Source organism: Meles meles, chromosome 16, assembly GCF_922984935.1.
Source record: "Meles meles chromosome 16, mMelMel3.1 paternal haplotype, whole genome shotgun sequence".
Lineage (NCBI taxonomy): Eukaryota > Metazoa > Chordata > Mammalia > Carnivora > Mustelidae > Meles > Meles meles.
Genome location: NC_060081.1, coordinates 34780482 through 34841429, shown reverse-complemented (window position 1 = coordinate 34841429; position 60948 = coordinate 34780482). Strand labels below are relative to the sequence as shown.

Genomic DNA, 60948 nt, shown 5'->3' with positions numbered 1-60948 from the left:
CTTTATGGATATAGCCACACTGCTTATTACTTTAAGTAGATCATTTTTTTAATGTATTTGGCCCCACCTTCATAGATTTTCTAATATGATCCATTGAATATTACTTTGCCTTCTTCAGGTCCACAGGGTATATCTCAGGTTTCCAGGCCAGTCTGTATGCACATTAGTCAGAATCCTCGTGCATCTATGTGACAGTAGTGTTCCTGCAGCTCTGGCTCAGGTTGTTCCAAAGCAGCCACTTCCATCAGCTGGACAAGTCCTACAAGGCAGGCTTTGAGGGTCAGGGAGGATGCTGTAACAAGTCCTAGTAGGATTTTCACACTAGAAGGTGATCTTGTCCCTGGGCAGTTGGAGTCTGACAGACCATGGGCTTCTGCGTGTACATTCAGTGTCATGGAAGTATCACCTAGAGGATGTTTCTGAGCGCCGGATGATGCCTGACCTGGGAACGGGTTGTTTGGTACCTGGATTTAGTCTCCACCACAAACCAAGTTTAGTAGTTGTTCCTATTCTTACATTACAGATGAAGAAACTGAGGCTCAGAGATAACTGTCTCTCCGAATCACACAGCAAGAGATCTGAACCCAGGAGATGCAGATTGCAAGATGGTGCTGCATGTGTGCCACTTCCTGAAGACCAAGGTCCTATTTATTTTTGAACATTTTAACCTTTATTTTGTGGAATTTAAGAAACAAAACAGATGAACGTAGGGGAAGGGAAAGAAAAATAAAATAAGATGAAAACCCAGAAATTGCACTACTAAATTACCCCAAAGATACAGGTGTAGCAAGATGAAGGGGCACCTGAACCCCAATGTGCATAGCAGCAATGTCTACAATAGTCAAATTGTGGAAGGAGCCGAGATGTCCTTCAACAGATGAATTGGTAAAGATGATGTGGTTTATATATGCAATGGAATATTATTCACCCATCAGAAAGGATGAATACTTACCATTCGCATCAACATAGATGGAACTGGAGGGTATTATGTTATGTGAAATAAGTCAATCAGAGAAAGATAAATATATAGTTTCACTCATATGTGGAATATAAGAAATAGCACACAGGATCATAGGAGAAGGGAGGGAAAACTGAAGGGGAAGTCATCAGAGAGGGAGAAAAACCATGATAGACTATTAACTATAGGAAACAAACTGAGGTTGCTGGAGGGAATGTGGATGGGGGATGGAGTAACTGGGCGGTAGGCATTGGGGAGGCATATGATGTGGTGAGCAGTGGGTGTCATATGCAACTGGTGAATTGTTGAACACTACATCTGAAACTAAGGATGTATTATGTGTTGGCTAATTGAGTTTAAACAAAAAAAAAATAAGATGAAAACATAGAGGGAGGCAAATCATAAGAGACTCAACTCTAGGAAACAAACTGAGGGCTGCTGAAGGGAATTCTATCCCTGAAACTAATAATACAGGGTATGTTAACTAAATTGAATTTAAGCAAAAAAATTTAACAAATTTTTAAACCTTTATTTTGCAATAATTTCAGACTTACAAAAAGGGTACAAAAATCGGAAAAAAAATGTTCACCCCACTTGCCCAAATGTTAGCATCTCATGTAAGTACAGTGCAATGGTAAAAACTAGGAAGTTAATATTGGTGCAGTGCTATGAACTAATCTACAGACTTGATTCACATTTCATTGATTGTCCCGCTAATTCTTTTTTTCTGCTGCAGGACCCCACTTAAGATCCCACCTTAACAAAAGTTTTTTTTTTTTCCTTTTTTTTTTCCCCTTTTTATTAACAAAAGTTTTTAAAATGAGGTGCTATTACAGGCTTCTGGATGCAGGTGATGGGTTCAGGACATGTTACCCCCAAATAAGGCACTTTGGTGCATTGAAGATCTTAAGCCTAAAGAGTTTGAGAAAATAGTGAAGCAGGAAGGACACTCTGATCATCCCCCTCCCCCCACCCTCCACCCAGAGCCGTTCTTCCCTGAAAACAGAAGACAAATCGCCCATGTGAAAGGAAACTTCCATGTACCAGGAAGAGGGAGGACATCCTTATCCCCAGAGATGGGGGATCAGGCTGTATAAGCAAACCTTGTTTTTTCTCCACCGTTTATTACCCCTAGTCCGAACCCCTTGTCTTGTCTATTCTTCACACATTTACTGTTTCTTTGTCTACAGGGTATATAAGCTTTTTGTTCTGGCCACTTCTTCATGTCCTCATTTTCTTGTGAAGCCTCCCATGCATATATAAACTGTCAATAAAACCTGAATGCTTTTCTTTTATTAGTTTAATTCTTAGGCCCAACCGGAGACCCCAAGAGGGCTGAAGAGAATTTTTTCCTGCCCCAAATAAGCAACACCTAACCCTCAGGGGTCTTCAGGGTTAATTTCTGAATAAGGATCAAAGTTTATTCCCCTCTCACAGGAAGGCTAATATTACCTCACAAAGGTCTACTAGGGTCACACCAAGATAGCAAGAGGTATGCCAGGGCCTGCAGGTACAGTGGGATCCAGCCAGCAGGAATCTGTGGTGATAAAGGAGGCAGGAGAGTAAAGAGAACCCATCTCTGAAGGAGGCACAGGGAATGGTTGATGGCTGGGTTAGACAGGTAGAACCCACAATAGGTAAGTAGAATGTATCAAACCCTGTTCCATATCCTAGTTCCTCATATGCCAGTTCAAATATAACTTGCTTTGTAAGTCTTCAGTTCACACCAATGGCATTTCTCTGTCCAATATACTTCTTATCACATAGCACTGTAAAGCTCTGTTCTGGGGGCTTTCTTCCTGATAGTTATGAAGGCAGGGAGAGGGTCTTGTCCATCTTGCAGGTGTTAGAAATTACACTTGCCTGCATGATGGAAGAACGAAGTGGGTGTCATAAATATGTGGAAAATGTACAGACCTGAGAGAGAGTTGAGCACCCATGCAGGGAGATTTCCTGGGTGGGTCCTTTGGTCGGATTGGGGGCAGAGCCTTGAAAGGATGAGGCCAGGGTCTCAATCTCTGCTTAACCTGGGCAAGCCTACAGGGCAAGGGGCACTGCGGGAGGGTGAGTGGGTTGCAGTCTGACTCCAACCCCACCCTGGCAGGTGCAGTGGATAGGAGGAGGTTTCCGAGGCTGCAAGATGGGAGTTGGATGCTGGAGGAACCCTCTATGGCTGTTGGCTGCCCTGGTCCTGGCAGCCAGACTAGGTCATTTTCAAAGATGGGAAGGCTTCCAGGAGAAGTCCATGAGCAAGGCAAATATGAATTCAACGCTCCAGTTCTTCATGGAAACCTACAACAATGCTAGCAATGACACCTACTTATTTCAAGTTGACAAGCTACTTCGAAGTCAGATGCAGGTTTGTGCCTCAGTTTCTCTGGATGTGGGCAATGTCCACGTGGACATTCAGGGACGCGGTATGGTTCCCAGAGAGAACCAAGTGATGGTTTCACCAAGGTTGGGGGGAGGCTTCCTTTGGGATGAGCATGCTTTGGAGTGATTTGGAGCCCAGATTTGCCTTTACCACACTTTCAAAAAGTTTGCTGAATGACTGGAATGAAACCTTAACTCTGTTACTCTTGGTCTGAAGTAAAAACAGTTTCTGAGGTTCTCATCTATTCTTTCTTGAGAAGAATTGCCTTTTGCTCTGAAATTAGTCCTACCAGAGTGACAGCCAATGAGGATGACTTTGTTTCCTTTAATAGTCTGCTTTGGGGAAATATAAACATTTTCTGTAAGTTTCCCCTCAACATAGTCTTTCCGTGTCCAGGGCTGTGAAGTCTCAGCTTTCTAGTTGTATTCTGAAGGAATCCGGAATTGCACAGGGCATATTTTTGGGCGAAAGGGAGAAGGGGGAGTGAGGAACAGACTTCAACCAGATCATCTCTCTTTTTATGTGTTTTGCACACAAAGTTTCTTTGAAATACACCAATTGAAGATGACAAGGAGAGAAAAGTTGTTTGAAAACCACTTTCGTGGGTCCAACTTCCCTTCAAGTTTACATAGTAAACTATATGTAAATTGGAGCGGAGACAATAGCACATTTTAGTTCAATTAACCCGATTTGGGGGGAAAACAATGACAGGAGTAAAGGTCCCTGGCCAGGAGAGAGAGAGGCAGGAGGCAGTGGAAACAGGAGAAACCAGCAAGGCTGGGGCACAGAAAGGGGCAGGCAGTGTGAGTGTGACACAAAGCAGGCCTGACATCATAGTGTGGACATCAGCCTGTCCCTATTTCAGTCACAAACTCTTGCCCCAAGATGGTGGCTCATGCGGCCCACGAACACTGAGGTGACTCGGCCACAAGGTGGCGTCTATTGACCAAAGTTCTTGCCAAGTTGGCTTGTCCTCCCAGGTCCATGTTCCCAAGGATAAATCTGAGACTCCCAGGAAGGCTGTCTTTGCAGTCAGTCCATTATCATTAACAGTTAACTCTAGAAGAATAGTTTATGAGCTATTAATTCATTCAGATGGATAAAGGAACAGAGTGTGTGTGCCCCTTGGTAGCCAGGGGACCTGGGTCCTTTCACGTCATGGTGGTATGTGTCCTAATACCTCACAGAGGGGTGTAGGAGGAGGGCCTGATGGGCTGCATGCACCCATGTACCCAGGTTCCAGGTCCCTCTAATTATGAGATTTATGTCAAGAGCCATTCATACTCTCCAGGCCTGTTTCCTCACCTGCAAGTGGACAGGATAAGAGTAAAGCAGCACTCATGAAAGTATTTGTATGACTATGATGATTCCTCTTATTACCTAGCAATCCAGGCTAATAATGAATACAAAAACACTTTGCACACTGGAATGTCAGTAAAATTTATGGCCAGTGTTTTAGATTTTTCATATCTATGGAGTATGCTGTGCGAAAGCCCTGCAAGATGCCAACACCTGGATGGAACTGTCCTTTGATGAAGATAAAGGAGCCCTGTATCCTGAGGTTCTTCAGGTGGCAGATGCTGGGACCAGGATGGCCATAATGCCCTCAAGCCTCCCTTTCCTGTAACCACCCTGAGTTTTTCTGGGGGCAGTTTCCTCGAGAGGGCAGTGTGGGCGCTCTCTCCCTCTACCACCACCAGGGAGAGTATGAAGCCTTCTCCTTTGGTTTGACCCTGATAAAGGGACACGGAAACAGGGAACTTCCAGGAGCTTCTCCCCTCCCCAGGGTAGAGCTCTCTTTCCCACGAGTTGACTTGAGGGACCCAGGCATTTCCAGTAGAGGACAGGAATCCCCAAAGCATTTGTTGGAGTTCCACTGCAGGGTGTGGGTCCTGCCACAGAGGGCTTTCCCAGCCTCCCTGCTCTCAGAGTCCTTACAGCCTGGCACTCGATCATGAACGAAACAAGACAGAGCCCGACAGCCAGAAATAGCCTTGGTGTGTGTTCTCCATGGTTTACACATTCACTGTTTGTGTATACCCTAGGAGAAAATTGACACTGTTCTCCCCATTCTCTAGATGAGGAAACTGAGTCAGGGAGGTGGCAGGGCTTGGCCAAGGAGATAGAGTTGGCGGGGGATAAAGCCAGAACTCGAGCACAATTCTTCTGTCTTCTGTTCCGTTGCTTTCCTAACTCCATAGCTGCTTCAGAGTAATGGTCCCCACACTTTGTTAAAACACTTAATAATTCCTAATAGTTTATTTTAAAATTTGCTTTGTGCATTCAGTAAGATGCATGCTTCTCTGTAGCACGTGCAACAACTCCTTGAGCAGGCCCAATTATTATCCGGACTCTGCAGCTGAAGAAAGGGAGGCTGCTGGGCATTTGCTCAAGGGTGCAGTGTTGGTAGGAGGGAAACAAATGCCTCAAATCAATTCAGTTTCTACGCCTTTATTTTTTAGCTGTGTTGCTAAATTGCTTTCCTTTGGGTTGGCTGGGAAGGAGAGTAGGGAGGGAGGACATGGGTGAAACCAAGGGACAAGATGCACCCCTATGCATTCTGGGGATCATGAGTATAGATATGGGGGTATTCTGGGGCTTCCGGGCAGTCAAAATCAATGTCTTGCCAGTCCTTCATCCTGAGGATGCAAGGGAGACAGGTGAGAAGCCCTCTATGGCTGCAAAAGTGAAGGCAGTCCAGAGCAAGGGGAAGGACTCTGCACATGCTGGGGCTAACCAAGGGCTTCAGCTGATACTGTGCATCGTCCCTCTGGGAGAGGAGGGAGACATGCTTTTACTGTATGAGGTCTGGAAACAGGGATTGTGGGTCCTGGGGCTTCATGGCCTAGCTTTTCCTAGAGAAGTTCAGCAACTGGATGCTTGGAGTCAACACTAACCGTGCCACTCTTTCTCGGCAGCTCACAACTGGAGTGGAATATATGATATCTGTGAAGATTAGCCGGACCAAATGCAAAAGAAACAGCACAAGAAAATCATGCCCCATTCAAAGCAAAAAGAAGCTGAAAAAGGTGTGTGGTGACAGTAATTTGAGCAGAGACTTGTGATCAAAGAGGGAAAAGTAAAATTTTAAAAAGTATTTGGACATTGACAGCTTTTCTAACTGTATGGATATGGGCCTTCAGGCTGCCCAATGCTATTGGAGGTGTCCAGAGGTGGGAGGAAGGTTCTCTTTGGGTAGTCTTTTCACCCTGAGCTATCATAGCCCTGACTGCAGGCTTCCATTCTCTTCCCCTGGCAATCCTGCCCCTGCCCCTCAGGTGGAAATGGTTTACTTTCCCTGGGGCTTTGCTCTGGGCTCAGTTCATACTCTCTATGTCCCTGGGAATTGTCTAGTTTCCTTCATGTCTTCCAACCTCTGCTCATCTTTTCTGGCTTTTCCCAGTCCCTCCTGGTGCAACCACCTGCAAGCTGGTGTAGACACAAGGGACTCTCTGTTCCTGAGTGCAGAAGCAGGAGGACAGTGGGCAATGCTGCTACCGCAGACTGTCCTGCCCGGATTTCATCCCAGAATCCTGCTGGGCTGTAGGCTCCAGGTGCACCTGTTCCAGGTCCCAAGTGACTGGGCAGGGGGTGCCCAGGGTGACATCCCTGTTCAGGCTGACCCCACTCTCCCCAACCATGTGACTGCAGACATGGGCACTGGTCCAGATTCCCCCAGATAAAGGCTTATTGGGGGGCAGGAGCTTTTTGTTCACCTTCAAAAAATATTTTCCTGAAAGCTGTTTTCTTTCTCCTTCCACAGAGTTTCATTTGTGACATTTTGGTGTACACTGTGCCCTGGATGAACTATTACCAACTCTGGAACAACTCTTGTCTGGAGGCTTGAATGCACTGGTGCAAAAATATTTGATGAAAACTTTGATGGTTATACTGTGCACTTTCTATTAGACTTCTAAGGGCCTCTTCCCCCTCAACAGGGTCTCCACACACCTGCTCACACTTGTGCACACGCACACTCACACATGTGTACATGCACAATCAACACACTCACACACAGGCATAACCACACATATGCAGTCACACACTCACATTCATGTACCTGCTTACATGTTCACACACTCACACTTACTCATGCACGTAGTCAGTGGCCATTAGAGGGGCGGGTGCAATTTGAACAGAAGGATATTAAGTCTTTGGGGGAAACTCAGAGTTTTTCTACTTCAGTGCATGTCTCTGAGGTTTGTTGTGATTCAGGCACATTCTGACCCCTGGCCTGTGCTTGCAGGAGCTATCTTTCTTCCCCGTACTCTCTGTGACTCACACATCTTTGTGAGTGTGGCTGAAGTCCCTAAGTTCACTAGTCCAGCAACTCAGTAGAAAGACCCTCAGGACTCAACACATATTGTACTCACAGCTATGACTTATTACAGTGAAAAGGGATAAGACAAAACCAGCAAAGGGAAAAGGCTAATGTGGAGAAGTTCCAGGGAATGAGGTGCAGGTTTCCAGAGCCCTTTCCTGGTGCAGTCAGATGGTATGCACTTAATTCCCCAGCAGTGAGTTGTGATAACATGTGTGAAATGTTTTTTCCAGGGAAGCTCATTACAGACTCAATGTCATGGGTTTTCCCTGGAGCTGCACACATAGGCAGCCTCTGCCTAAGATGTGTCCAATCTTCAGACTCCCAGAAAGAAAACAATGTATTCAGTATAAATCACATTGTATAAATAGTATAGACACAGTGAGGTCCTCTTATCACTTAGAGATAGTTTTATATCAGAGTAGGGAACCGTTTGCCATCCATGTTCCCACACTTCAACCAAGGCCAACTTTACAAGTAGGGCTTTCTAAAGACAGCATTCTGGGCTGGCTGTGTGATCTCTTTTCTTCACAGAGAGTTCCTGAGCCTCCTAAGTGCTCACTGCTAGAGGAATGAGACCTATGGCATTTTCCCTTATGTAACTCATAGTTGAGCAGATTAGGTGTATACTAGACCAGAAATGGGGAGCAGATGAACAGTGAGAACATTCTCAGTGACCAGACCCACCAGCACACTTATAATGGCAGCCCGAGAGAGGATTTGCAAAGGGAAAGAGTAAACACACAAATAAGAACCTCAGATTCACCTGAGTGACTTGAGAGAGAAGGGAGAGCAGAGGTGCAGTGTTAGAGGTGGTGAAATTTTCATGCAAGAGAGAAGGCAGAAGAAGCCAGCTTAGCAACTCTAATGTCACTGAGGGCTGAGTGGGTGACTTGCATGGGCCTGCTGTCCTCACTTTCTCATTTGGTTATCGTAACAACCTATGAAATAGCAACTCTCACCTTCATGTTACAGGTAAAGAATCTCTCTCCAGATCCTACCATCCTAGCTGAGTTCAACCTATTGGTTGAGCTTTTACAAATGGAATCATACAGCATATATTCTTTTGTTTCTGGCTTCTTTCATTCAACATATTTCTGAATTTTTTCCTGTTGTGTATAATTGTAGCTCAATTTAAGATTGTGTAAAATTCCATTTTGTGATTATACCACACCATATTTATACATTCTACTGATAATGAACTTTATGGTAGTTTTTAGTTTCTAAGAATAATAGATATTAAGAATAAATACGCATGTGTGTGTCTAATGGGAGACATATGCCTGAGTTTCTGTGGAGCATACAGCTAAGAGTGGAATAATGGATAATAGAATATGTGTACATTCAGTTTAGCTAATTTACTCAAGATTTTTAAAATATTTTCAAATTTTTTACTTAATTTACCTCTCTAATGCTATTTAATTATTGATTTAAACCTTGTTCAGCTTCTAAGTTCTTACTTTTTAAAATATCTTTTGGTTATATGACCCAATCGTTTTATTTGTAGATTTATTTTATGTAATTTCAAATAATACTTTATTCTTTTTATAATATTTTACTAAACTTTATAACTTTGCTTTGAATTTTTAAAGTGAACTCTTCCTGCCCTACCCATCTGCCTGACTTTTATGAATGGCAGCTAGGAAGGATAGGCACAAGGTAGGCCTCTGTGATAGGAGAGGGGAGTCTAGTCCCAGATGTCTAAGAGACCCAAGACAGATCTCCTTATAAGAGAGAGGCAGAGAAGGATTTAGCAGAAAATCATGGAAGAGAAGGTGTGTGGTAATAGAGGCAGAGAGGGTAGTGATATGGCCACAGCCCAGCAAAGTCAGCAGCCACCAGAGACTGGAAAAAGAAAAGAACAGATTCTCCCCTAGAGCCTCTGTGGGGATCACAGTCCTGCCAACACCTTTGATTTCAGACTTTGTCTCTCCAGAACTGTGTGAGAACAAGTCTCTACAGTTTGAGGTCAGCAAGTTTGTAGACATTTGACTGCAGCTATAGGAAGCTTATACCCTGTGTTTCCTTTTTGCTTTGTATATCAGACTTGGAGATGAAGAAGGGGGAAACCTAGAAATGACAATAGGGGCAGATAAAAAAAGTCTCAAGAAAAACTTGCTCTCTCCAGCCAAAGGGCCAGGATGGGGTACCCCATTGGAACAGAGAACATTTAGATAAGTGCTTTACTTCCCCAAAATACTGCAGGAAAAAATGAGGCTCTACAATTCCTTGACCCCCGGCAAAGGCTGAGTAGGGAAAGTAGATTTTCAACCTCTTGAGACTGTAATGAGGAGACCAATACTCATGTTGAAATGTTACCAGAGAAAGCCAAGTAGGGTGCAGAGCTTTCACCTCATTGAGTGTCAACAACCAGGGATACAGAGGGACATTACATAATGATACATCCTTTGGAAAATAGTTAGGCAGTTTCTTTTTCAAAAAGAGAAAGTCCAAAAATATACTTTACTATATGGTGCAGCAAGTGCACTCCTCAGAATTTAACCCGGAGAAATGAAAACTTAGGTCCACACAAAACCTCATACATGATTGTTCACAGAAACTTTATTTATAAAAGCTGAAAACAACAAACACATCCTAAAATAGGTAAATAGTTAAACAGACTGTGATGGTATCGTATGCCGTGGAATACTACTTAGAAATTAAAAGAAACTAGTTACTGATAGCATGAAACACATTGGATGGATTCTAAGGGCATCATCACAGATATCAAAAGGTCACATACTTGATTCCATTTATATAACGTTCTCAAAATGGTGCAACCAAAGAGAGAATAAATTACTGGCTTCAAGGAGTTTCAGATGGTGAGGAAAGGGAGTTGTGACTCTAGAGGGGTTAGTTCAGAGCAACTTCGTGGTGACAGTATAGTTTCATATCTTGATTGTGATTACAGTCACACAAAGCTACGCATATGACAAAATGACACACATGCAAACTATAATAGTGTCAATTTCCTGCTTGTGATATTTTTCTATAACTACAAAAGATGTGACCATGCAAGGAAACTAAAGGAAGCATACAAGAGACCTCTCCGTACTATCTTGTAAGTGTCTTCTTTTTGTTGTTTCAAAATAAATTAAAAAAACTTGGCCTGAGAAATCCAAAAGATCAATGGACATAAATGTTCTACCTTTTTTTTATTCTACCCCAGGTTAATAAACTTTGCCTTCAGACAAAGCAGCCAAAATGCCAGCAAAGAGTTGTATGACTGATTAATATTAAAGTATTAATGCTACTGCCAACATTCTTACTAATCATTACCATCCATTTGAATATTTGTTTTGTTAAGTAATTTACATGCACTATCATCATTGATATTTATAACTACCCCAAGAAATAGGTACTGTTATCTTCAGTTAAAGATGAGGAAACTGTATGTTAACATTTTCTTCAACAGTTCATGGAGGGGAGTTTTATCTGTGTAGCACCTGGAACAGGGTCTTGAGCATTCCAGAACTTTTGTAGGAAGTGTAGGAGGCAAAAATATTTTTCTTTCAAAGCTCCCAGCTCTCTCTATCTGGTAGAGACTTGATGTGTCTATTCTGAATCCCTGTACACAGTCCACATGTAAAAAGAGTAGCCTGTTGACACGTTGCCTTTATCCTCCTTTGTCTTATCTTACTGTGCATGTCAGCTCCAAATGCAACACCTGTGCCCCTTCATCTCTGGCTGCCTGCTCTGCCCTCAAGTCATGCCAGACCAGTGGTTTCAGGGAATTAATTTCTCCTAGGAGCTTTTATGCAGCCAATAACTAACTGGGCTGTAGCATAAATACCTTACTCCCTCTCCTTCAGGTAGATATGTGTGTGTGTGTGTGTGTGTGTGTGTAAGAAAGAGAAAGTTGTGAGTGTGTGCATGTGTGTGTGTAAGAAAGAGAAAGTTGTTTGCTTGTGCGTGTGTGTGTGTGTGTGTGTGTGTGTATTTTATAATGTCCCTAGAGTTCCCCAGTAGTATTAAACCATAAGGCTTTTTCCTCAGTTCCTGGGAATGAGATCTTTTTCTCCCCTACTGGATGTGAATGAGGACAGGTGTGACCCAGCTGGCAGCCCTCTGAGACCACACGGAAGAAGTGGAGTGGAATTGGTGACAATGAAATTGGTGACACTATTTGAAATCCTGAATCAAACTGTTGGCTTGGTGTGTGTATATGTTCATTCCCCACTGCTAATACGGCACCAGTGGAAAGGGAGTCCCTTTATCATAGTCTTCCTAGTTTCTCTCTGCATTCAATCATTTGTCTCTTGGAGGAATTATTCTAATGGGTCTATCTGGGATGAATAAAATAGTCATGGTACCCTGGTCCTCTTCCTCCCCACATGGGCACATATTTCCCTTGGTAACTCCAAGTGAAGAAGTCCTCTGTGAAGAGATCTGTCCTGGTCCAATTTTGCTGAGGCTAGGGGTATAAATCTAGAGTGTGGTATTAGACAGTTCATTGTCCTGAAAAAATAACGCATGTCTCCCAATTTAGTCCTTAATAGTAACAAAGACTCTCATCTTTTAAAATTACTTATATTATTTGTCCTTATTCAACACTTTAAGCAAGAAAAGGGATCCTCCTCATTGGGCCCTTCAGAGAATGCATTGTAGGTCATACTTGCAAACAGATTTTGTCTGATCAGGTAAGTGACCTCAGCTTTTCCCCTCCTCCTCCTCATCTTCTACTTATTCTACGTCTGAAGACTATTACTTGAAATGGGGCTGGGGTTGAACTTCTGCTGTCATGGAAGTATAGTCTGTAAGGTCAGAAATTATCCACATTGCCTCATTAGAATCCCCAAACTGCCCTAGCCCACAGTACCTTCAGATTATATCATTATGAACTGAAGAATCTGGCAAAAGAAGAGTGGAATCATATACACTAAGAGTGTTAAGATAAAAGTGTTAAGATAATAGTTTGACAAATATTTATTTTCTATATTGAGAATTACTGCTTATTGTGGGATACTTTCATGGATAGTGATTGCAGGTGCGTGCTCCAGGATATCTAGCCATTCGTGCAGTTTTTGTTCAGGATTCTGTACTTTTCAAACCAAGGAACAACAAACACTGAGTAGAAGCATTTAATTTGCTAAAAAACAAAAACAATATTCAAAAAAGGTCAACATGCAAAGTGAAAATTTTAAAGGAGCAGAAAGAGGATGTAACATATGTAGTTGGGGAAAATGACACCATTTCACCATGCCTCCAATCCAAACATGATTTGACTTTTATTTTGATTTCAATCACTTGGTAGTAGAATTGGTGAGATCATTCCCTAAAACATCCTTCTGTTTATGGTGATAATTGGAGACTAGAAATAGGCTCCCTCCTGCCATACTCATAATAGAAACCAGTGATTCTTTTTTCCTCCTTATTTCTACTCACGTGTCATTTATTTCATACTTTCCCTTACATGGCCTTTGCTGGCTTCATCCATCCATCCGTCCATCATCCATCAATTCATCACCCACCCATTGTCCATCCACCCATTATCCATCTATCCATCCGTCCATCCATTCATCCATCCATCTACTTGGATCCACCTACTTGAACTCACCCATCACCATCTATCCTTCCTTCCCTGCACTTATCTTTGTTCATCCACTGATTCATCACACACTCTTCCTCCTTCCCTTGTCCCCATTCTCAAGATTTTGTTTTTCTTTTTCACTTCTCTTTTGTCCCATAATGAAAAATTAATAAACATAATTTCTTAGCTTGATTTTGTTTTCTTGCTTTTCATTTGAAAGCCCAGGGTTGGGGGTGGGAGGCTTATACGCTTACATTTCTTCTAAAATTGGAATGAGAATACCAATTCCACCAGCTTAGTCACATCAAGAAGAGCAGCCACTTTGGAGAACAGTGTGGAGATTCCTCAAGAAATTAAAAATAGATCTTCCCTATGACGCAATTGCACTACTGGGCATTTACCCCAAAGATACAGATGTAGTGAAAGGAAGGGCCATCTGTACCCCAATGTTTACTGCAGCAATGGCCACGGTCGCCAAACTGTGGAAAGAACCAAGATGCCCTTCAACTGACGAATGGATAAGGAAGATGTGGTCCATATACACGATGGAGTATTATGCCTCCATCAGAAAGGATGAATACGCAACTTTTGTAGCAACATGGACGGGACTGGAAGAGATTATGCTGAGTGAAATAAGTTAAGCAGAGAGAGTCAAGTATCATATGGTTTCGCTTATTTGTGGAGCATAACAAATAACATGGAGGACATGGGGAGATGGAGAGGAGAAGGGAGTTGAGGGAAATTGGAAGGGGAGATGAACCATGAGAGACTATGGGCTCTGAAAAACAACCTGAGGGTTTTGAAGGGGTGGGGGGTGGGAAGTTGGGGGAACCAGGTGGTGGGTATTAGGGAGGGCACGTATTGCATGGAGCACTGGGTGTGGTACAAAAACAATGAATACTGTTATGCTGAAAAGAAATAAAATAAATAAATTAAAAAAAAAAGATCCTCTGATTTTACCCTGTTGTTATAGTTAATTATTCAGACACCTGACTCTCCTTGTCTGGACGATTTTTATCTCCCATAATTCTTTCAGCAACAAAGGAGCAATGCCTGCCAAGTAGGATCTTGGTCACTCTTACCTTCACTTCTCCTCTTTGTGTAAGTCAGTGTTATCTATGCATTCTTTTCAAGCAGGCTTGAATATACCCCCAGTAATTCTACCCTCCCTCATCCTAACACCACAGAAAACCCCAGTGAGTTCTTTCTGAATTAATGTGCATTCACACAGTACCTTATAAAGCTCTCCTTCCTGAAAGGAACAGTTAGTAGTCTCAAACTTTTGACAGGTGGTCTGCCGCATTTCCATGTTCACATGATATTCCATATGGTCAGTAATCTGTGGGGAGCAAGTGGCAAGGAGATTAAAGGACTTCTCCTTTCTTTGTAGCTTCTAGTGGCAAAAACTCCTTTGCATGATGCCCAAGGTCAAGGACTCCTTCCTAGACAAACTGGTGGGCTTCTCTCTTCCCCTCTTTTTTTTTAAATATTTTATTTTTATTTATTTATTTGACAGACAGAGATCACAAGCAGGCAGAGAGGCAGGCAGAGAGAGAGGGAGGAAGCAGGCTCCCCGCTGAGCAGAGAGCCCGATGCGGGGCTCGATCCCAGGACCCTGAGACCATGACCTGAGCCGAAGGCAGAGATTTAAACCACTGAGCCACCCAGGCGCCCCCTCTCTTCCCCTCTTATCTGACTCCTGTCCTTTTGCCATTCAAGGAGAATTCTCCAGAAACCAGTCTCTGGGCAAAGACACCCCTTGGGCAACTCAAATGATACAAATTGTTTTGGCCGGTCTGTAAACGGTCTGTAAAGGACCCGATAGTCAATCTTTTAGGCTTTTCAATCCATGCAATCTCAGTTGCAAGTACTCAACTTAGCTGTTGTGGCTCAAAAGTAGTCCTAGATGATGTGTGCATGCATGGCATGGTTGGGTAGCAATAAAATTATTTACAAAAATTTTAGGCAGGCATATTTGGCTCCTGGGGTATGATCTGTTAACCCCGGGTCTTAGGTGTCATTTAAGTAATTTCATCCATGTCAGTGACTTTATGTTTCTCCTAAAATTCCCACTTGAAACTAAATGAGGCTGAAATTCACTTGTATGGGCATCCCCTTTAGACTGTCCCCTTTGGAAAGGCATGGCTAGGAGAGGGGGATGCACTGACCTGCTTCTGGACCTTCAGGACACGCACAATCCGGAAACTGTACTTGTCGTCACTCTTCTCATTGAAGTCATTGATCACATACTGAATAGTGGCTGCCACATAGGACTCTGATGCAGGAACTTCTTTGACACTCAGAAAGGTTTTCCTTTTTTCTTGGTAGGTGAGGGCCATCAGAGATACTAGGATGGCCAGAAGGAGTTGTGGGACCTGCCAGAGTCTGGCCATTGTCTCTTACCTGGGGAGTGATAGGAAAAAACCAACCACCCCCCACCCCTTTCCCTCCAGGGCCAAGCAGAATCCCACTGACCTTCCTTGCCTGGCCATATTTAAATGGTCAGTAATGGAAACCCACAGTCCTCCTCCTCCACCCTCTCTACTATAGCTGGACCTGGTGGATGAGGAAGAACACTCTGTCATGGTTGGCAAGTTCAGTCCCACTTTCTCTTCTTCTTTTTGCATATGTTCACCTATCACACACATACACTTACGCAAATACTCATCTCTTCTTTTTGGGGGGGTTTCTGCCTTAGCAACACACACCCTCTTGCTGCCCCAGCATGATCTGAGTGGAAGCCAGGCCAGGTGCGTCTATCTACTGAACCTATCTCAGCCAGCACTGTGAGTGTTCTGGAGTGACAGGAAGCAATGGAGACATGGGAGATGCTGGATCACAGGGCAGTGGGGCGCAAACAGGTCAGCCAAGTGAACAGCACATCCTCTCCGTCCTTTGACTTTCCCTTGGACTCTTCTTATCACCCTTTCCCTATACTCTGCTTGGCCAGGATATCACTTTTCCCTCAGGCCTAAACCTTGGTCTCTTCCTCTGTGTTAATAATTCTTTTTTTAAAAGAAAATATTTGTGGTGTTATTGTATCATGAGACATTGAAACATCTGAACAGATGAATATCCAGGCAGTGAGGCAGCCACTTTTCCCTTCACTTCTGAGTTATTAGAGCAACTTGTCAGTAGGTTAAAAATAAGGAAATAAAAAGACAAGCTTTTGCATTACTTAAGTCTTTCCAAGGTATGTACTGGTTCAACACAAACGTTGTCATATGCAGCTAGTGTCCAAAGGTCATGCACGATACCTCCATAGCAGCAGCACACTGAACCCACTCCCACCATGGCCCTGGTCGTTTGTGTATAATATTTTGAATATCTGGAGGACTGTAAATAGTATAAAGAAGACGAGATAAGAGGAACAGCATGAGTGCCTGGCTGGGAGGAGGTCAGTTGAAGTTGTGCAGGGAAAGCCTGCACATGTGATTAGTGCAAAGCCAAGCATTGGTAGTGTTCTTTAATGGGAACATCTGGTGGAACCTCATGGTGGGGTCTTCATCAGCCTTGAGCTGGCCCACAACCATGCTGTTGATGCAGCTATCTGGCATGGGCTGTTGGTTCTGTACCGTGATGCTGTGCTGGGTTTTCTGGAACGGAAGACTAGACAACATCTCCACAATGGCAGCTTTCCTCAGGAATTGCTGTCCCTCCCACGTAAGTCATGGTGGGTCAATATAAATTGTGCCCATTTGGTTCCTGTCATATTGAATGAATCTGGATCCAATTTGCTCTCAAATGGGCTTGTCGGCCATTCTGAAGCATCACCCAGTCTTGTTGAGACCCAAAGGGCTGGCACGATGGTGGTAGTGGTATGACAGCCCGTGTTAATAACTCTTTCATTTTTTTTAAAGTATTTATTTTTGAAAGAGAGTGAGAACACAAGTGAGAGGAGGGACAGAACAAGAAGCAGGCTCCTGCTGAATGGGGAGCCCGGCTCAATCCCTAAGGATGCTAAGATCATGACCTGAGCCGAAGTCAGATGCTTAATCTACTGAGCCACCCAGATGACTCCCTATGTTAAGAACTCTTAAATTTGGGAGGGGCATGGCCCCCCTTGGAGAAGTCAATGTTTCCCAGATAGCAGAGGATGTGCCCCATATGGGAAGCAGACTCCATGTATGTGTGAAGTCATGACACAGTTTTATATTCACTTTCCACTGTCCCATTGAATGGCTTTGGCTATGCTATTTGTGCCCTGTGACCTTTCAGGGCATTCTCAGACAATACATACAACCTCAATCTAGTAATCAAGAACCAGTCTCTCCAGGTGGTTAGAGCTTGGAATGTGTTGTGATGCTATACTTCTTCCTCCTGGAGGCCTGCCTACGGGGAAGAGTGATAGCTCCTTTTTCATTTTCCCCATCTGTTCCATCTGCCTCATCTTACCATCTTACTTCAGGACCTTTCTGATGTGGGGACCAGGAGAAAAAGAAGGGGTGGAGATACTGAGAAGTTTCTACGTGGTACCAGCTGCAGTGCTCCTGGACTTGTTGGGAATTATGCAGTATACAGTTCTGTGAGTCCCTTCCTGGCTCTCCCCCAGCCTCCACTGCTGGTAACTTCTCCTCCACAGCTCTCTTGGAAGCTGTGCTAGTTTCCTAGGACTGCTGTAATGAGTTACCATCAACACTGGCTTAGAACAACATAGAGTTATTATCTCACAGTTCTGGAGATTACAAATCCTAAAATTAAGGTGTTAGCAGGGTTGCATTCCTTCTGGAAGCTCTGGAGAAGAATCCATTTCTCTCCTTTTCTCGCTTGTAGAGGCCACCTGCATGCCTTGGCCTATATCCCTTTTCCCATCTTCAAAGCCAACAGTGTAGCATCTTCAAATATTTCATCTGACCTCTGATTCTTCTGCCACCTGTCCTTCTGTGACTCTCTACCTCCCTCTCACAAGCATCCTTGTAATTATTTCAACCCACCCAGATAATTGATGTTCATCTCTCCATCTTAAGAGACTTAATCACACCTGCAAATCCCCTTTGATTTTGGAGGCAGCCTGTTCACAGATTCCAGGAATTGGACAGGAACATTCTGGGGGGAAGTTATTCTGTCTATCCCAGTAGCATAATGTTCTGTCTTCCATCTGGTTGTTTGCCCCATGGGAATCCCTTGGTTTCTTTTAGCTCAGGTGTATGGACCTTCCCACTCCAGATCTCTCTGCTCAGACCAGTTCTGGCCCAGAAGTTTCTTGGGTGCCCAGCTGGAAAGCATTGAGTCAGTCTCAGCTTGTAGCCTTGGTGAAGTTCAGACAGGAGTCCACATTGCTTAAAACTTTCTCTCTGCTCTCCAACTCCTGACTGCTTTATTTCCTCAATATCTATGGGTCTTCCCCTACTGTGAGAAATTTCACATTCTTCTCTAAAACCTCACTTTGAAATCTGTCTCAGTTAAAAAGTCCATTTGAGGGGCAACTGGATGGTTCAGTCGGTTAAGCATCTACCTTCAGCTCAGGTCAAGATCCCAGGGCCCTGGGACTAAGTCCTGCAAAGTGCTCCTTGCTCGGTGGGGAGCCTGCTTCTCCCTCTCCCTCTTCCTGCTACCCCCCCTGCTTGTGTTCTCTCTTTCTGTGTCAAAAAAAAAAAAAAGTCCATTTGAGCATTCAGAAACATCCATATAAAATGTTGTATGTAACTGTAGAGGGGTTATAGATCCCCAAATTATACCCACTGTCATGGCCTCTGAGTGAAGAACCTCATTTCCATACTCAAAGCTACTAAGAATTTGGCCACATTCAGTGCTTCCATAGAGTAGACCCCTATATAACTGCCTTCATGCCAGGTCCTTATTTTGAGATCTGATCCTATATTTCTACCTGGTTGCTGCAAATTTCTTTGAAAATCCCACTGGATACTGAAGCTCCTCAAACTCAGGACCAGATCGTCTTTACTCCCCTTACACTGCCCATTTGGGTGTACCACATAACTATCTCTTGGAAATCCCAAAAGCAGCCACCAAGGCCCACCTAGTCCCATTCATCATTTTCAGCCCACCTCCCACCATGGATCATTTATGGGTAAAATGGACCGATGGCTTTATTGACACAAGACAATGCATCTATGGATACACTTTCTAGTACATTTATCTTATTAAAAAAAGAAAAGAAAAGAAAAGAAACCCTTCTGCACCGTTGATGGGAATGCAAGCTGGTGCAGCCACTCTGGAAGACAGCATGGATGTTCCTCAAAATTTGAAAATAGAGCTACCCTATGACCAGCAATTGCACTACTGGGTATTTACCCTAAAGATACAAATGTAGCAATCCGAAGGGACACGTGCACCTGAATGTTTATAGCAGCAATGTCCACAATAGCCAAACTATGGAAAGAACCTAGAAGTCCATCAGCAGAGGAATAGGTAAAGAAGATGTGGTATGTATATACAATGGAATACTATGAAGCCATCAATAGAAATGAAATCTTGCCATTTGCAACGATGTGGATGGAACTAGAGGGTATTATGCTTACAGAAATAAGTCAATCAGAGAAAGACAATTATCATATGATCTCCCTGATATGAGGAAGTTGAGAGGCAATGTGGGGGATTTGGGGAGTAGAAAAGGATAAACGAAAAAAGGTGGGATCGGGAGGGAGAAAACCATAAGAGACTCTTAATCTCACAAAACAAACTGAGGGTTGCCGGGGTGGGGGCATAGGGAGAGGGTTGTGGGATTATGGACATTGGGGAAAGTATGTGCTATGGAGTGTGTAAACCTGGCGATTCACAGACCTGTACCCCTGAGACTAATAATACATTATATGTTAATTTAAAAAAATAAAAGATTTTAAAAAATCCCCCCCCCAAAAAAAAGAGGGAAGATGAGGACATACAGTGAAAAAAAAAAAAAGAACAAAAAAACATTCTTCCTGGCAGGAGGCTTTCCACATCCTACTGACAGTTGGTTTGGAGGCTGAAATTAAAAGTGGAGGGAGGGTAACTGCCCGCTGTCAGAAAGTCTTCCTGCTCAACCTTGAACAGGACACTTAGTTTCAGGTTTACATAGATTTGCTTAATGTGTTTCCTGCCACAGGCTTGGATGCGCTCCATTGGAAGAAGTTATCTGACCACCAAACTCTCACCTCAGCTTGAAGGACATGCTGAGGAAGTCTGCCTGGTTTGTTTCTAAAAGTCACACATTCTCTAGTGATTTTGTAAGTTCTCCGATGACGTCAACCCTAAAAATAAAACTGCCAGTTATTTTACTGGCAAAGCGAGTTTATTTGGAGATAGCAGAGAAATCGCACTTCAGGACACACACAGTATGGTGAACCATAGGATAGCCTGAAGAGACAAAAAGAAGGTCAGCTTTCATTAGGTTTTAGGACATCAGGAAGGATTATTTTGAACAAAAGTTCACTGGAGAAGAACAGGTGTTTCAGACTGTGGTGGTTTCTCGTTGACGGCAAGCAGCGCTTAGTGCACCGTTGCTGGGACAGGGAGGGGTTTCCTCCTTTTTCTGAAAGGCAGGAGACGAAATTCCTATATGAAAAATGTCCTCCTTGTCAAGATAATTTTTATCTTTTCTCTTCCTGCTGGTGCTGCCCGCTGCCAGGAACAGTACGTGCAAGAGAGTGTCCCCTTCAGGGCTTCCCGACTTCGTTTTAAATGGGGTGTCCTTTATGCATTTCCACATTTTCCCCTTTTGATCAAGATCTTCCCTAGAGAGCATCACTGAGCACAACTCAGGATTTCCCTATTTTGTGCCTTTATCCTTCGTTGCCAGGAAAGCCCCGTCCTGGCTGTCATGTCCCATGTTAGAGGGAAAGTGCACTCACTGAAACTACTGAGGCCACATGTGAGCAACAAGGAAGGGTAGGAGGAAGAACTCTCAGGCCTTTTCCACCTACACTCTTTATCTTATCAACATGGTAAGCATTGGAGATCATCTCCATGCATTGAAACAACATCATCCTCTTGGATGCATCCCTTCTGCAGGCATTTGACAGGCAGCAGGTATGAAGTTCAAGAATAATTATGAAAAATAGAATTAGAGTAATGTGGCAAATCCAGTTTGTATGATCATTCTAAGCCAGGAGCTGAAACCTGAAGTTAGCCAGCTAAATAGATCAAAAGACGATGGAGTGTGAGGAGAAATTTGCCATAACCTGTGTGTTTGCTCTCTGATCCTCTATAATTGAATTTCTACTTCTCTAGAGGCATTGATCCATGTACAAAGGATGGAATTCACAACTGCACAAATGCCTCCCTTTTCAGTAAGTAGATAATCAAGGGCCATGTTATTGTCTATAACTACTTTAGCTGACAAGTCAAGTGATCACCACTGGACTGCTACTGCTTTGGCTGTGGGATTGGCTAGCTTTCCTAATATTAGGGAGAGATTTCTGGTCATGTGTTGATTGGCATGTGAGAAAGGTTCTCCCTATGGAGGCAGTTCTGGAGTCATGCATGCCTCCTGGAAGTTTTTGTTGAAGGTGGCTATGGAGGCTCAATGGCAGGGCAAGTGGGAAACTTCTGATGTGTTATGGATGCTGACACGGACAGTTAAATGTCCCTATAAGCATTGATCCCTTGTTCACCAGCTATCTAAACATTCATATGCCCATCAGAAATGCTGTCTACTGCAAATGAAAATGAAACCAGTTGAGGCACAAAAGACTCCAGCTAAAGTTTGGTTATTGATAGATTCTAACTGGAATTTCTTGATTGGCCTGTTCAAGCCATGGGTTGGGGGAGTTTGGGATAGTATCTATGAGAAGCCATTCTTTCTAAAGCAGTCTTTTCTAAAAACCTCACAAAGAGGTGTAAACAACTTCTAAACCTTTGACAGAGCTATAAACATCTGAGAACCTGCCACCAGAATTCCTAGCCTTATAAGTAATCCTAGTAAATGGAGGAAGTTCTTTTAAATGAGGATCACTGTCTGACTGCAAATCTGAAAAGACAAGGCCAAAAAGTATGAGCCTATCAAAGAGTGATTGCAGTCTGGCCTTGAGGGGTTAAGATGGTGCATGTACAGAATGGAAAAAGAATGGTTATTCTTGTACTGGCCTTTTCTGCTGGCTGCACAGACTCTTTCGTTACTCAACGTACTAGGTTATAAACATGTTAGAACATTCCACAGGAAGAAATAGAGTGTTTATGGTCTAGCACATACCTACATATATAAAACGGAAATAAAAGTTTAATGAACTGACATATATTTCCTGTTTTCAGTATATACCATGCAGGAACTCCATTTTGTACTGTATGAAATTATTTTTAAACTTACCTATAGATAATAAATAAGTCTGTAGTACATCATCTATAAATTATAGATAAAACTGAAGACATATTATCCATATATCAATGTAGATACAAATAATATGCATATTTTCTACTTAAATAAATGTTAGTAATAAGTCAGGAACAGTCTGAAAAACAAGAAGTCACAGTAAATCCTTCTACAGTTGGTACAATTCTATCGTGAAAGTTTCATGGCTTCTCACTTTCCAAAGGAGTGTCTGCTGCTTTGCCCAGATTCTTTCAGGTTTAATGCAGTTTGTGCAGAGTTAATTTCTGTGTATTACTTTAAGTGTTCTAACATTTTCTCTTGATTTATTTTGTGTTCTCAGCTCTTCTAACCTTTCTTTTTTTCTTTTTTTAAAAGTTATTTATTTGTTTGCGAGTGTGAATGCGAGAAATCACAGAGGGAGGGGGAAAAGCAGACTTGATGCAGAGCAAGGAGACTGACGTGAGGCTCAATCCCAGGGCCCTGAGATCAGGACCTGAGCTGAAGGCAGACACCCAACTGACTGAGCCACCCAGGTGCCCCCCTTCCAACTTTTAAAACATAATCTTTACTCTGCTTATTTTGGCAGCATTCTTTCATGTGTCAGGGGTCTCACCTGGGTCCACTTGATTCTATTATACATGGCCTTTCATGCTTCAGCAGGGAAACTTAGGCATATCCCACAATGGTGACAGGCTTCCAAGAGAATGAGAGGATGTGCTCTAGGTCCTTGGGGCTTAGGCTTGGAATTGGCCTACAGACACTTCTGTGACATTCCATGAAAGAGGTAAGAGTCTCCACCTCTCAGTGAGAGGAACTGTAAAGTCACCTTTACAAAGGGGGTATATATAGGGAGGCTTAAAGAACTGTAACCATTTTATCAATCTAGCACAGAGTATTAATCCCAAGTAAAACTGTATTTTCATATTCTTAAAATGATTCTCACACCTGCTGTTCAAGACTATTATCTGTTCACGCCTTCTCCCCTAAAAGATGAACTCTTTAGACTTATCATTTTTTTTCCTGCTCTTCTGTCCCCCACCCCCCACCCCAGGATGAGCATGGTAGATGATTTTATTTCTTCTTTCCCCCATATTTACTCCTTGAGTTTGAGATTCATTTATTGCCCAAGGGAGCTCAGTAACTCCAACACCATTTGTTGAAAGAGTGTTTTTCTACCTTGAATTGCCTTTTACTTCAATGCAAAAAAACGAGTAGGCTACCAGTCTTTATATTTCTTGACTATTCTGTTCCATGTATTTATCTACCACTTTGCAAGAACCATAGTCTAGCTCTATAGGATTTGGGGGTGGTTTCCTTGGGATTTTCACAACATGATGCATGTACTCATATGATGTTTCTAGACATACATATAATCATGTTGTATGTGAATAAGGAGAGCATATAGTTGAGTCATATTTTTATTCATTTTGACAATCTCCTAGTTTAGATCACTTATATTTAATGTAATTATTGATTGTGCTTGGATTGAGCCTACTATTTTAGTATTTGTTTTTGTTTGCTACCTCTTTTTAAGTTTTCTGATTTTGCTAGTATTTCCTACCTTTCCATTTATTTCAAAAGTGTTTGCCTTTACTTCTTTGAATGTTCTATAACAGTTGCTTTAAACTCCTTGTCAGACTGAATTATTTCAGCATTGGTGTCTTTTTAAAAATTGAAGTATAGTTGACACACAATATTACATTAGTTTCAGGTGGACAAAGAGTGATTTAACAAGTCTATATGTTATGCTGTGCTCACCACGGTGTAGCTACCATCAGTCACCATACAGTGCTATTACAATACCATTGATTATAGTCCCTATGCTGTGACTTTCATCCCCATGACTTGTACTTCCAGAAATACAACTTACTGAGCCACCCAGGCACCCAGATCTTGACATTTTTGAAGAGGCATTATACTGTGGAATTTCCCTAAATATGAATTTGTCTAATTTGTGCAATAGCATGGCATCTTGGTCAGTGCACTGACAGTACAGAAACCTGTCTGTGGATCTTTCCTGGTCTGTGCCCATGGGCCTCAGGGGACACACATCTCCCACCTCCTCTCAAGGCCCCAGTTATGACCCTACGTCCTTGAAGAAGGAAAGCTCTGTTCTTTTTGTCGCTGTCTTGCCAGCTGTCTTGGTCTCTCCCAACATTTTTTTAAATTTAATTTTATTTTTTCAGTGTTCCAAGATTTGTTGTTTATGTACCACACTCAGTACTCCATGCTATATGTGCCGTCCTTAATAACCACCACCAGGCTCACCCACCCCCTACCCCCTCCCAACTTTTGAAATAGTAACAATCAGACTTATTCAGAGATAAGTAATAGGAATGTCCCTATAGAAAGCATGTTTATTCACTGGTTTATCATCCCAAGGACAAGGCCAGAAGTGTGGGATGAGGCAGGAGAGCAGGGGCCTATTGCTCTTGGTCTGGGTTCCTCGAGCATTGAACTATGTTGGTGCTTGGTCCTGGTTCTGACTTATAGCTGAATGACTGAGGAATAGAACTTTCTTTGCAGCATTAAAAATCATTGCTATCTAAACTTTCAGGTCTCAAGAGGATAAAATATTCTTTTATTTATTTATTATTACATTTAATTAACCAACATACAATGCATCATTAGTTTTTCATATAGTGTTCAACAATTCATTAGTTGTGTATAACACCCAGTGCTCATTACCACAGGTACCCTCCTTAATACCCATCACCCTTTTACCCCATCCCCCTTCCCCCTTCCCTTCTGTAACCCTCAGTTTGTTTCCTGGAGTCCAGAGTCTTTCACGGTTTGTCTCCCTCTCTGATTTCCCCCCCTTCAGTTTTATTTTCCTTCCCCTATGGTCCTCCATATTATTCCTTATGTTCCACATGAGTGAAACTGCATGATAATTGTCTCTCTCTGCTTGACTTATTTCATTTAGCATAATCCCCTCCAGTTTCAACCATGTTGAGCAAATTGTAGGTATTCATCTTTTCTGATGGCTGAGTAATATTCTGTTGTGTATCTGAACCATGTCTTCTTTATCCATTCATTTGTTGTTTTTTTTTAAAGATTTTATTTATTTATTTGTCAGAGAGAGAGAGAGAGACAGAGAGAGAAAGATCACAAGAAGGCAAAGAGGCAGGCAGAGGCAGAGGGAGAAGCAGGCTCCCTGCCGAGCAAGGAGCCCGATGTGGGACTTGATCCCAGGACGCTGGGATCATGACCTGAGCCGAAGGCAGCCGCTTAACCAACTGAGCCACCCAGGCATCCCTATCCATTCATTTGTTAAAGGACATCTTGGCTCCTTCCACAGTTTAACTATAGTGGATATTGCTGCTATGAACATTGGGGCGCACGTGCCTCTCCTTTTCACTACGTCTGTATCTTTGGGGTAAATACCAAGTGTAATTACTGGGCCATTGGGTAGCTCTATTTTTAACGTCTTGAGGAACCTCCATATACTGTTTTCCAGAGTGGCTCTACCGGCTTGCATTCCCACCAACAGTGTAGGAGGGGTTTCCTTTCTCCACAGAGGATAAAATACTCTTATAATAATTACTCTGTTGTGTTCTGTTGAGTTTTAATGTTTCCTTGGGAATGACTGATCTTAAATGTGATATAAGAATTGGACACCCAGGCAAGCATCAGGTGTTCTGAAATACATAGCACAGCTTTGAGAGGGGCCAACATTAGCCCCTGGTGGACAACACTGCTGTAGAAAGAGGCAGCAGTGCTCAGGCCAGTTGGGAGACTGGCAGAGGAGAAACAGCAGGTTAGAGTTGGTTTATGTTCAGGGAAGGGGTTCTCTTCCCTCCTGTTCTCCCTGCTGACACATGGGCTCTGGAGGGTGGTGCCAGCATGTGTGATGGGAGCAACATGGCCTTCCCTGTAGAACCATATGCTTCTCTCTTTTGCAACTGAGAATTTTCCTGAGCCCCTAATAGGTATATGTAATATTTTTATTGTAACAAAAGATACATAACATGAAGTTTATTGTTTTAATCCTTTTTAATTGTACATTCTATTGGTATTAAGTACTTTCACATTGTTGTGCAACCATCATCACCATCCATCCCTAGAACTTTCTCATTTTCCTAAACTTAACCCCTGCACTCATTAGATAGTAAATACCTCATCTCTTCCCACCCTCTTGTTCCTGGCAACTACCTTTCCACTTTCTGTTTGTATGGATTTGAATATTCTAGGGTACTTCATATAAGTGAAGTCATACAATATTTGTTCTTTGGTGACTAGCTTATTTCACTCAACATAATGCCCTCAGTGTTCACTCATGTTATCCATTGTGACAGAATTTCTTTTCTTTTTAAGGCTGAATAGTATTCTGTTGTATAGATATACAATATTTTGTTTATCCATTCATCTGTTGGTGGATATAGGTTACTTCAGACTTTTGGCTATTATGACTAATGCTTCTGTGGACATGGATGAGTAAATATCTGTTCAGTCCTAAGCCCCATTCTGGAGCAGTAACTGTACTGTAGAATTCCCAGGGGTCCTGACCTGGGCAGCTCTCTGCTTTGTCTATGAGTCTCCAGTGAGTCCAGCCACCTGGAAGCTTGATCTCTATAGGGAAGGAGGGAAATGGTCCTGCTGACCTTTCCAGAGGCAGTGCTGGACCTTGGACCGGAGGCCAAAGACAGAATGAAGAGAGTTTTAAGGTAGAGCCAGGTTGAAACGTTCAATGCTCTCTCAAGAGGAATGAAAATTTTCTTTTTTTCACACAAACTTCCTGAAAGTCAAGGATTATAGGAGAATTTCCCAGGAAGCAAGGACCACATCAATTCTGCTTCAGACTCTGGCCACCAGGCTCACAGGGCAGAGGAATTCTGTAGATGGGCCATACCTAAGTCTGAGAGGCACTAGAGGGTGGCCAAGGGAGGTTCCATCTACCTATAGATACCCACCAGAACACAGGGGCCACCAGATTGAAAGAAAGCCTTCACCAGGACTGCAAATGAACTTAGAAGGCAGCAGTTCAACTCAGCACAGGGAGTTAGGAGCAATAGTCTTCTAAGGAAGGTCTTTTCACCATCTCTGAAATGGTAAAAGTACTAATTTACATTAGATACAAGTAAGTCAATGATGCTTGTCATAATTGTTAATGGTACCACAAGGGAAGAGTAAAATAAGGAGTAAATGAAGCCATGGAGAGGAATAAATGGAATCATAAAAAGAACTTGAAAAAGAATGCAAGAAAGAAGAAAAGAAGGAACAGACAATGAGATGAATAGAAAACAAATAGTTGTGTGGTCAATTGGAACCCAAACCTATCAATAATGGTAATACTAGTTGTCAGTGATCAGTAATATGAGTCATTGTAGATAGAATAAACCCTCAAAATAAAAGACTTCTAGACAGATTTTAAAAACTGTTTGCTGCTCACAAAGCCACATCTTAATGATTAGGACACCAACTGTGAGTGAAAAGATAGATAAATATATATCATGAGAACAATAATGAAAACAATGCTGATGTAGGAGCTCTGATATCACCCAATGCATACTGCAGAGCAAGAGAAGTCCCTCGGGATAAAAGGTACAACTAATGCATAATGGTAAAATCGTTGACCACCAAAAAGGTGTAACAGTTCTATTTGTACAAGCACTTAATGACAGAGTCTCACAATACATAAAGCAATCATTGTGAGAAAAGAACAAATTCACAATCATTCACAATGAGAGATTTTAACACATTTCTGAGCAATAGACAGAAAAAGAGACTGAAACCTGAACCCAAACCAAACCAAACTCAATATAACAAAACAAAGCAAAAAAGGGTAAGTATATAGAAGGTTTGAAGGAAACAGTGTACTGAGTGCTAACTCCTAAAAAATACAGAACATACCTTCAATAATGTATAGAATATTGGTCATATTCTGAGCAATAAAACAAATCTCAACAAATTTCAAAGAAGTTAAGTAATAGGGTATTTTCTGACTATGGTGGACTTCAGCTGGAAGTCAACAGGAGAGAGGATGATTAGAAATTAGCTATGGTAGGAATTAAACAACACAGTCACAATAGCCCACAGATCAAGAAAGAAGTCACAGTGAAACTGAGAACATATTTTGAAGGGAGGGAAAACCAATCATACCAAACTGGGAGGATGAAGCCAGATGTACCTTCTGGCAGAGGCCAAGTCAGGACAGTGGATTAGATAGTTCCCCAAACATCCTCATTGCTGGCTGGCCACCCTGTACTCCCCTGGGTCCGGGTGGTGGTGGGCTCCAGCCAAGGTTGTAGGCAGCCTTAACCACTGCCTCCAATCCCATAAATGGGCTCATCAGCGTTCCCAGGAATCTATGTGACTTGTTCAGTTGATGCACTGCCATGGGAGCAAACAGGTGGCTACAATGCTCTGCAGGACGGGGGCTGAAATAGCAACTCAGGCAGGCAGCCCTGGTAATGTTCAGGGAAAAGAGCATGTAGCATGCATGCTTTGTGTCCAGGGTTTTTGTGACAAGGGGTGAAGATGTGACCCCTCTTCTTCCATTCTTTCTGTTTGGTAATATGGAAGAGACAAGGCAGGTAGATGGAGAGGCGGAGCTGGACAGAGGCGCCAGTCAAAGGGGGGAGGTCAGCAGCTTTGAGAACAGGGCTGTGTGAGATCCGGAGATGTGGAGGGCAGCCCAGAAGCTGCTGCCACCCCCTCCTCCCATGTGTCCCCAGACCTTGGTGCTGACAAAAGACAGCATGTTCCTGAAGACGCCTCTGCTTCTGGGACTCATTGTGCTAGGAACTCATGTCTGGACCATTCAAAAAGAATTTGTAGACATTAGTAAGAACCATGATTATTTAGTGACATCTGTGGAGTTTGCGCTGTCTCGGTTCAGTGAAGACAACACGGAAGAACACTCATACAAGTTGTTGGAGGTTGGGCAGGCCCAGAAAAAGGTGAGTTGGAATCATTCTGTTCACGCCCAGATTATGGTCCCTGCATGAACAGCTCTGAGCTGGATGCCATGCCAGCAGGGCCCTGATAGGGAAGGTCTCACTTCTTCACCACATTCCTGAAGAAACTGGGCGTGGCCCCCTCCCTGCATAGCGCCCACCAGCTTCCCTCAATCTTTCCCATTTCCTGACCCTCTGCCTCTTCCTTGGACAGCAGCCAACCCTGGACACCTGGAGGATGTGGGAGCTCGTTGGGCACAGGTACTATACCTGTTCTCCCAGCCCTTGTGCCCTGTCCTAGCTCAGGGCCTGGGGACTGTGTAAGTGAGGTTGGGAATGTGTGTGTGTGTGTGCGTGTGCGTGTGTGTGTGTGTGTGTGTGTGTGTGTGTGTGTATGAGAAAGAGAGAGAGAGAGAGAGAGAGAGAGAGAGAGAGTTGTTGGTGTGTGTTGGGGCATGAGTGGATATCATATGTCAGTTACAAAAACTGAGCCCCAAACAAGTCAGCCTTCTAGATAATTCCAGGTCAGTCCAATGAGAGGCAGATTCCTCCTCACAGTGATTTCTGGCTACATTTCTAAGTTTGAGTTCTTGAATTTTCATGGACTTCTATTTAACAAGATGAAATGGTAACTTTTAATAACTCGTGATAGAAGCCTAACGAAACAAACACATGGAAGAGCATCTAATTCATAAATATCCAGTTCAGTGTTAACAAGAAGAGCCTTTCTGTGCAGCCAACTCCCACATAAAAGGACAAACATTCCCAGCCCCCAGGACCCCCTACATCCCTGTCTAGATGCTGCCCTGAAAGGGACCGCAGCTGAGATGGCTCATCAGTGGACTAACAGACCCACTACCCTACTCTCTAGAGGAGGATTCTCTGGTGTGCTCCCATTGTGTCTGGATGACATCATACAGGTGTACGATTGAGACATCAGTGGTGCTCTTAGGGTTGCTGTGGCCCATGCAGGCTTGTTGCTGTGCAGCCTCTGATCCTGTGAGCCGGCTCCCGCCTGTGCATTCATGGCACTGTAGATGCGACTCGCAGGTGCAGGCCGTCAGGAGGAGTGCCTCAGGGAAGATTTCAGTACATGCTTCAGATGCATTTGGGAAACCTTTCTGTTGATCATATGCTTACAGAGAAATTGCACATGATTTGAATATTCTATTTATATTCATATTTTAGTCTTTTTTTAAAAAAAGATTTTATTTATTTATTTGACAGACAGAGATTACAAGTAGGCAGAGAGGCAGGCAGAGAGAGAGAAAGGGAAGCAGGCTCCCTGCTGAGCAGAGAGCCCGATGCAGGGCTCGATCCCAGGACCCTGAGATCATGACCTGAGCCGAAGGCAGAGGCTTTAATCCACTGAGCCACCCAGGCGCCCCCATATTCTAGTCTTTTGCCCACTTTTCTATTTTATTCATTTCATGGGAAGCAAATATTTAGCAGTTGTTTTATAATTTCTTCTTGACAGAGGTGGACAATGATATTTTTAATGGAATTGACGTTGCACTGCACAATTTGTAAAGAACAGGGTGAAGACCTGCCCCTTAAAGAGGACCCAGGAAAGAAAAAGGTTTGATAATAAAATTAACAATAATATTAAGGAAGGTCTGTGAAAGGAAGCTTAGGAGAAGATGTCTGGGATGATCCTGGGCCACAATGAGGGTCTTGGCCCACTGCCTCCAGGTCCCAGACAGGGCTCCACCCAGAGAGGGAAGGTGGTCACACTAAGAAGACAGAGCAGCTTCCAGCAAAGTAGTGAAGCTGAGCCCTGCATTCGCCTGGCTGGCCCACCAGAAATACCCTGAAGATACCCATATGACCTTCCTCCCAGGATGAAGCCCTCTCTCTAGAACATAGCCTGAATATTTCCTGAGACCTTGGGTTCTGTCTCTGTGATCCTAACTCTTCCTTTATTTTGGTTTTGGAGGACTCTTTAGTTTATCTAGTCATCCCACATCCCCCTCTAATATCCTGTGCTTCAAGGACATGTCCCAATCTTCCCTCCACCCCAGCCTTAGGGAAAGCCTCACCTCTGGGTAGGTTTGCAGCTCTTGCTGAGTGTCCAGTGTCCAGCTGGACCATCTCCTGAGTAGACTGCTGGCTCCCTCAGAACGCATGGGGGCAGGGGGGGGGGGCGGATCCAGGAAATGTCATGGGTACTGGCAAGACCCATGGGTCTTAGTGGGGGTGCTAGTGGGATCCTCTCAGGAGCCTCCAACCCACATGTGAAGATTCAGTAACCCCCACCCATCATTTTGGTGGAGACTTGAGCTCCTCAGATCTTATGCTAGGCCACTGTTTCTTTTTGCTTTTCATCATTTATAGTTTTCATGTACAGTGAACTCCTACTCAGTCTTTCATGTGAAGTGCTCTCCATGTGTTAAACTGTTCTAATCTCATAATTACTTTTTTTTTCCAGTTGGACTGCACCTTTATTGTGGATGTCAGACCATGGCTTTCCCCGTTCTTCCTCCTGAACAGTACTTGCATGCAGAAATAGGCAGAGAAGGGGCCCCTGGTTCCTCAAGCAGAAGTTCCTGGGGCATGCGGGTGGTTCAGTCAGTTAAGCATCTGTCTTCAGCTCAGGTCATGATCTCAGCGTCCTATGATCGAGTCCCACATAAGACTGTGCTCAGTGGGGAGCCTGCTTCTCCCTCTGTCTTCCTGACTCCTGATTGTGCTCTCTCTCTCTCTCTCTCTCTGACGAGTAAATAAAAAAAGTCTTTTTTTTTTTAAAGATGTTCATTTCCCTCCAGAGAACAACAGTCAGCCTGTAGTCTCAGGTCTGTTTAGTACCAGGAGAATTTAATGTATCTCAGAGCACTTTCTGGGTCCCTGTCTGTTTTGCACTCTCCCACATCTTTTATATTTTATAAATATTGCTGCCTGTGACAAGGGGTGGAGAATTCATCATCATTAATGCGTTACCTTGACTGTAGGTGCAAAGTGTTAAGTCAATCAGACTCCCCAGCTCATGGGAGGCTGTCATAATGGTCCTTGCAGGGTCCCCACTGGTTGGTTGGTGTATTTATTCATTCACTTACTCATCTATTCATCCATCCATCTATCCATCCATGTATCCGTTTACCTATTCATTCATCCTCCAGTCTCTCCATGCCCCTCATCCATCCCACTCAAAAGGAATGCAGACAAATTTGCCAAGGAGCAGACACCTGCCTCTCTCTTCCAGCTCTGGGGCCAGGCTCACAATGGGGTGGTCCTTCTGAGGAGGGGCCATAGCTAGTCACAGAGATTGATGAGGGAAGCTGATAAAATGCTCTGCTTTCCATGGACACCCATCAGGGCATCTGCGCATGAGCCTCTTGACACATAGAAAGTCATCCCAGGGCCTCTGAGGATAGCTCAGCGAATGGTAGCTCCAGTCACCATGTCCCATCTGCTCCCTGATGATGCCCATATCTTCCTTCCCAACCGAGCCTGGCCCCCATGGCTGTCAACACCAATCATTACCCATGGGATAGGCACTGTGCTGATAGACACCCAGCCTGATGAGCAACTCTGTCTTCAGGGATCCTTGTGGGGTGTAGCCCTGAAAGGGCAGAGTAAGGGATGATGTGGGAGCACCTGGGGGTATACTGGGACAGAGAGGCTATGGCAATAATTCTTAGAAGAATCCTTCAGAAGGGAGGGGTTAGTGATTACTTTCCTTCCTTTTGTGTTTCTAGGGGGTCTATTGAGTGTGGTTTAAAGTCTATCCTTTTCTTGCTTATGTATTTCCATGATGTGGCTATAAGCTCTGAAAAGATAGATCTCCCACATATTCTGGGCATATTCACTGGGGACAGAATAAAGATGGTGGCCCAATCCAGATTTTGTCCTTTGATCAGCCTGTGCATAGAGTTTCTGACATCTCCCCACAGTTTGATAGGAGCAAATATAAGCTAACAAGGTAAATGTGTGGTCAGTAAAGGCAGCCTATTACCTGCCCTTGGCTTGAGATCAGTCAGTTCAGAGCGGTCTAGCTGTCATTGCTCAGACATCTGTGGTGGCTGAGGACAGCCAGACCCTCCCTGGAGTCCAGTTGTTGCTGCTCACGGGTGCCCTTCATAGGTGAACACCTTCCTCTTCTCTCCCATTTCACATTGGGAAGATCTGGCATCTTGTTCTTTTCAGTTACGTTGTGCTTTGAGCTCAGATACACCTTACATGCCCCTGGGGGGATTGTAAATGTCCCCGTGTTAGTGTCATGTCCTTCAGCGGACCCAGCCACTGTGTTATTTTAAGCCCCATACTGATGATTCCAATGAGCTTCCCTTGGGGGAACCAAGGTATAAATACAGGTTTGTAACTCTGCGGCCTCTTGCAGCTTTCAACAAATATGGGCTTAGAAACACAACCTTTCAGGAACTGAAGGTCACAGGTTTGCTTGAATATGGAAGTTACAATAGTTCTATCCTCAGGCTACCTCTTCTTATAGTCTCCACATTGGTAAAGCCAGACTAGACGGGGCTAGTGGGAGAATGATCAAATTCAATCCAGAAGCCACCAGGTAAAAATCAGTACATATACACAAAAATGTATTTGTACACAAATCATTGTCCTGGATTTCAAGAATCCACTGAACAAATCTGATTTTTAATTTTTGTTGGGAGTTTAGCTAAGCTATTCCATGGTACTGCTGTCTTGGCATCTACTTTGTGTGGCCAGGAGGCCTGCAGGGTCTTAAAATTGACACTGGCGCCTCATATAAGCACAAGCATGTGCCCTAGATAGCATCCTACAGAGTCACAGGTAAATGGAAGTGCGTGATGTGTCTTCCCCTGCAGCCCTTGTGAGCAATAATCTCCTCTGCCTGCCAGGACCTTCCTCTTGTGTGCCCTTAGATAAGACCCTCGTGGGGTTTACCAGAACTCTGCCCTTTGTGGTTGAGTTGGACAATCTGGCTCTATCCCAAGAACCCCGAGGTACTCCACCCAGTAAGCAGATCCGGTGGCTCCATCTGCATTGTGCCGTGACCTCCACATGTGACCCCTTCAGCTGCTGAATACGTTCCCCATAGTTTCTCTGTTTCAATTTCTCCTGTGGTCATTTGTTAAACTGAGATTCTCCATGCATCACCCTGTGCTCCACTTAAGTGTTAATTGGCAAATGAGTAAAAATTATATAGAATATTCACCACCCATTACGGAACGCATATTCTTCTTGAGCCGATAGATTATGGGTCCAAACTGAACATATTCTGATTCATAAAGTGAATCTCAATGAATTTGAAAGAACTAGTATCATTAGGGATAAGTGTCTCTGGCTGCAGGGACGTTTTGATTAAATTAAGGAGAAAAATGGTTGTCGAGGTAGCAACACACCTTAAAAGAACATAAGTAGGAGGGAGGAGTCAAGATGGCGGAGAAGTAGCAGCCTGAGACTACATCAGGTAGCAGGAGATCAGCTCGATAGCTTATCTAAACATTGCAAACACCTACAAATCCAACGGGAGAGCGAAGAGAAGAAGAACAGCAACTCTAGAAACAGAAAATCAACCACTTTCTGAAAGGTAGGACTGGCGGAGAAGTGAATCTAAAATGACGGGAAGATAGACCGCGGGGGGAGGGGCCGGCTCCCGGCAAGCGGCGGAGGAACGGAGCACAAAATCAGGACTTTTAAAAGTCTGTTCCACTGAGGGACATTGCTCCAGGGGCTAAACCGGGGTGAAGCCCACGCGGGGCCAGCGTGGCCCCAGGCCCCGCAGGGTCACAGAAGGATCGGGGGTGTCAGAGTGTCGGAGAGCTCGCAGCTATTAGAACGGAGAAGCCGGCTGCCAAGACAGAGCCGAGGACTGAACTCTCAGCTCGGGGTTACCTTGAACTGGTCGCGGGCTGGGTGAGCTCCGAGCGCGGCTAGAGGCTGGGGATACGGGAGTGATTGGGTGCTGTCCTCTGGGGGCGCACTGAGGAGTGGGGCCCCAGGCTCTCGGCTCCTCCGGGCCGGAGACTGGGAGGCCGCCATTTTCATTCCCGTCCTCCGGAACTCTACGGAAAGCGTTCAGGGAACAGAAGCTCCCAAAAGCGAACCCGAGCCGAGCCGATTACTTAGTCCGGCCGCCGGTAAGGGCGGTGCAATCCCGCCTCGGGCAAAGACACTTGAGAGTCACTACAACAGGCCCCTCCCCCAGAAGATCAACAAAATATCCAGCCAGAACGAATTTCATCTATCAAGGAGAAAGCAGATTCAATTCCTAAGACAGCAGAGCAATTCCAGAGGAGGAGAAAGCAAAGCACGGAACTCATGGCTTTCTCCCCATGATTCGTTAGTCTTGCGGCTACTTCAATTTTTTTTTCTTTTTTCAATTTTTTTTTCTTTTTTCAATTTTTTTTTCTTTTTTCTTTTTTCTTCTTCTGCTAAATTTTTTAAAACTTTTACCCTTTTCTTTTTTAACATTTTTTGACTAGTTCATCTAAATATATATATTTTTTCTTTCTTTTTTGTATTTTTTTATTTGTTTTATTTTTTAAATTTTTTTCTTTCTTTTTTTTTTTTTTTTTCTTTTTTCTTTTCTTTTTTTTTCAGAAGCTGTTTTATCCCCTTTCTCCCCCCCACAATTTGGGGTCTCTTCTCATTTGGTTACAGCGCATTTTTCCGGGGTCTTTGCCACCCTTTTAGTAGTTTATTTGCTCCTTCATATCCTCTTATCTGGACAAAATGACAAGGCGGAAAAAATCACCACAAACAAAAGAACAAGAGACAGTACCGAAGGCTAGGGACCTAATCAACACAGACATGGGTAATATGTCAGATCAAGAGTTCAGAATGACGATTCTGAACATTCTAGCCGGGCTCGAAAAAGGCATGGAAGATATTAGAGAAACCCTCTCTGGAGATATTAAAGCCCTTTCTGGAGAAATTAAAGAACTAAAATCTAACCAAGTTGAAATCAAAAAAGCTATTAATGAGGTGCAATCAAAAATGGAGGCTCTCACTGCTAGGATCAATGAGGCAGAAGAAAGAATTAGTGATATAGAAGACCAAATGACAGAGAATAAGGAAGCCGAGCAAAAGAGGGACAAACAGCTACTGGACCATGAGGGGAGAATTCGAGAGATAAGTGACACCATAAGACGAAACAACATTAGAATAATTGGGATTCCAGAAGAAGAAGAAACAGAGAGGGGAGCAGAAGGTCTATTGGAGAGAATCATTGGAGAGAATTTCCCTAATATGGCAAAGGGAACAAGCATCAAAATCCAGGAGATGCAGAGAACCCCCCTCAAAGTCAACAAGAATAGGTCCACACCCCGTCACCTAATAGTAAAATTTACAAGTCTTAGTGACAAAGAGAAAATCCTGAAAGCAGCCCGAGAAAAGAAGTCTGTAACATACAATGGTAAAAATATTAGATTGGCAGCAGACTTATCCACAGAGACCTGGCAGGCCAGAAAGAGCTGGCATGATATATTCAGAGCACTCAACGAGAAAAACATGCAGCCAAGAATACTCTATCCAGCTAGGCTATCATTGAAAATAGAAGGAGAGATCAAAAGCTTCCAGGACAAACAAAAACTGAAAGAATTTGCAAACACCAAACCAGCTCTACAGGAAATATTGAAAGGGGTCCTCTAAGCAAAGAGAGAGCCTAAAAGTAGTAGATCAGAAAGGTACAGAGACAAGATACAGTAACAGTCACCTTACAGGCTAATAATGGCACTAAATTCATATCTCTCAATAGTTACCCTGAATGTTAATGGGCTAAATGCCCCAATCAAAAGACACAGGGTATCAGAATGGATAAAAAAACAAAACCCATCAGTATGTTGCCTACAAGAAACTCATTTTAGACGCGAAGACACCTCCAGATTTAAAGTGAGGGGGTGGAAAACAATTTACCATGCTAATGGGCATCAGAAGAAAGCTGGAGTGGCAATCCTTATATCAGATCAATTAGATTTTAAGCCAAAGACTATAATAAGAGATGAGGAAGGACACTATATCCTACTCAAAGGGTCTGTCCAACAAGAAGATCTAACAATTTTAAATATCTATGCCCCTAACGTGGGAGCAGCCAACTATATCAACCAATTAATAACAAAATCAAAGAAACACATCAATAATAATACAATAATAGTAGGGGACTTGAACACTCCCCTCACTGAAATGGACAGATCATCCAAGCAAAAGATCAACAAGGAAATAAAGGCCTTAAATGACACACTGGACCAGATGGACATCACAGATATATTCAGAACATTTCATCCCAAAGCAACAGAATACACATTCTTCTCTAGTGCACATGGAACCTTCTCCAGAATAGATCACATCCTGGGTCACAAATCAGGTCTCAACCGGTATCAAAAGATTAGGATCATTCCCTGCATATTTTCAGACCACAATGCTCTGAAGCTAGAACTCAATCACAAGAGGAAAGCTGGAAAGAACCCAAATACATGGAGACTAAACAGCATCCTTCTAAAGAATGAATGGGTTAACCAGGAAATTAAAGAAGAATTGAAAAAATTCATGGAAACAAATGATAATGAAAACACAACAGTTCAAAATCTGTGGGACACAGCAAAGGCAGTCCTGAGAGGAAAATATATAGCGGTACAAGCCTTTCTCAAGAAACAAGAAAGGTCTCAAGTACACAACCTAACCCTACACGTAAAGGAGCTGGAGAAAGAACAAGAAAGAAACCCTAAACCCAGCAGGAGAAGAGAAATCATAAAGATCAGAGCAGAAATCAATGAAATAGAAACCAAAAAAACAATAGAAAAAATCAATGAAACTAGGAGCTGGTTCTTTGAAAGAATCAATAAGATTGATAAACCCCTGGCCAGACTCATCAAAAAGAAAAGAGAAAGGACCCAAATCAATAAAATCATGAATGAAAGAGGAGAGATCACAACTAACACCAAAGAAATACAGACAATTATAAGAACATACTATGAGCAACTTTACGCCAACAAATTGGACAATCTGGAAGAAATGGATGCATTCCTAGAGACATATAAACTACCACAACTGAACCAGGAAGAAATAGAAAACCTGAACAGGCCCATAACCAGTAAGGAGATTGAAACAGTCATCAAAAATCTCCAAACAAACAAAAGCCCAGGGCCAGACGGCTTCCCAGGGGAATTCTACCAAACATTTAAAGAAGAACTCATTCCTATTCTCCTGAAACTGTTCCAAAAAATAGAAATGGAAGGAAAACTTCCAAACTCATTTTATGAGGCCAGCATCACCTTGATCCCAAAACCAGACAAGGACCCCACCAAAAAAGAGAACTACAGACCAATATCCTTGATGAACACAGACGCAAAAATTCTCGCCAAAATACTAGCCAATAGGATTCAACAGTACATTAAAAGGATTATTCACCATGATCAAGTGGGATTTATTCCAGGGCTGCAGGGTTGGTTCAACATCCGCAAATCAATCAATGTGATAGAACACATTAATAAAAGAAAGAACAAGAACCATATGATACTCTCAATAGATGCTGAAAAAGCATTTGACAAAGTACAGCATCCCTTCCTGATCAAAACTCTTCAAAGTGTAGGGATAGAGGGCACATACCTCAATATTATCAAAGCCATCTATGAAAAACCCACCGCAAATATCATTCTCAATGGAGAAAAACTGAAAGCTTTTCCGTTAAGGTCAGGAACACGGCAGGGATGTCCATTATCACCACTGCTATTCAACATAGTACTAGAAGTCCTAGCCTCAGCAATCAGACAACAAAAAGAAATTAAAGGCATCCAAATTGGTAAAGAAGAAGTCAAACTATCACTCTTCGCAGATGATATGATACTATATGTGGAAAACCCAAAAGACTCCACTCCAAAACTGCTAGAACTTGTTCAGGAATTCAGTAAAGTGTCAGGATATAAAATCAATGCACAGAAATCAGTTGCATTTCTGTACACCAACAACAAGACTGAAGAAAGAGAAATTAAGGAGTCAATCCCATTTACAATTGTACCCAAAACTATAAGATACCTAGGAATAAACCTAACCAAAGAGACTAAGAATCTATACACAGAAAATTATAAAGTACTCATGAAAGAAATTGAGGAAGACACAAAAAAATGGAAAAATGTTCCATGCTCCTGGATTGGAAGAATAAATATTGTGAAAATGTCTATGCTACCTAAAGCAATCTACACATTTAATGCAATCCCTATCAAAATACCATCCATTTTTTTCAAAGAAATGGAACAAATAATCCTAAAATTTATATGGAACCAGAAAAGACCTCGAATAGCCAAAGGAATATTGAAGAACAAAGCCAAAGTTGGTGGCATCACAATTCCGGACTTCAAGCTCTATTACAAAGCTGTCATCATCAAGACAGCATGGTACTGGCACAAAAACAGACACATAGATCAGTGGAACAGAATAGAGAGCCCAGAAATCGACCCTCAACTCTATGGTCAACTAATCTTCGACAAAGCAGGAAAGAATGTCCAATGGAAAAAAGACAGCCTCTTCAATAAATGGTGCTGGGAAAATTGGACAGCCACATGCAGAAAAATGAAATTGGACCACTTCCTTACACCACACACAAAAATAGACTCCAAATGGTTGAAGGACCTCAATGTGAGAAAGGAATCCATCAAAATCCTTGAGGAGAATGCAGGCAGCAACCTCTTCGACCTCAGCCGTAGCAACATCTTCCTAGGAACAACGGCAAAGGCAAGGGAAGCAAGGGCAAAAATGAACTGTTGGGATTTCATCAAGATCAAAAGCTTTTGCACATCAAAGGAAACAGTTAACAAAACCAAAAGACAACTGACAGAATGGGAGAAGATATTTGCAAACGACATATCAGATAAAGGGCTAGTATCCAAAATCTATAAGGAACTTAGCAAACTCAACACCCAAAGAACAAACAATCCAATCAAGAAATGGGCAGAGGACATGAACAGACATTTCTGCAAAGAAGACATCCAGATGGCCAACAGACACATGAAAAAGTGCTCCACGTCACTTGCCATCAGGGAAATACAAATCAAAACCACAATGAGATATCACCTCACACCAGTCAGAATGGCTAAAATGAACAAGTCAGGAAATGACAGATGCTGGAGAGGATGTGGAGAAAGGGGAACCCTCCTCCACTGTTGGTGGGAATGCAGGCTGGTGCAACCACTCTGGAAAACAGCATGGAGGTTCCTCAAAATGTTGAAAATAGAACTACCCTATGACCCAGCAATTGCACTACTGGGTATTTACCCTAAAGATACAAACATAGTGATCCGAAGGGGCACGTGTACCCGAATGTTTATAGCAGCAATGTCTACAATAGCCAGACTATGGAAAGAACCTAGATGTCCATCAACAGATGAATGGATCAAGAAGATGTGGTATATATACACAATGGAATACTATGCAGCCATCAAAAGAAATGAAATCTTGCCATTTGCGACGATGTGGATGGAACTAGAGCGTATCATGCTTAGTGAAATAAGTCAATCGGAGAAAGACAACTATCATATGATCTCCCTGATATGAGGACATGGAGAAGCAACATGGGGGGGTAGGAGATAGGAGAAGAATAAATGAAACAAGATGGGATTGGGAGGGAGACAAACCATAAATGACTCTTAATCTCACAAAACAAACTGGGGGTTGCTGCGGGGAGGTGGGATTGGGGGAGGGGGAGCGGGCTATGGACATTGGGGAGGGGAAGCGAACCATAAGAGACTATGGACTCTGAAAAACAACCTGAGGGTTTTGAAGGGTCAGGGGTGGGAGGTTGGGGCAACCTGAGGGTTTCGAAGGGTCAGGGGTGGGAGGTTGGGGGAACAGGTGGTGGGTAATGGAGAGGGCACGTTTTGCATGGAGCACTGGGTGTTGTGCAAAAAGAATGAATACTGTTACGCTGAAAAAATAAATAAAATGAGGAAAAAAAAAAAAAAAAAAAAAAAAAAAAAAAAAAAAGAACATAAGTAATCACAATTCTGATTAGGGTATGTGATCAAAGGAAACGATTAAACTTATGATGTGAAAAGTATATGTGCTGTTCCTGAGGTTCAGCCTCAAGGGAAGTGACAGTCTGGACAGGCACATGCAGAGAATGGGCACAAAAATGATGGGTGATCACAGTCTCCCGCAAAAATGGAAGAAATTATGACAAAAAACATAAACAAAGGAAAGAAGAAGCAGCTTGATAGAAAGGGTTATGAAATGCAACAGTTGGTCCATTGGCAGGCCTCACAAAATCGCTGACCCCTGGTACAAGATATCTAGAAGGAAGGTAGTCACACCCATGTCGGTAGTATCCTGCAGGTCTCGAATGATGACAATGGCCACTCTGGTCCTCCCGCTGTTGAGAGTGGGGAGAAAGAACCAGACACGCTGGGACCTGAGCTTCATAGGGGAGGCAGCACTCAGGCTCAAACACACTCTAGGCGAGGTGTGGAGTCCTCGTCATGATTATCCTTAGACACCCAGGCTGATAGCTGTCGACTGATGTGCAACAGTGAAGGTGGTCACAAAGGTGTCTGCCATTCTGGCCACATTCCTATCTCTTTCTGGGGTAGTCCCAGTCTGTCTTTATGGCCTATCCGGCTGTGGCCCTGAGATAATTCTGGGATTATCACCAATGTTCAGGTGTCTGTTTACTCCATGCCCAAAGTGGGAAAATCCTTCCCTTTCAGTGTCCTCACATGCATGGGCAACATGTCATACTTTCCTGGTCCCCTCACTCCCAATACCTTGTATGAGGTCAGGCAGGACACTCACAGGTACTGTGGTTCCTCTGAGAAAAGCCTAACAAAAATAACTCGGCAAAGGCCATGGGACTTCAAAGTGGCAACGCTGTGTGGAAACACATGTTAGCTAGGGCTGGGCAAGACCTGTCTTTCCCAGTCCCTATCCCTCTCATGCCCATGGCTGCCATCCACATCCATTCCAGCTGAGCCCTGCCCTGGGCTGGTACCCGCCTTGTCCTGGATTTCTCTCCACCCATCCAGGACATTAGAAACCTCCCTCCCCACTGCCAAACACAGCTAGACCTCATGGCAAGCTAGACCTCATGGCAAGCTGGTGTTAGAGGTGTTGGAAGGGATGGTAACCCAGCCCCAATGGTAACCCTTCCCTGTACCCTCCTGATGGCTGCAGCCATGGTCAGAGGCAGACCTGGTTTTTGCCTCAACTTTTCAGAGCCCACAGTGTTCCTAAAAGCTCCTGTGATCTGGCAGTTGTAGGATACACTGCTGTGAGAGCAAAGGAGTTGGGTTCAAGACCCACATTCAGAGCCTATTAGGGCTGGGCTGGGGCAGGTAGAAGCAGCACTGGAAACAGAGCATATTACATGCATGTTCCTGGGTCCAAGGCTTATGGAACAAAGCAGTGAAAACTGTGAGCCCCTGCTCTGCCTTCTGTTAGTGATGGTGGGAGGGACAGGCAGGCAGTGAAGGGGAGGAGCTGGACAGAGCACTGGCCAGCAGCCCAGGGACTCCCTGGTATAGGACTGTGTGGGATGCAGAGCTCCAGAGGGTGATCCCAAACTAGCTGCCACCCTGCCACCTGTTTGCTGCTGGCCTCCAGGACTGACACCAGACAGAATGCTCCTGAAGGCACCTCTGATTCTGGGGCTCATTGTGCTGGTGCCTCATGTCTGCAGTTCCGACTTTATGGACATTGGTAGTAGAACAAATTACTTCATCTTGTGTGTTGAGTTTGCAGTGTTTCATTTCAACCAAGTCTACCCAGATGAGTATGCGTATAAGTTGCTATGGGTGCGGCGAAGCCAGCGCAAGGTGAGTTGAGTGTCTTCCCTCCAGGTAGACTCATGTTTGCCCCGAGACCACACTTGGGAGGGGTGAATCCTTGATCTGTGGGAAAGAGCAATGATGTTTTAATTTGGCAAATATTGTTTAAAAAGTTGCAAGATTTCATTAGAAGTGTTCCGAGTTTCTGATTTGTTTCTTTCATGAGCCAAGCCCCTGAATAACAGAGGGACAGAAAGAAGGTGAGCAGAAAGCAAGCATTGAAAGCAGAGATCCAGCTGCAGAGTGAGAGAGGGAAGAAAAGCTGCCAGTGAGGTGGTTGGGAGAAGTCAGAGCAACAGGGAGACAAGAAACCAGAAAGACTAAGAAAAGCAGTAGCTGGGAAGCAAGAGCCCAAGAAGGAAAGACATCTCAGAGGCTGAGCTGTGAGTCTTCTGCATGAAACACTGTGGGTCCAGGGCTGGACGGGAAACAGCAGAGAAGACAGATTGGGACATATTCTCATGGGACTGTGGTGCTAGTGAGGACAGGACAATGGTTCCAAGTTCATGAGTGGAATAGGGAAAGGCTGGAGAAGAGCAGTAGGTGTGGGGGCCCAGGGCAGAGGGGAAGCTGGGGACAAGGGGAGAAGTCAGGGAAGGCATCTCAATGATGGATACTCCTGGGAAGATCTGGTCACATGGAGGTTGAGGATGAGAAGGTCAGGCAGCCCTGGAGAGGACCCTGGTTGGGGGTAAGCAACAAATATACTTGTGGACAACCTGAAATTATGGGGACTATGGTTGCAGGGAAGGAGATGCAGAGAGGCAGGAGTGCAGGAGGAAGTAGGGCTGGGGGCATTTCAGGGCCCCAGCCAAAGATTTGAGATGTTATCCTTGAGGATCTGGGGATCCACTGAAGGAAGTCACTCAGGATTCCACAAGCCATACAGCCTGAGACCAAGATGCAGGGGATGGTCCTCTGGTCAGTGGGAAGTAGAAGTGCTGGTTTCTGCATGTGCTGGAGGTCAATGTGGGGTGCACTAGTGTGAGGGTGTAGAGATAGAGGGGGTCAAATATGGACCCCCGGTGTTTTCCCAGAACACATTGGTGTGCAGTGACTCCATCAACTGAAAAGACAACAGAGCAAGGTTGAAGGAGACACAAACAGATCTGGGCAGCACATCACATTTAGGATTCCTGAAATAGCCCATGCAGAAGGAGGCCATGGGTTACAGAGCCTTAAGAGTAGAGAAAATGTTGGGCTTGACAGAAATGTGTCCTTAGCCTCTGTTGGGCAAACCTTTCTCATTACTGTTTATTTTTATCCCTTTGTGCTTTCTTTGAATGGAATACAGACTGCTGTCCAGAACTCATTCTGTCCATGCCCAGAATCTGATCCCTGCATGAATAGTCCTGAGCCAGGCATCATGTCTGCAAGGCCCTGATGGGTAAAGACTCATCTCTGCATCACACTGGGTGTCGCCCTCTCCCTGCACAGCACCCACTGGATTCCCTCAGTCTTTCCCATTTCCTGACCCTCTGCCTCTTTCTCTGACAGCAGCCAACCCTGGACATCTGGAGGATGTGGGAGCCCCTTGGGCGTTGAGACTATAGCTGCTGCTCCAGCCCCTGTGCCTGTCTTAGCTCAGGGTCTGGGGGCCATGCAAGTGAAGCCAGGGGTACATGAATGTGTGTGTGTGTGTGTGTGTGTGTGTGTGTGTGTGTGTGTGTGTGTGTGTTGGTGCTTATTGGGTCATGAGTGGGTATCATGTGTCACCTGTAAGAACTGAACCCCAAACAAAGAAATCAGCCTTCTAGATAATTCCAGGTCAGTCCAGTCAGAGACAGGTTCCTCCCCAAAGAGATTTCTGGCTACATTTCTAAATTTGAGCTCTTAAGTTTTCACGCACCTCTTTCTACTTAACAAGATGAAATAGTAACTTAATAACTTCTGATAGAAGCCTAACAAACACATACCTTCTTCGTAAATATTCACCTCAATGAACCTTAGCAAGAAGAGCCTTTCTGTGTGGCCAACTCCCATATAAAGAGACAAGCATTCCCAGCTCCCAAGACCCCCTACACCCCTGTCTAGACACTGCTCTGAAAGGGACCATCAGCTGCGATGGCTCATCAGTGGACTAATAGACCTGCTACTCTACTCTCCAGAGGATTCTCTGGTGTGCTCCCCTTGTGTCTGTATGACTCCATGCAGGCACATGATTGAGAGATCAGTGGTGCTGTTAGGGTTGCTGTGGCCCATGCAGACTCCATGCTGTGTGGCCTCTGATCCTGTGAGCCGGTTCCCATCTGTGCATTCATGGCACTGTAGATGCGACTAGCAGGTGCAGGCCGTCAGGAGGAGTGTCTCAGGGAATTTTCCCATACATGCTTCAGGTGTACATATGGACCTCTTTTTGTAAGAAAAAATGGAGAATTAAAAGGGAAAGGTGAAATCGTAAATCAATTTAAAAATAAGAAAAATAAGAGACATTGTACATATGTATGTCCTTATTCATTTACAAATGCACATTCACAGTTTTTGCCCGTTTTCCTTTTGGTTCTCTGCTTTTCTTATTAAAACAAAGTATTTCATTGCAGTTTCTCCAATTTGTTCTTAACAGCAGTTTACCTTGATATATTTAATGGAGTTGGAATTGGGCCAAACCATATGTACAAAAGAGGATGAAGATCTGGAAAACTGCCCCTTGCAAGAAGGCCCAGAAGAGAAAAAGGTTTGAGAATATGATGAAAATTCATATAAAGGAGTATGAATGGAAGAAGGCTTAGGGAAGTTATCACGGATGATCCTGGGCCAGAAAGAGTCCTGACCACTCTCCCTTCAGGTCACAGGGCTCCCCCTGAGGGGAATACGGTTATTCTAGGGCAATAGAGCTGCTCTGGCCCACTGAGCCCTGTGCTCACAGCTGGCCTGTGTAATAGCCTTCTTGGGTTATCATCTATGAGCTAATATCGTCCAGGGAACTTGGACTCTGGGCATGAGCCAGAGTCAGGATGACACCCTCAGTGGGGCTTGTCTGAGCCCCACCCCTCATCCCAGACTGAGGGGCAGCCTCCCCTCTGGGTAGGTTTGCAGCTCTTGCTAAGTGCAAGACATCTCCTGAGTGCTCATCTCCTGAGCAGCCTGCTGGCTCCCTCAGAACGCATGGGGAAAGAGGCCATCCAGGAAGTGTCATGGGTACTGGCAAGACCCATGGGTCTTAGTGGGGTCCTAGTGGGACCCTCTCAGGAGCCCCCAACCCACATGTACAGATTCAGCAACCCCTCCCCATCATTTTGGTGGAGTCTTGAGGTCTTCAGATCTTATGCTAGGCCACTGTTTCTTTTTGCTTTTCATCATTTATAGTTTTCATGTACAGTGAACTCCTACTCAGTCTTTCATGTGAAGTGCTCTCCATGTGTTAAACTGTTCTAATTTCATAATTACTTTTTTTCAGTTGGACTGCACCTTTATTGTGGATGTCAGACCATGGCTTTCCCAGTTCTTCCTCCTGAACAGTACCTGCGTGCAGAAATAGGCAGAGAAGGGGCCCCTGGCTCCTCAAGCAGAAGTTCCTGGGGCATGTGGGTGGTTCAGTCAGTTAAGCATCTGTCTTCAGCTCAGGTCATGATCTCAGCGTCCTATGATCGAGTCCCACATAAGACTGTGCTCAGTGGGGAGCCTGCTTCTCCCTCTGTCTTCCTGCCTTCTGATTGTGCGCGCGCTCTCTCTCTCTCTCTCTGACGAGTAAATAAATAAAGTCTTTTTTTAAAAAAAGATATTCGTTTCCCTCCAGAGAACAACAGTCAGTCTGTAGTCTCAGGTCTGTTTAGTACCAGGAGAATTTAATGTATCTCAGAGCACTTTCTGGGTTCCCGTTTGTTTTGCACTCTCACACATCTTTTATATTTTGTAAATGTTGCTGCCTGTGACAAGGGGTGGAAAGTTCATCATCATTACTGCTCTTACCTTGACTGTAGGTGCAGAGTGTTTAGTCAATCAGACTCCCCAGCTCATGGGAGTCTGTCCTAGTGGTCCTTGCAGGGCCCCCACTTGTTGGTTGGGGTATTTATTCATTCACTCACTTATCTACTCATCCATCTATCTGTCCATGTACTCGCTCACCTATTCATTCATCCTCCAATCTCTCCATGCCCCTCATCCATCCCACTCAAAAGGAATGCAGACAAATTTGCCAAGGAGCAGCCTCTCTCTTCCAGCTCTGGGGCCAGGCTCACAATGGGGTGGTCCTTCTGAGGAGGGGCCATAGCTAGTCACAGAGATTGGAGGTGGATGAGTGAAGATGATAAAATGCTCTGCCTTTCATGGACACCCATCAGGGCATCTGCACTTGAGCCTCTTGACACATAGAAAGTCATCCCAGGGCCTCTGAGGATAGCTCAGAGATTGATAGCTCCAGTCACCATGTCCTACCTGCTCCCTGATGATGCCTCCTTCCCAACCCAGCCTGGCCTCCATGGCTGTCAACACCAATCATTACCCCTGGGATAGGCACTGTGCTGATAGACACCCAGCCTGATGAGAAACTCTGTCTTCAGAGATCCTTGTGGGGAGTAGCCCTGAAGGAGCAGAGTAAGGGAGGGTATGGGACCACTTGGGACACAGAAGCACTGGAAATGCTACTTGGAGGAATCTTTCAGAATGGAATGGCTGAGGTATCTTTCTTCCTTCCTCCTGGGTTTCTAAAGACTGGTGTGACTGGTTCCTAGTTGAAAGTCTGCCTGTTTCTTGGACAATCCATTTTCATGAAGCGGTCATAAGCAATGATGTGACAGGATTTCCCAAGAAAACTGGGAATAGTTCCATTGGGTACAGCACAGAAGTGGTGGCCTCATTCAGCTTTGGTTTTTTGACCAATCTGAGTGTAGAGTTTGTAACTTAGATAGGGACATACACAATCTTGCAAGGTAAGTCTGTGTCGTCAGCAGAGCTGACCTATTTTCCACCCTTGCTTTAGAGCCCTCAGGTTCTGAGGGGTTGAACCATTGTTCTTGGGCCATGTGGCTTCACCTGAGGATGGCCTGGTGTCTTGTTTTTTTCTCACTATGTCTGTCATGTTCTCTATTGATCCACATGAAAACGCCCTTGGTTTCATTTTAAAAATGTAGAGAACGGGGTGCCTGGGTGGCTCAGTGGGTTAAAGCCTCTGCCTTCGGCTCAGGTCATGATCCCAGGGTCCTGGGATTGAGCCCCACATCGGGCTCTCTGCTTGGCAGAGAGCCTGCTTCCTCCTCTCTCTCTGCCTGCCTCTCTCCCTACTTGTGATCTCTGTCAAATAAATAAATAAAATCTTAAAAAAAAATTAAAAAAATGTAGAGAACAGGCCATACCCACCTTCCACCACATATAGAAGAATCTTTGTGATCAGCCACCAGAAATACATGAAGTCCCCAGGTGCATGGCACTGTGGCCACAGTTGGGAAATAGTTTTCTAAGGAACAGCGATATTTAAAAATGTGTGAATTGTAGTTAAGGTATTTTGTTTGTGACCAATGTATTTCCTCTTGTTCCTGCTCTGACAAAATAAGGGATTAAAAACATGGCCCCATTCATGGAATTGCTGTTCGCAGGTTATGGTTTGTGCAAGAGTGTTTGGTAGGACAGGTAAATGTGCCTGCCACTACTGCCCATGGTGAGCCCACATTAGTAGGTTTTGAATGAAACAATACTGTCCAAGGTGAGTCAGCACCAGAGGCAGCCTGTGTCATCATGTCCTGGAGAGACCTCTCCAGATCCAGCCCAGTGACTCATTGTCCCAAATCAGTAGGGAGCAAAAATATACTTGGAAGTTACAATATAAGCTCACACAAAGAAACATTGACACACTTCTCAGAAATTCTCGATTTCCACAAAACTCAGAATGTTTTATGGTATTTCCTGGCCTAAAGGAATAGAGGTTCCTGGAATATATTTGTGAGACCTCTCCTGAAATAGGGGTTTATCCAAAAACTCAGCACTGGGGTCTCCAGGAAAGCTTCAAAAGGAAAAGGGAGGAGGTGAAGGCAAAATGTTACTTTTCTCTGCAATGACATAAAATTGAAGTTATGAGATGATCTCTATTAACCACCAGCTTCCTTCCCCATTTCTCTATCAGGGCCCTGGTAGCTAGTGTCATGATTCTTTACTGTGCTTTTCTTAAGTTGAGCTTGTAGACTGAGTCCAGCTCTTATGTTAATTTTTGGTTTCCAAACACAAATATCCACAGGCATTAGCAAAGAAATGAAAGCTTGGAAATACATGTAACTAGCCATTTGTTATCTCCTTTTTGTGATAGTGTCCAAATATTATTTTCTGAACAAAATCACTCACCACAGAAACGGCTATTGTTTATCTGCTTCCTTGTCCTCTCTTATGAGGCCACATTATCCATCCAGCAATACCATCAGTGAATCAAAACTAACAGATCAATGTCCTGAAGTACTGCATTCATTAGACTGGCCTCTCATCTCCATCATCAATTGCCCCACACTCAGGTTCCATCCTTTAGCATCTGCCCCAAAGTACTCCTAGTGTGCCCCATAGACCCTGTACAACCTCTCCTTCTTCTCCAGTCTCCTGGATGCACCCACTTTCGGAATCTACTCTTTAGATGATGACATTATCTCTGAAATGGTCTACATTTTACATAAACCTCTCCCATGGCTCACATCTTGTGCATTGCTATCAGATCAAGGTAAAATATTTTCTTTTAAAGATTTTATTTATTTATTTGACAGACAGAAATCACAGGTAGGCAGAGAGGCAGGCAGAGAGAGAGGAAAGGAAGCAGGCTCCCTGCAGAGCAGAGAGCCCGATGCGGAGCTCGATCCCAGGACCCTGGGATCATGACCTGAGCCAAAGGCAGAGGCTTTAACCCACTGAGCCACGCAGGCGCCCCGGTAAAATATTTTCTAAATAGGGGAAAGCCTCAATTAGTTCTACATGTTAAAAACACAGAATGTCCAGCACTCAGTCAAAAACAATAAGAAAAAAGACAAGACTTGATGGGTAAATCAAGAACAAAATTTAATAATAGAAACAAACCTGAGAATGTCTAAACAGGGCAGTTATCAGATATGGGGCTTTAATCTCAAGATGAGTAAGTTGGGAGAAGAGAGGGATAATACGGGTGAAAAGTAGAAGCTACCAAAAAAAATAAAAGGAACATTCTAGAACTGAAAAATATAATAACAGAAATGAGTGATGTGATTGTCAGGTTAAACTGCATGGAACTTAGACAGCAGGGAGGCAGGCCAGAGCAGATGCAGGATGGGAAACAAAGAAGGGTGAAGTGAGATTTTCCCCATAGAGGAGAAACAGACAATGAGGCAGAAGCAGTATTTGAAAATGTAAAGCTTGAGTTTTCTATAATTGATTAAAGACATCAAACCATTGATTTAAGCAAGGTTACAAGCACTTTCTTTTATTACAAAAGAAACCCACAATAGAGCATAAAACAGTTCTAAATCAAATTTAGGGAGTAAAATCTTAAAATCAAAAGACCTTTTATTTTCAAATAAACCACCATCAGGCTTTTAGCTGACCCCAGATGGGAAACAACAAGTCAGAAGATACTGTCATGAACTTGCTAACCACTGAAGGACATTAACCTCTGACCTACAATTCTTTGGGCAACAAAAGTCTCTCTCAAAAATGCATAGAAAACCAATTTATTTTAAATAAGCAAAATGGAGTGTATTTGCTGTCAGGAGAACTGTTCTAAAATAAAGACTAAAGGGAATTCTCTGGGCAGAAGGAGAAACAAGCCCAGGTGGAAAAAGAGTATGGTAGGAAGGAAAGAAGAACAAACACATCAAAAGGATGAGTATGTGGATACATCTAGATGATATTTTGACATGTACAATCATGATATTGTATTGAAGATTATTAAATACGTATAGAATTAGTACACATGAAAATAGTAGCATAAAACTGAACAGTAGTCAATGTACTTAGGATAATATAAATGAATTGTGTACTGTAATTAAAAGACAAGGTTAGCTGACCTCTGCAAAAGTACAAGAAGGCAAAACAAAAAGGAAACATATCTCAAATATAAGAACACGGAGATATGAGAAAAATAAGAATGGATTACAGTATACTATGTCAACCAACCAAAAAATGTCAGTGTAACAGTGCTAAGATTCTGTAAAATGGAAAACCCTAAGACAAGAGGCAGTGCTTGAAATAAAGGTGGACATTTCACTGATGGAAATATTATCTACTAGGAAGATATAACAACTCTTAAGTGTGTAGGTACCTATCTCAGAATACTCAAAGCAGACAAGGAATGAATAAAAAGGAAAGATAGTCAAATCCACAATCACAATGAGAGAGCACAAACACAAACCATGGGACCCGACAAAACTCAGCTGAGGCAGGACATCAGCCAAGTTCTGAAGTTCCCATATCAACTTTCCCTTGACTTGTACTGAATATCACTCAAACACTGACCATGAATACGTGCTCATTTTTTTTCCTTCTTTTTTCCTTCTTTTTTTTCTTTTTTTTGGGGTGGGGGGGGTAGAGAGAGAGAGCAAGGGTGGGGAGGGGCAGAGGGAGGGAGAGAATCTTAAGCAAGCTCCACACCCATTGTGGAACCTGAAGATGTGCGGCTCAATATCACAACCCTGAGATCATGACCTGAGCAAAATAAAAAAAAATCATAAGATTAACCATCTGAGCCACCCAGGTGCCCCAATACATGGTCTTTTCAAATGCACATGAAATATTTCCAGAATTGATCAACAGTATACCACAAAGTAATTCTATTTTTTTTTCATTTTATTTATTTTTTCAGTGTAACAGTATTCATTCTTTTTGCACAACACCCAGTGCTCCATGCAAAACGTGCCCTCCCCATTACCCACCACCTGTTCCCCCAACCTCCCACCCCTGACCCTTCAAAACCCTCAGGTTGTTTTTCAGAGTCCATAGTCTCTTATGGTTCGCCTCCCCTCCCCAATGTCCATAGCCCGCTCCCCTTCTCCCAATCCCACCTCCCCCCAGCAACCCCCAGTTTGTTTTGTGAGATTAAGAGTCATTTATGGTTTGTCTCCCTCCCAATCCCATCTTGTTTCATTTATTCTTCTCCTATCCCCCTACCCCCCCATGTTGCTTCTCCATGTCCTCATATCAGGGAGATCATATGATAGTTGTCTTTCTCCGATTGACTTATTTCACTAAGCATGATACGCTCTAGTTCCATCCACGTCGTCGCAAATGGCATGATTTCATTTCTTTTGATGGCTGCATAGTATTCCATTGTGTATATATACCACATCTTCTTTATCCATTCATCTGTTGATGGACATCTAGGTTCTTTCCATAGTCTGGCTATTGTAGACATTGCTGCTATAAACATTCGGGTACACGTGCCCCTTCGGATCACTATGTTTGTATCTTTAGGGTAAATACCCAGTAGTGCAATTGCTGGGTCATAGGGTAGTTCTATTTTCAACATTTTGAGGAACCTCCATGCTGTTTTCCAGAGTGGTTGCACCAGCTTGCATTCCCACCAACAGTGGAGGAGGGTTCCCCTTTCTCCGCATCCTCTCCAGCATCTGTCATTTCCTGACTTGTTAATTTTAGCCATTCTGACTGGTGTGAGGTGATATCTCATTGTGGTTTTGATTTGTATTTCCCTGATGCCGAGTGACGTGGAGCACTTTTTCATGTGTCTGTTGGCCATCTGGATGTCTTCTTTGCAGAAATGTCTGTTCATGTCCTCTGCCCATTTCTTGATTGGATTGTTTGTTCTTTGGGTGTTGAGTTTGCTAAGTTCCTTATAGATTTTGGATACTAGCCCTTTATCTGATATGCCGTTTGCAAATATCTTCTCCCATTCTGTCAGTTGTCTTTTGGTTTTGTTAACTGTTTCCTTTGCTGTGCAAAAGCTTTTGATCTTGATGAAATCCCAATAGTTCATTTTTGCCCTTGCTTCCCTTGCCTTTGCCGTTGTTCCTAGGAAGATGTTGCTACGGCTGAGGTCGAAGAGGTTGCTGCCTGCATTCTCCTCAAGGATTTTGATGGATTCCTTTCTCACATTGAGGTCCTTCATCCATTTGGAGTCTATTTTCGTGTGTGGTGTAAGGAAGTGGTCCCATTTCGTTTTTCTGCATGTGGCTGTCCAATTTTCCCAGCACCATTTATTGAAGAGGCTGTCTTTTTTCCATTGGACATTCTTTCCTGCTTTGTCGAAGATTAGTTGACCATAGAGTTGAGGGTCGATTTCTGGGCTCTCTATTCTGTTCCACTGATCTATGTGTCTGTTTTTGTGCCAGTACCATGCTGTCTTGATGATGACAGCTTTGTAATAGAGCTTGAAGTCTGGAATTGTGATGCCACCAACTTTGGCTTTCTTTTTCAATATTCCTTTGGCTATTCGAGGTCTTTTCTGGTTCCATATAAATTTTAGGATTATTTGTTCCATTTCTTTGAAAAAAAATGGATGGTATTTTGATAGGGATTGCATTAAATGTGTAGATTGCTTTAGGTAGCATAGACATTTTCACAATATTTATTCTTCCAATCCAGGAGCATGGAACATTTTTCCATTTTTTTTGTGTCTTCCTCCATTTCTTTCATGAGTACTTTATAATTTTCTGTGTATAGATTCTTAGTCTCTTTTGTTAGGTTTATTCCTAGGTATCTTATAGTTTTGGGTACAATTGTAAATGGGATGGACTCCTTAATTTCTCTTTCTTCAGTCTTGTTGTTGGTGTACAGAAATGCAACTGATTTCTGTGCATTGATTTTATATCCTGACACTTTAGTGAATTCCTGTACAAGTTCTAGCAGTTTTGGAGTGGAGTCTTTTGGGTTTTCCACATATAGTATCATATCATCTGCGAAGAGTGATAGTTTGACTTCTTCTTTGCCGATCTGGATGCCTTTAATTTCTTTTTGTTGTCTGATTGCTGAGGCTAGGACTTCTAGTACTATGTTGAATAGCAGTGGTGATAATGGACATCCCTGCCGTGTTCCTGACCTTAACGGAAAAGCTTTCAGTTTTTCTCCATTGAGAATGATATTTGCGGTGGGTTTTTCATAGATGGCTTTGATAATATTGAGGTATGTGCCCTCTATCCCTACACTTTGAAGAGTTTTGATCAGGAAGGGATGCTGTACTTTGTCAAATGCTTTTTCAGCATCTATTGAGAGTATCATATGGTTCTTGTTCTTTCTTTTATTAATGTGTTCTATCACATTGATTGATTTGCGGATGTTGAACCAACCCTGCAGCCCTGGAATAAATCCCACTTGATCATGGTGAATAATCCTTTTAATGTACTGTTGAATCCTATTGGCTAGTATTTTGGCGAGAATTTTTGCGTCTGTGTTCATCAAGGATATTGGTCTGTAGTTCTCTTTTTTGGTGGGATCCTTGTCTGGTTTTGGGATCAAGGTGTTGTTGGCCTCATAAAATGAGTTTGGAAGTTTTCCTTCCATTTCTATTTTTTGGAACAGTTTCAGGAGAATAGGAATGAGTTCTTTAAATGTTTGGTAGAATTCCCCTGGGAAGCCGTCTGGCCCTGGGCTTTTGTTTGTTTGGAGATTTTTGATGACTGTTTCAATCTCCTTACTGGTTATGGGCCTGTTCAGGTTTTCTATTTCTTCCTGGTTCAGTTGTGGTAGTTTATATGTCTCTAGGAATGCATCCATTTCTTCCAGATTGTCCAATTTGTCGGCGTAGAGTTGCTCATAGTATGTTCTTATAATTGTCTGTATTTCTTTGGTGTTAGTTGTGATCTCTCCTCTTTCATTCATGATTTTATTGATTTGGGTCCTTTCTCTTTTCTTTTTGATGAGTCTGGCCAGGGGTTTATGAATCTTATTGATTCTTTCAAAGAACCAGCTCCTAGTTTCATTGATTTTTTCTATTGTTTTTTTTGGTTTCTATTTCATTGATTTCTGCTCTGATCTTTATGATTTCTCTTCTCCTGCTGGGTTTAGGGTTTCTTTCTTGTTCATTCTCCAGCTCCTTTACGTGTAGGGTTAGGTTGTGTACTTGAGACCTTTCTTGTTTCTTGAGAAAGGCTTGTACCGCTATATATTTTCCTCTCAGGACTGCCTTTGCTGTGTCCCACAGATTTTGAACTGTTGTGTTTTCATTATCATTTGTTTCCATGAATTTTTTCAATTCTTCTTTAATTTCCTGGTTGACCCATTCATTCTTTAGAAGGATGCTGTTTAGTCTCCATGTATTTGGGCTCTTTCCAGCTTTCCTCTTGTGATTGAGTTCTAGCTTCAGAGCATTGTGGTCTGAAAATATGCAGGGAATGATCCCAATCTTTTGATACCGGTTGAGACCTGATTTGTGACCCAGGATGTGATCTATTCTGGAGAAGGTTCCATGTGCACTAGAGAAGAATGTGTATTCTGTTGCTTTGGGATGAAATGTTCTGAATAGATCTGTGATGTCCATCTGGTCCAGTGTGTCATTTAAGGCCTTTATTTCCTTGTTGATCTTTGGCTTGGATGATCTGTCCATTTCAGTGAGGGGAGTGTTAAAGTCCCCTACTATTATTGTATTATTATTGATGTGTTTCTTTGATTTTGTTATTAATTGGTTGATATAGTTGGCTGCTCCCACGTTAGGGGCATAGATATTTAAAATTGTTAGATCTTCTTGTTGGACAGACCCTTTGAGTAGGATATAGTGTCCTTCCTCATCTCTTATTATAGTCTTCCACAAAGTAATTCTTAACAAAATTTACAGGCCCAACACCTTGCAGACCATTCCATGATCATGATGAAATTAAGTGGGAAATCAATCAATAAGAAAATGTTAGTGACTTCCAGAGATCAAGAGAAGCTTTCCTTTGTTCTGTGGACCCTCCCTGTCCTCTGCATTGGCTGTTTCCTTGAACTGACCTGCAGATTAAGGTGGTTGGAGTTAGATGATATGTTACATAGAGAGAAACTTCTGAGGGGCTCCTCTCTGAGGAGACAGTTCCAGGCCAAACAGGTATGAGTAACTTTTCAGGCTGCACATAATTATAAAGGCTCACCCGGTGGGTTTAAGGGGGAGACCGGCCTTCCCCACCAGCCCTATGCACACATTTCCATTCTCTGGAGAGAATTTCAGGTAGGCACTCACATGCCCCTCCCTCCCATGAGGAAGATGTTCAAGACCCCTACATAGTGGAACCTCTTCATGGAGGAGGGACAATAAGACACTTGACACTTGCCTCCACTCTGACTCAGTTCTCAGTACTTTCCCACTTGTAGCACTGCCCCCTCAACCTCTCCAGAACCCTGGAGTCCTCTGTGGTTTGTTAGGTTCCCATTCATTCATTCATTCATTCACTGTCTTTTTTTTCCACACCTACTCTAGTCCCCTGTCCCTCTTCTTAGGCAACCATTCTTATGTCTTTCATGTATGCCTTTGCTTTGGTTTTCTTAAAAGTAGGTAGTATTGTTTTGCATCCATCATAGTTATTTAATTGGGTTGTGTTATGTATCGTTTTCTGAATTTGACTTTTTCTTGTTAATATTGTCTTTTAAAAGATCCTTTCTTGGAATCTTGGAATCTTGGAGGCAAGAATGGATTTTCTCTGCATACATCCAGTCTAGCTTCCAACCCTTGCATTGTACTTTGTGGGAAGGTGTCTACCACTTTACCCACCTCTCCTCTACCTCAAGGTGGTTTTTGACTTCCCCATCAAATCTGCTGCAGAGAATATCTTCCTTTAGGTCCTTTATGGATGTCCTGAGAAACTCCTTGGACTGGTACTCAAGAACAGACTTGTTGTGTACTGGGCTTTGCAAATCCTCAATTTATTTTCCAGAATGGAGGCACCAGTCCTCATACTCCCTAGACATGCAGGAGCCCTCCTGTGCTCCCATGATCAGTCTTATCTAGCTTTCTCATTTTTGATAGCCTAGTAGGTAAAAAGGAGTAATCCATCTCATTGGTGATACCTACTTCCACTTCTTTGGTTACCAGTGGCTTTGAATATCTGTTGATATGCTCAGACTGCTAGTTTTACCCTCTGACAATATCTGGCTCACAACACTAGCTCATTCCTTAATATCAGATTTGACAAATGTCTTTACTGACTTTTGTGAATGATATCTTTTATTGAACAGACATCCTAAATTTTGTGAGTTTTAATGTAGAGTGTGGCATTTCATACTAGAATTTATTAATGTATTATTTAGGCTTTTGATCTTGCTCGTTTTGGGGCTTCTTGATCTATCAATTTTTGGATTCAGATAAATCAGATAAAAAGCTGACCACTTTTATGTGTTTTCTCCTGCAGCTGTCTCATTTCTTGCTAGGTGTGTGTTAGGCCATTGCTTGGCCTATAAATACTTGGATGACTGTATCTTCTTCTATGTTTTCTTTTGTCCGTTTTTGCTACTTTATTAGTTTTTTTTTATGCTATGCTACAAATAACCACACATTTAGCAGCTTAAAACAATACCCATTTATTATGGGCAGAAGATATGAACAGACACTTCTCCAATGAAGACATACAAATGGCTATCAGACACATGAAAAAATGTTCATCATCACTAGCCATCAGGGAGATTCAAATTAAAACTACATTGAGATACCACCTGACACCAGTTAGAATGGCCAAAATTAGCAAGACAGGAAACAACGTGTGTTGGAGAGGATGTGGAGAAAGGGGAACCCTCTTACAGTGTTGGAGGGAATGCAAGCTGGTGCAGCCACTTTGGAGAACAGTGTGGAGATTCCTCAAGAAATTGAAAATAGAGCTTCCCTATGACCCTGCAATTGCACTGCTGGGTATTTACCCCAAAGATACAGATGTAGTGAAAAGAAGGGCCATCTGTACACCAATGTTTATTGCAGCAATGGCTACAGTCGCCAAACTGTGGAAAGAACCAAGATGCCCTTCAACGGATGAATGGATAAGGAAGATGTGGTCCATATACACAATGGAGTATTAGTCCTCCATCAGAAAGGATGAATACCCAACTTTTGTAGCAACATGGATGGGACTGGAAGAGATTATGCTGAGTGAAATAAGTCAAGCAGAGAGAGTCAAGTATCATATGGTCTCACTTATTTGTGGAGCATAACAAAGAACACGGAAGACATGGGGAGATGAAGAGGAGAGGGAGTTGAGGGAAACTGGAAGGGGAGATGAACCATGAGGGACTATGGACTCCGAAAAACAACCTGAGGGTTTTGAAGGGGCGGGGGGTGGGAGGTTGAGAAACCAGGTGGTGGGTAATAGGGAGGGCATGTACTGCATGGTGCACTGGGTGTGGTGCAAAAACAATGAACACTGTTACGCTGAAAACAAACAAACAAACAAACAAAAACTATACCCATTTATTATCTCATAGTATCCATGGATACTTACATGGATCCTCTGTGCAGGGTCTTTCCAGGCTGCTTCCAAGTGTTGGACAAGACTGGGGACTCACCAAAGATGGGGTTCTCCTCCAAGCTCATGTGATAGTTGGCAGAATTCAGTTCCTGAGGTTGTAGGACTGATGCTCTCAGCTGTTAGAGGCTGCTATTCCTTGCCAACATGGTCTTCCACTCAACATGAACATTTGCTCTTTCAAGGCCAATAGACAAGTATTTCTGCTGCCTCTTTTCTCTTAGTTCTATATCATCTTTTCCCCCCCAAAATCCCAAAACAAACAGCTTTTGTGAGAGATGATCCATATGCCATAAAATGCACTCATTTAACATGTGCAATTCAGTGACTTTTACTATATTCACAAAGTTGTGCATCCATCACCAGAATCAGTCTTAGAACATTTTCATCATCACAAAAACAAATGTCACACTCCTTAGGTATCACCCTCCAGTTCCCAATATCCCTCTGCCTCAGCCCTATCAACAACTAAGTTTCTGTCTGTATAGATTTGCCTATTCTGGATGTTTCACTTAAATGGAATCATACAATATTGATGACTTAGCATCCTTCATTTAACCTAATACTTCCAGGATTCATTCATGCTGTAGCATGTAATCAGTACTTCATTCGTTTTTATTGCTTAATAATATTCTATTGTGTGGATATACCACATTATATTTTATCCGTTGTTTACTTGATGGATATGTGGGTTGTTTCCACTTTTCATCAATCATGCTGTATATACATTTTTGTGTGGACGTAATTTTACTCTTATGTATATTCCTAGGAGTAATATGGCTGGAATGTATGGTAATTCTATTCTTTAATTATTTGAAGAACTGCCAGACTATTTTCCAAAGTGGTTGCACCACTTTACATTCCCACTAGCATTGTATAAGGATTCCAATTTTTTTATATGCTTGCCAAGACTTGAAATAATCCATCTTTTTTATTCTAGTCATGTCAGTGGTATGAAGTGGTAGCTCATTACAGCTTTGAGTTGCATTTTCCCAATGGCTAATAAAGTTGAACATCTCATGTGTTTATTGGACATTTGCATATATCTGCAGAAATGTTTATTCAGATATTTTGCCCATCTTTTAATGGGTTATTTGTCTTTTTATTATTGAGTTGTAGTAGTTTTTTAAAATATATTCCTGATTCAGATCTCTTAAGTCATAGATTATTTTCAAGATTTTTCTGCCTTTATGTGGTTTGTCTTTTCACTTTTGTAATAGTGTCTCTTGAAACACAAAAGTTTTACATTTTGATTAATCCCTTTTACCTATTTTTAATTTAGGGATTTTTTGCTTTTGGTATCATGCTTAGAAAGTGTTGCCTAATCAAAGCTCACAAATATTTATGCCTCTGGTTTCTTTTAAGCATTTTATTGTTTTAATTTTTACAGTTGGGTCTTTGATCCATTTTGAGTTAATTTTTTGTGTGTGGTGTGTGGTAGGCGTCCAATTTCATTTTTCATGTGGATATCAAGTTGCCCCAGCACTAGTTGTTGAAAAACTCTTCTTTTCCTATTGAATTGTCTTGGGTCCCTTGTCACAGCTCAATAACTATAAAATATGAGCATTTGCTCTAAGGACTATCAGTTCCATTCTATTGAACTGTATGTCTATCTTTATGCCAGGACCACCTTGTTAGGATTATTGTAGCTTTGGAGTAAAATTTGAGATTGGAAAGTGTCCATTCTCCAACTTTGTCTTTTTTTTTTTCAAGATATTTTGGACTAGTTTGGGTTTCTCACATTTTATGAGTAACAGCCTCTCACATTTTATGAGTATTGGGTCCATGGAGCTCTTTATTCTACTTCCTGAAAGTGAAACTCCTCTGTAGACCCTCTTTTAAAGGACTAATTTGATTAGGTCAGCTCCACCCAGAATGAAGTGGCTTTCTATTATATTAAAGATCTCAGATTAGAAATCTTAATTACTTCTGCAAAGTGTCTTCGTATACCCCAACCTCATCACAGGACTGGTATCCCACTATATTTACATGTCCTAACCACAACCAATGGGAGGGAATTATACAGGTATGTACCAGGGAGTATACATTGGGAGTCATCTTAGAGTTCTGTCTATCACAGTTTCTTATGATTTCTTTTTTTTTTTTTTTTTGGTCTTAATCCTTATTTTGTCATTTGTTAAGACTGATGCTTGAATTTTCTTTTTGCTTCATATTTTCCTAAATATTTTTCCATCCTTCTCTTATCTTTTTTGTGTCTTTTTGTCTTAAGTGTATCTTCCATAGAGACAACATGATATGGGTCCTTTTTAAAAATCCAATCTGTAAATTTTGATATTTTATTTAGTGAGCTACTTTTATTACTATTATACTATGTATTTCTCTGCTATTTTCAATACTTGCCATTTACTGTATTATCTCATTTTATGTATTTGCCCTCCTAATCTGCATTTCAATGGGTCAATTGAAGTTTCTCCTGATGGTTCCATTCCATTTTTATTCATGTGGTTATTACTCATTTAACTTAAAGGTCATTTTCATGTTTATCTACTCCTTTGTCTTCCAGTTCCAGCCAGTTTCAGCTGGTGAACTACCATAGGTTGCTGCTCCCTCC

At 42.9% G+C, this 60948-nt stretch overlaps 4 protein-coding genes and 1 pseudogene across 4 annotated transcripts; 3 read left to right on the top strand and 2 right to left on the bottom strand.

Moving 5' to 3' along the window:
* Window positions 1–561: 561 nt before the first annotated feature.
* Window positions 562–7179, top strand: CSTL1 (cystatin like 1). Its single transcript, XM_045980199.1, has 4 exons — window positions 562–641; window positions 3063–3317; window positions 6251–6361; window positions 7096–7179. The coding sequence occupies exons 1-4, from the start codon at window positions 606–608 to the stop codon at window positions 7177–7179; spliced, it is 486 nt and encodes a 161-aa protein (XP_045836155.1). The 5' UTR covers window positions 562–605.
* A 5479-nt stretch (window positions 7180–12658) lies between these two features.
* CST11 (cystatin 11) lies at window positions 12659–15576 on the bottom strand. The gene is made up of 3 exons (XM_045980550.1): window positions 15352–15576; window positions 14418–14522; window positions 12659–12742 (listed from the first exon to the last, which is right to left on the bottom strand). The coding sequence occupies exons 1-3, from the start codon at window positions 15574–15576 to the stop codon at window positions 12659–12661; spliced, it is 414 nt and encodes a 137-aa protein (XP_045836506.1).
* A 1005-nt stretch (window positions 15577–16581) lies between these two features.
* LOC123926600 lies at window positions 16582–16944 on the bottom strand (annotated as a pseudogene).
* Window positions 16945–29128: 12184 nt separating this feature from the next.
* Window positions 29129–31835, top strand: LOC123926537 (probable cystatin-16). Its single transcript, XM_045980470.1, has 3 exons — window positions 29129–29329; window positions 30804–30905; window positions 31755–31835. The coding sequence occupies exons 1-3, from the start codon at window positions 29129–29131 to the stop codon at window positions 31833–31835; spliced, it is 384 nt and encodes a 127-aa protein (XP_045836426.1).
* An 11026-nt stretch (window positions 31836–42861) lies between these two features.
* Window positions 42862–46546, top strand: LOC123926503 (probable cystatin-15). The gene is made up of 3 exons (XM_045980393.1): window positions 42862–43056; window positions 45632–45742; window positions 46466–46546. Exons 1-3 carry the CDS (start codon window positions 42862–42864, stop codon window positions 46544–46546), a joined length of 387 nt encoding a protein of 128 aa, XP_045836349.1.
* Window positions 46547–60948: the final 14402 nt, after the last annotated feature.

Coding starts and splice junctions, on each gene's coding strand:
- CSTL1 (XM_045980199.1), top strand. CDS start 606: ATGGTGCTGCATGTGTGCCACTTCCTGAAGACCAAG. Junction 3,318..6,250: donor TACTTCGAAGTCAGATGCAG/GTTTGTGCCTCA, acceptor CTTTCTCGGCAG/CTCACAACTGGAGTGGAATA. Junction 6,362..7,095: donor GCAAAAAGAAGCTGAAAAAG/GTGTGTGGTGAC, acceptor CTCCTTCCACAG/AGTTTCATTTGTGACATTTT.
- CST11 (XM_045980550.1), bottom strand. CDS start 15,576: ATGGCCAGACTCTGGCAGGTCCCACAACTCCTTCTGGCCATCCTAGTA. Junction 14,523..15,351: donor TCCTGAAGGTCCAGAAGCAG/GTCAGTGCATCC, acceptor TGCTCCCCACAG/ATTACTGACCATATGGAATA. Junction 12,743..14,417: donor AGGAAGGAGAGCTTTATAAG/GTACTGTGTGAA, acceptor TTTGTTTTTTAG/CAAATTAAATGCTTCTACTC.
- LOC123926503 (XM_045980393.1), top strand. CDS start 42,862: ATGCTCCTGAAGGCACCTCTGATTCTGGGGCTCATTGTGCTGGTGCCT. Junction 43,057..45,631: donor TGCGGCGAAGCCAGCGCAAG/GTGAGTTGAGTG, acceptor TGTTCTTAACAG/CAGTTTACCTTGATATATTT. Junction 45,743..46,465: donor AAGGCCCAGAAGAGAAAAAG/GTTTGAGAATAT, acceptor ACTTTTTTTCAG/TTGGACTGCACCTTTATTGT.
- LOC123926537 (XM_045980470.1), top strand. CDS start 29,129: ATGTTCCTGAAGACGCCTCTGCTTCTGGGACTCATTGTGCTAGGAACT. Junction 29,330..30,803: donor TTGGGCAGGCCCAGAAAAAG/GTGAGTTGGAAT, acceptor TCTTCTTGACAG/AGGTGGACAATGATATTTTT. Junction 30,906..31,754: donor AGGACCCAGGAAAGAAAAAG/GTTTGATAATAA, acceptor TTTTTTTTCCAG/TTGGACTGCACCTTTATTGT.